At 39.1% G+C, this 72089-nt stretch overlaps 1 protein-coding gene across 2 annotated transcripts; it reads left to right on the top strand.

Moving 5' to 3' along the window:
• The first annotated feature begins 17503 nt into the window (after window positions 1-17503).
• Window positions 17504-64051, top strand: LOC101840150 (fatty acid desaturase 2-like protein FADS2B). Of its 2 annotated transcripts, XM_005065071.4 has the most exons (12): window positions 17505-18107; window positions 27203-27313; window positions 44155-44352; window positions 46109-46210; window positions 52206-52331; window positions 54976-55036; window positions 57407-57483; window positions 57659-57756; window positions 58770-58866; window positions 60916-60995; window positions 62185-62310; window positions 63500-64051. In XM_005065071.4, exons 1-12 carry the CDS (start codon window positions 17787-17789, stop codon window positions 63546-63548), a joined length of 1446 nt encoding a protein of 481 aa, XP_005065128.1. In that variant the 5' UTR covers window positions 17505-17786; the 3' UTR covers window positions 63549-64051. The 2 variants fall into 2 exon arrangements, with proteins under 2 accessions (XP_021087734.1, XP_005065128.1); XM_021232075.2 differs by lacking the exon at window positions 46109-46210 and having other exon boundaries at window positions 17504-18107.
• The last annotated feature ends 8038 nt before the right edge of the window (window positions 64052-72089 follow it).

Raw genomic sequence — 72089 nt, 5'->3', positions numbered from 1 at the left:
AGACTGATCAGTGCATGTCCTCAAAGGTCTGGTGTATCAAAAAAGCATTTCTTAGCATAATCTCCTCAACTATTCTATAAAATATTTTCATTCAAATCATAGAAAGAGTATACATGTTAAAATATCCACCTAATTATTAACACCCACTATGAAATCTGAATAATTTTAACGTTCAAGTTTTGTCTCTATGGTTTTATAAATCTCGACACCAAATGATAGACTAAGTTGAAAAGTTTGGTTTTTTTTTTCATTTCTATAGTCTTTGGGATCTCCACAATAGGAAAGGAAGACATAAAGACACCGAAAATAATTTTGTATAGGTATTCAGAAATATGATCAAGAACACAAGTTTCTCAGATGTATGCTTTTTGTACCAGACATCGCTTTGAACAGGGAGTCATCAACATGCCAATCTTTAAATGCAGAACCCAAGCTTGGAATTCATCTTGTACCTCACAAAGGTGCAATTAGCTTTGTGGTCATATTTTGTTTCCTGTTTATCTTGGATGAGTTTTGTACCCCTACCCCTCAGAGAACAGGCAGAACGAGTCAGAATAATTTATTCCAATTCAGGGTAATAAAAATAGATTATTTTCTATCACATTCATGGCATGAACTTTGTGGTTTCATACTTATAGAAGAGACTTTGGCTGTACTGTAAAGAGATAGAACCCTAACTTTTCACCCTAAACAAAATATTACCTTTTCTAATTAATTGGAAGGAGAGAGGAATTGTGCTAGGAAAACTTCAAAGTAAAGTAGGCAGGTACTCTGAATTGTGTTTTACATACTTTTGTCAATATTAAGCCCAAATTCTGGAACTAGAATCACCACTCCAACGCAAAAATAGAGTCTTTATTTGCAAGTAAACTCTGGTCCCTCCATCTGTCCGAAGAAGCAGAGTTGACAGCAACAGGGACAGAAACAGAGCAGAGAGACCCAGAGCAGCAAGGAAAGGGAATTTATACAGTAGACAAGCAAGAGGAAGAGGCCTGGGGAACTCCAAACCTGTCTATCTACAGGCATGGGATTGGCTTAAATCATCCAAAACTGCAGTTACAGCCTGGGCTGAGCTAATTGGCTGTTGCCATGAAGTGACAGGAATTCCTAGTCTAGGCAAATCAACAGTCTGAGGAGATTCCAAACCCAGGGGAAATTCCAAGTCTGCTGGCCTGGGATTGGTTTTCCTAGTTTAGGGACTGGCTAGATTTGAATCAGAAACAGAGATGGCTTCTATTCCAGGGCCAAACAGTGTTTCTTTGGTTCCTTTTGGATTTTTTGGCTTCAATTCTAGGACCTAGATGAACCAAGTGTGTTTTGGTGCCGGTTTCAGAGTTAAGGTGTTTTTCCACGGCTCTAGGTTTATGTATAATGTGTTTCTTTCAGTGCTCAAGTCCTGAATCCAAGGGGTGTGTTTCTTTTACTGGGTTGGGGCTTGGGGGGCCCAACCATCAGGGTCTGTGTAGGGGCTGTGGACCAGGGATTTTCTGGGGTCTGGTTCTCTCAGTCATTAGGTATTCACTGAATGAAGAATAGGTTGATATGGCCAGAATATAAAGTTAATGCAATAAATAATTTTTAGACAAAAGAGGAGTGAACTATGGGATGTGGAGATTTATGGAACCCTTCAAGCCCAAAACCCTTGGAACTTTCTGGAAAGTACAGGACTCCTTAAACCCCACCCCAAACTAATTGAATCAATATCCACAGAGGCTTAACCACAGAATGTAACATTTTAAAATGTTCTCAGATAAGTCAGTTCATTCTCAAAGCAAAAACTTCTTAGTTAAACTAGTTCAACCATGGCAGTCTCTTAGGATCCTACATGAAATTTAAAACTTCCCAAAGTCAAGACAGTTGGGACCTTTCCCCCAGTCAACTCTTCGCCGTGCTCAAGACACTACATCTGCATTCTCTGAACAAACCAATGATCAAGTTTGCTATGTAACAGTGTACACTATGTAAACAGTCTTTTTCTAATTGAAGGTCAAGGTCCTCTTGACTACAGTGCTAGAAGCGCTCCAATTGTCAAGTTTTCCCAAACCTATACACTTAATTTTGTCCCCTGGCACCTTCTCAATCTCATACTTTCAATAAATAAACCTTTTTGGCTTGCTGAACAAAACAGCAGAAAGTAGCTACTTCCAACAATTGTTGGATTCATGTATCCTCTAATCAAATTACAGATCTCTTCCAAACTCAGCTTCATTTTGAGGTGAGAGGGATTATTCTTGAGTGATCACTGTGTCCAGGAAGGAGGACATAGTATTATAAGGATATGACTGTTCTAATGGGACCATAACTTTGAAGAGAATTGCAACAATACCGTGAGAAGAAAATGGTGATGGAGAGATGAGTTGAAACATTTTACCTGTGATTCTCTGAAGTGTGTCAGAGTATGTTGCTACATTACCATCCAGACTGCTCAGAATTTTGTTTTTCTGGCTGACTGCACACTGTTTGGACAGATCAATATCACTACTAATGTATATACATTTACTGGGTATTGAATTGAACTATGAAGAAACAAAATTTAATAAGAAAGGCACACATGGATAATTTAATATGATAGTTATAGAGCAACTACCGAGGAAAGAGGAGACTTCATAAAAACTTACGGAAGTCTTTACTGACTCTAAATGGATTTTAAAGAGTTTTTAGGTATGACAGAGTGTGAAAGCTTTTGTATAATGTATATATGAAATTAAAGTCAAAGGGGCTGGAGAGATGGCTCAGTGTTAAGAATATAGTTACTTTTCCAAAGAACCCAGATTCAATTCCCAGTACTCATCTGGCAGCACACAACTGTCTCTAACTCCCGTTCTGGGGTATCCGATGCCCTCTTATGGTTTCCATAGGCAGAGCACACACATGGTTCACATGCATCCAAGCAGGAAAAACACTTATACACATAAAATAAAATAAACCTATAAAAAATAAAGTCAAGGGATGCATGGCATAAAGGGGTTTCATTGTCAAGAGATAAAGAAATTATTGGACAGAAGAGAAGGGGAGGTAGTTTTTCCAGTCCTACCACTCTGAGCTGTGTAAGTGGGCAAGTCCCTGAAAGTTTCTCTCCTCAGCATATACCATTGTTGTACAGATTTAACATTACTGATGCATTTGAAATGTGGCACATCTAGAAAATGATGTGTTGTTTCTACCTTGTTCGGTACCATTATAGCAACCATTTCAAATATAGATACAATACATAAATGTATTTATACAATCTTACTTTTGAAAGGAGATCATGGTGATCATGGTTTGGATTTAGCCCAGAGTACATAACTGTGAGTTCAGAGATCACATGTCCCAGGTGGCTGGTGAGGTTACTGTGTATCCCACAGGATTAATAGAGAAAACTTTGTAGCGTCACTTCCCACAAGCACTATCCCAAAGAGCAACAGGCCCAGGTAATGATCACAAGGTAGCCTTTTTGCAATGTGAAGTCTACTGATCACTCACTCCAACTCTACAGTGAAAATGTTTTGTTTGCCCAGAATCCATGTAACAGATTGAACCCTAGCCCTCATGACCTTCTGCCTCATCCTGCCTACCTGGCCTGGGCTCCATTTCAATCTCTGTTTCTGATGTCATCAGTGTTCCCCAGATAATAAGACTCCAAAGCATCAGTGTTCACATAGCATGTCCCTTGGCTCTACAACATCTCCAAGTAAATAAATATGTATGGGAAAAAAGTGACTGGTTCAATTCCAAACCATTTGTGTGTGACCTATTAGATTTCCTAAGATAGAAAATGTCTTCACAATAAGAAATTTTAACCTAATGTGCTACTAAGGGAAGGAAATAGACACACTAGAAACAAAAGAATAATTGCCTCCTAAGAAGTATTTATTCAACATATACTCTTTGCAAAGCCATGGGATAGCAATGAAGACAAAAAGTCTTAACAAGGAGGCTGGCAGCCTAGAGGGAAAAGCACAAATCCACATTTTAGAAGATGTGTGCTTGCTTTTCTTGTCACCAGGATGTATGGATTTAGGCAAGTGTCTTCACTTCTTTGAAACTATTACCTCATCTATTAAATGCCAGGAGCACCTGCTTTAAAAGCCAGCTGTGGGTTGAGAAGATTATATGTACATAAAAGAATTTTCCAAACTCCAAAGGACTTGACTGTGCTGATTATGAGGTGATATTGCGGATAGTCATGAGTTTGTGATGGGGCAAACTCTGTCCTAAACATTTCAAATACAATGTCTCAACCATCTTCTCCAATAAATCATTTCTAGTTTGTAAATAAAGTTTGGAGACGGTGGAAATTTCGAGATTGGATTAAAATTTGAATTGGATTCTGGATGCATAGTTAATAATTATATCTATAATATTGTATGATCAATAAAACACTCTTTTATTGAGAGGAATATTTGAGTCTGAAACTTACTTCCTCCCAAAAACCTTGTACTCTGGGTTCTTTCATATCCATTTTGCTTAATATCAGTTGGCATTGCCAGACATTTTGTTCTTGTTGTGTAGCTAGATGTTATTCAATAATAATGAATTACTGATTAGATGAAGAACTTAGATCCTGGAGGATGTTGCAGGACACAGGGACCACAGAGAAATGGCAGATGCAAAAGTTTTTGAAGAAAATAGACATGAACTATTGTACTACTCAGTGATCCCTTATTATTTTTCTCCTCAATTATTATATTTAGAAATATTTCAGTTATTTCTAATATGACATGGTGACATGGCATGGCCAAACAACAACTACAATATTAGCAGTGATAATGATAATAACAATAGTCAATTTCTATCCCTTCAGTAAAGAAGAATCCTCTAATGACCAGAAGAGCCAGAGAGGGAGACAAAATTCTGTGCTAAATGTTTATTACAGTCCAGTGCAGGATGGGGACATCACTTTGCCATGTGCTTTTAGTTTGCTAAAGCTGCAGGCAAATGTCAAAGAGTCTGTCTTCTTCCCTCACTCAGGCCTATAGAAGCCTTTTCTCTTTATGTATTTTTATTTATTCTTTGTGTCTTTCATATTATGCTTTCCAATCTCATCCATCTCCCACCCCACCCCAAAGTAAAACAAAATGAAAGTTAGAGAAAAAGAGGTGGAGGAGGAAGGGGAAAAAATCTCATCATGGAAGCTTCAGGATGATACAGTAAGTCACACAGTGAACCCTGTTACCCATAGATTTTTACATGCAGGCATTTATCAGAAAGAATCATAGGTCTGGTTTGAGGCCACTGGTCTCCACTGCATCACCTACATTGGGCCCTCACTGGAAATCTTCCTGGACATCCTGTTGCTGTGGAGATCCTGCAATCCTGGGTCCACAGGTTACCCTCCTCCATGTTCCATCAGATTACAGATGGGGTAGATGTTGGGGTGGCCCAGCACATAACCCTGGTTATGGGCCTGGTTCCGGGTCATTTCACCATTTCTCCAGGCTTCACCACCAGGGTGGGCTCCCCAACATTGCCCTGACTGGTTCACCCCTTGCCTCGATGAGGAAAGGGTGGGACCAGTTCTCCAGCTTTCACATCCTCTAGGTAGTTTCTCCCAAAACCTCCACCTTCAGGGCCAGCTCTTCTGTGTTGCCCAGGCGAGGTGTGCTGCCGCTGACCAGGGACAGGGACAGCTCTCCCACTCTTTTGACTTCAGGATCAGCTTTCCCACCTGTCTGAGGCATTGTTAGGGGCAATCTCTACTCTACCTGCAGTACCTCAAGACAAATGAGTAATAAGGACACCTCTCTCAACTTTGAACCTGGCTCACCCACACCTCTGCCAACAGGATCAACTCTACTCTGCTACCCAGTTGAAGGGCAGGGTCTGCTCTCCTCAGTATTGCAACTGTTGGCTGGCAGAGACAGTTCTCTCATCTGCCTCAGGCATTGATGTGTGAGAGGAGGACATTTCTCCCCTACCCATGCCACCACTAAACAGATGAGCAGTGGGAACAGCTCCTGCATGCTTACAACCTCAGAGCTGGCTTATCTACACCACAGTCAACAGGGTTGGCTCCGATAGTAGTCTTTTTATTCACACTGTTTTTGTCTCCACACACTATCACTGTGCACACAAGCATATACTAAAATTACTAATGAAGCTTATATGCTTTTTTGAGACATAGTCTCTTTATGTAGCCTTGGCTGTCCTAGAACTGACTATGTAGACCAAGCTGGCCTTGATCTTACAGAGATCCACCTGTCTTTGCCTCTCAAGTGTTGTCACACTCTGCAAAGTTTACACAGCTTTTATTTGTGATCCTGTAACCAAATAATACTTCATTCTGTAAACTAGAGAGTCTTGAGTCAAGGAGACTGGTTTTACAGAAGGAAGTGGATTAAGGAGATCAGAAACTGAATAGAATTGGATTGTTCATCTCAAAGTTAAATTCTTTTGAAGTGTTACAGAGAGCCAACCAGAGATGACCAGTCAGACACAGTTTATAGTCAGTTGAAATCTTTATTCCAGCTGGCTAGGACTACACTCAGCTATTCAGGTCCTAAGTGTAGCTGGAGCATTTATACCAAGGGACTTTTACTTTGAAGCTTCAGGTATAGGGGATGCACAAGCAGGCAGTTTGACAGAAGCTAAGATAAGCAGATAGTTGACAGGGATTTTACACAAGAAACTAATGTAAATTAACTGGGGTATATTAACCTTGGGTTCCTAAAAAGGAGTTGGGTAATTTTCCACAGTATTCTCTATCAAGGAGATCAAATTCTTGTTAAACCTGAAATGGCCTCAGCAAGAATACAAGACAGAGGAACCTCTGCACTGTCTTACCCTGTCACAAAAGGGCAAAATAGATGAGACTTCTTTTTCATGCTGAGTTAAAGAAGTCCTTCTGGGACTGGCTGCTATTAGTCCCCCTCCTGATTTCTCAGACAGACATAGAAATAGTTTAGTTTTGGTGTACTATCTCAAAACTTCAGCATGCATGATTCTTCTTTGCTTTGGTCCGTGGGGCTTCTCACAAGAGCTCACGGCAACAAATGGCTCCTTTACATTTTCTGTAACATGTGTAAGGCATTGATTCTCAATTATGGTGTGTGTACTTAAATGAACAAGTAGAAATGCCTAAAACAGATTAAATGCTATCATTTGGCTGGAAGGAAAGGCAGAAGTTTCTACTAAGATCCAGTGAATAGGGACCATAGTATCTAGGGGCATATGCTTTCCCTCCGCATCTAAGCAGAAAGGAATGATCGTGTTGAAAAGGTCAGTAGTGCTCAAGATGAGAAGCCCTGATGTAAAAATAACAATTACAACAAAGAAAATGGCATTCACCTTGCTAAGAACAACTATGAAAACAAGCATCATAAGCTTATGCCCTCTCTCCTCTCTGGCCCAAAACTGCTAACAAAGAAAAGAAAGCATTTAATATCAGGAGCTAATTTGGGGTAGATAGGAGGATCTTGAAACTGAACACAGCCTTTTATTTAAAATACTTTAAGACTTAGAATGAGGAATTGCCATGTCCTTGTCATTGAGCTTCTCCTTATAGTAATGCTATGTAATCACAGTAGATGTTTAAAATCATAAAAGTCAGTATCAATACCGTTTACTCAGGTGCTGACAGCATTTGGATTTCAACAGTACTGGCATGCATTATGTTTCTCTGTCATGGATCTACTTTGATGTACAATTTTATGACATTTATCACCATAATCAAGAAACAGAATGGTTTCTGATTACAAAGACACTGTCAAGTCATCCTTACTGATTATCAAGTGATTTCTGGCACTCTCCTTCCTCGTGCTGGATTTGCAGGTGTGAACCCGAGCATCAGGGGTTTATGTGAGTTCTGGGGATCCACATTCAAGTCTCCATGCTTATTTATTTCATTCAGTCCAGTCTGGGAAACTTACAAACAGACACAAACCTACAAGTATAATAAGACAGAAAATTCTGGAAAGTAGCAGAGCAACAGGCAAGTCAAGACATTGAGATAGGTTCCATACTTTGATTTTGTAACTATTAAGCTAAAGGATGAAAGGCAGCATAAATTCTCATACTTATTAATATGTATCAATAACTCCAACAGTCAAACGCTCTGACAACATTTCCTGTCCAAGGCATTTTTCATACAGAAACAATATAAATAGGTGTTACACCCAAACTCTGAAACCCGAATCAGCACCATGAGACTGACTTCAATGCAAAAACAAAGAATCTTTATTTGCAAGTTAACTCAGGTCCCTCCCTCTATCTGTCCAAAGCGGCTACAGTAGCAGTGACAAACACAGCAACAGCAGCTACAGGAGAAGTTTGTATAATAGGGGCTTTATAGCTACAAGTTTGGGATTGACTCAAGCCTGGATTGACCTGATTGTTAGCCTTGGATCTAAATTCCAAGCCCTTTAGATGGTGATTGGCTACCCCCAAGAAGTGGCAGAAATTCCCAGTCTAGGGGAATCCCCTGCCTGAGGAGATTCCAAACCCAGGGGGAATTCCAAGCCTGCTGGAATTGGTCAGTTTTCCTAGCTCAGGGATTGGCTAGATTTGAAGGGCAGAGATGGCTCCTTTTCCAAGGTCAAGCTGTGTTTCTTTCTGTGATTCTTTTTGTTTTGTTTTGTGGCTTCAATTCTAGGGTCTGGGTGAATTTCTTTTACACACTTGACTGGAATCAAGGGGTCAAGTGTGTTCTTTTGGTTGTGGTTTCAGAGTTAGTGTGTTTTTCCCTGGATCTAGGTTTAGGGATAAAGTGTCTCTTTTGCTGTCCAAAATCCAGGGTGTTTCTTTCACTTGGTTGGGGCTTGGAGCCAAGTAGTTCAAGGTCTACATAAGGGCTACAAATCAGGGATTTTCTGACCCTGGGTCTGCCTTACGTATTCACTTAAAATGATTCTATTGCTGCATTATGAAAAATTGATGGGGAATTCCTTCTGTGTATATGTAAATTAAGCACTGTTGGCCAATAGAGAACAATGATAAATGGGACTAGGAGTCAGGAGGTTTCTGGGAAATGTTGTGAAGAGAGTCATTGCCATGTGTTCCCAGGGAAGAGAGGATGGGCCAGGATGCCATATAGCTACAGACACCAAATATGGAAAAGAATTTCTCAGATCAGATGTCTCCAGTACTGTCCCTTTGTGTGGTTTCAGATCCTCTGGGTGTCTGAGGAATTGAGAAGGTGTCACATGCCTAGTCTTCACTCTGTTGTTGTCACTCTCATTAGTGTTGATCATTCTACAATAAACAAGTGAAATGCAAAAGTTAAATATGGCTAGTATGGCTAGTTTTTAGCAATTTTTAGTTCAGGGCATGAGTATACACTGCAGGTTGAGTGTCTTTTATTAGAAACAGTTAGTACTATAAGTGTATCAAATAGAAGGAGGTTTACATATACATATAACAAGAAATATGTTGGTGATGAGACTGAAGTCTGCACACAGAATTAATGTGTGTTTTATGCACACCTTGAATGAATAGTCTTTGTGTAAATTCGTGACTGTGTCATGTCATATGAGGTCAAATATGAATTTATTCGTTTCTGGCATCATGCTGGAGAATAAAATGTTCAAATTTGGAGATGTTATGTTCTTAGGTTAAGAATGATTGACCTGCACTCATTTCTCCATTCTTGCAACATTACTGTAGGTTTGAAATTTCAAAAACTGAATCTAGAGAAAAGTAAATCATACTATTTATTTCTTAATTGTGGATTATGAGTTTCAGAAACTCTCTGGTTGACAGAAACATTTCATCCCTTTTAAAAAATGATAAGATACAATGATCACAGATTAATGAAGATCTCATTTTGATAATCTGTAGTTATATTTTTATCTAATGAATTATTCAAAATGGAAAAATTTTATATTCCATTCCAATATTGCTAATTTTGTCATGAGTAATTACTGTATAAGGTTAATTGTTTTTATCTAATAATTATAACTTTTATAATATATAGCCTTTCTTTTATAGTTCTAGGATTTGAACACTGTGAATGCCAGGCAAGGACTCTACCACCCTACAACTAAATAAGATTTTTAAAATACTAGAAGTTAAAATAACCCAATAAATACAAACCACTTACTCTTAAACCATGTGAGTCATGACAGTGGATTCTTTTATTCCACACACAAATATCTGCCTAGAGTTTACCAAAAGAGCCAGTTTTACTGGCCAGTGTAGATGTCACTCACCAGCTACCACACATGAACATGCAAGACAGAAAAATTCCAGCACATACATTCAATGGATGTGACATCCATGTCTTGAGAAATACATTTTCTCATTCATCTGAAGAAACATGAGGATAAAGGAGACTTGAATATCTTCTTAAAGGCTCACAAAAGGATGAAGAATAAAAATAAGGAGAAAGAAGTACAGAGAAATGATAAATAAAGAAAAGGTTAAGGGGAAGCAAAGAGAGAAGGCAGATCAAGACACCAGTTGAGATGTTAGGCTGTCTCAGTAAATCACATTGCAGTCATATTTACTTACAATTTACTTACAAATGATCTTATCTGACCACAGTGGATGGAGGAAATGCTTTATAAATACTTTCACATGTGACTTTCATTATGGAGGACAAACCATATCACACAAATTCTATCCCAACTTGAGACTCTGAATCAGGGATTTCTTAAAATAGCAGTGGAGAACAGTGAGAGCAGAGAGCTTTAACCATCCTTTGAATAGTTAAGCACAGACATGGGTATTCATAGGATTAAGCCTCCAATGCTGCTCTCCTGAGTGAGATAAGGCAGTAGCTCTGACCACAACAGGAAAGGATTGTGTTGCTTCATTTGATTCCTGCCTTGGCAGTAGCTGGGCTCACCAGTCCAATCACAGGGCTGAGAGGGGACCAGCTAAAGTGGTCTGTCCTGAATGGCAGCTTCAAAACAATGAGGTTGTTTTAACCCTAGGCACTAGCAGATAATTGCAATGTTTTTCAAACAAACTTTGTAGGAATGATAAAGCAGTGCTTCAGAAAAATTGCCCAGGGAAAATGGGTGTGGCCTTTGCACAGTAGCTTATTCACAGATTCAGGGTGTGCCCTGGTGAAAGGAAGCCATGTGGAAAGCAGACTGGCCAGTTATAATGATAGTTGTACTGGCAGGTACAGGTCAGACCTCAGAGCACTAAAAGCACAGCTCCGAACAGGAAGATGAGTAGACTGTCTGTAGTCAACAGAACTGAATCCCCTTATACTGGGTCCAACTTTCTTTATGGTTCTGTGGTTCAGAAGAATGGTTATATTTTTCTCTGTGTGACATGGTGCATCCTGCTGAAATAATTCTCACTGAGAACCAGGGAAAATTGTTCAGTCATTATAAAACTACAATTACCATGTAACAGGCTTGTTTGCACCTCCATTATCTCTGTGGGCTTTAGGGATGGCATTGTGGATGTGCTATACTCTCTAAATGGATAACTAAGATTCTGAGGATATACACAGCAGCATTTTTCAAAAGGAAGTAGCTTTGAAAAGCTGAGGATAATTTTGCTAGTGCCAAGACCAGAACTTTTACAAGCTCAGGGATCATTCTCTCTGACTTTCAGTTTGGGTCTTGTACCTAAAGGTAGCTTTTGCTGGTATCTGAATCTAGTATAGGATATTATGACTTTCATTTTCACCTCCAAAGAGTGATGATCTTATCTGTAGAGCACTACTACAAAACTGTTATGAGGCTCACCTCTTTATTGGCTTAAGATATTGAAGAACTACAGAATAGTCATATTGATGTGACCTATATCTAAAAACGTAAAATAAAATAAAATAAATAAAAATATAAACAGGACTATTGGGGAAAAAGGAAGAAGCCTGGAAAGGGGAAATGAAACTAAGAGGATAATGGAGACATGATCATAACCAAAATACATTTTATGTATGTTTGAAAATGTCACAATGAGGGGATGAGGGAGATGGATGACTCAGCTAGTAAAATGCTTGTCATATAAACATACAGATCTGTGTTTAAGATACAGAATCTACCAAAAAAAGTTGGGTGTGGCAGTTCACATTTGTAATTATAGTACTGGGATGGGTCTCCAGCTATTCTAAAGTAATGAGTGAGCTCCAAGTCAGTATGAATACTGACTCAGAAAACAAGGTGAGCTGGACTGAGAAATAATATTTGACTTTGTCCTTCTACACACACACACACACACACACACACACACACACACACACACACACACTCCATAATGTAACCCATTATTTCTTACAACTAATATGTGCTGAAGGAGAAAGGGAAGAGAACAATGAGAGGGAGGCTGAAAAATAAATTTGGAGTGATGTTGCTGAGGTATACAACACACCACCTCTTTGTCCAGGAAAAAAGGAGACATCAGCCTGTCTCTAGTTCATGTTTTATACTTGATGCTTTTCCATTTAATTCACTAAAGTCATGCATGCTTTTCTTTTGTCCTGCCCATTTACTGTCTCTTCTCTCATTTCCTGCAGCAAATAAAATTACTACAAAGACCCACACTTGACAAGAGCAATTATTCTTTTGAGTTTGTGCTATAGCAAGATGCCATGCTAACTCAGAGGTAAATACAGTCAAGAACTCAGAGGAAGAGGATGGCTCATCTGCAGCTGCTAGGAATGCAAATAAGTACAGTCAATGCAGAAAGCAGCATTCATGTGTGTACTTTCACACTCATTAACAAGCACATGAATATATACACTTGAAAAAACAAATTTGTCTTGCCTTGTCTTAACCACTGCACATGAATTCACATGTTTAACTGTCACAAAAAGACAAACATGGTATGTACTCACTCATATATGGATTTTAGACATGGATCAGGATAGTGCCAGTCTGCACTTCCACTGACAGAGAGTCTGGGAAACAGGAAAGAACCTAAGAGATATGCATGGTACCCCAGAGAAGAGGAATGAGACAAGGTCTTCTGAACAGATTGGGAACACGGAGAGGGGTGGGGGGAGAGTGGGAGCTGGGAAGAAGAGAGGGGTAGAAGAGGAAGAGAGAGTAGGTCATGGGGGAACAGGAAGGTTGAGTGGGAGGTAGAATAGGGGGAAGAGAGATTCATAGGTTAGAAGACAGATCAGGCACCATTGTGACCTCTAGTGATCTAAAGGGATGACACCAACTGGCAAGCTAAGCAATAGTCGAAAGACCACCTCAAATACCCATTCCTGATAATGAACTTGATGTCCATAACCATCCTGGAGCCTTCATCCAATGACTGATGGAAGCAGAGGCAAACACCCACAGTTAAACACTGAACGGAACCCATGGAACCCAGTGACACGGAGAGAGGAGCAATGAGCAAATTGGCAAAGAATGAGCTGGCAAAACCAGCTGAGACAGCTGATCTGAACAGGGGAGAGCTCTTGGACCCCAGACTGACATCTGGGAGGCCAGCATGGGGACTGATCCAGACCCCCTGAATGTGAGAGTCAGTGAGGAGGCCTGGGCAACCTATGGGGCCATGGGCAGTGGATCAGTTTTCATCCTTGGCATACAAACAGACATCGTGTGTCCATAACACAAAGAGGGAGGAGGGGAGGGAGAGGGAACTGGGATTAACATGTAAAACAAGCTACTTAAAATTAAAATAATAAAAAAAGAAAAAGCTATGAAACATTATTATTCCCAGTAGTCTCATCCACATTTCTTTTTATTGCTAGGAGTCTTATCCATGTTTCTCTTTAAAAAATATTCTTTATGATTATGTGTATGTACATGCATGAGTACAGTTACCTAAGGAAGCTAGAATCTCCTGAAGTTGGAGCTATAGAGTTGAGCCACAAAACACTGGTTCTAAGAGTCCAGATTGGGGTCATATTCAAGAACAGGATGGGCTCTTCAGCCCTAAGAAAAGTCTGAAGCCCCATAATCTATGTTTCTAAAATGAGGAAATTAAGTTAGATGTCGTGACACACTGTCATCCCACCACTTAGAAATCTGATGCATTAAAATCCTGAGTTCATGGCCATCCTGGACATCATAGTGACTTCCACACAATCTTGGGATACAAAGTCAGAACCTATCTCAAAGTTAGTTACTGATTAATTAAAATGAGGCACCATGAAGTTAAAGAGTTTTTCCAGATTTATTTCATTAGAAGTTCTTGATTATAATCCCAGGTTGCCTATCTCTATAAAAAAGTTCAAGTACTGTTAATTCTCTAGTGTAAATATTCTCCAGTTTGTTCATGTGGGCCCTTAGTGCTATGAAATTCCCTCTTAGCACTGCTTTCAAAGTGTCCCATAAGTTTGGGTATGTTGTGTCTTCATTCTCATTGAATTCTAGAAAGTCTTTAATTTCTTTTTTTATTTCTTCTTTGACACAGGAATGGTGCGATTGTGCATTATTCAATTTCCTTGGGTTCGTAGGTTTTCTGCAATTTGTGCTGTTGTTGAATTCTAATTTTAATGCATGGTGGTCTGATAAGATGCATGGAGTTATTCCAATTTTTTGTACCTGTTGAGGTTTGATATGTTGCCAAGTATGTGGTCGATTTTTGAGAAAGCTCCATCTTGAAATTTGCAGACAGATGGATGGCACTAGAAGAAACCATCATGAGTGAGGTAACCCAGTCACAAAAAAGAAACATGGTATGTATTCACTCATATATGGATTTTAGACATGAATCAGGGGAGTGCCAGCATATAATCCCACTGCCAGAGAGTCTGGGAAACAGAACACTCACCCAGTGACTGATGGAAGCAGAGCCAGTCACCCACAGCTAAACACTGAACTGAACTCCTGGAACCCAGTTGCAGAGAGAGAGGGAGTGATGAGCAAAGGTGTCAAGACCGGGTTGATGAAACCCCCAGAAACAGCTGACCTGAACAAGGAGGAACTCAGGGACCCCAGACTGATGGCTGAGAGGCCAGCTGGGACTGATCCAGACCTCCTAAATTTGGGTGTCAGTGAGGAGGTATCAGCAATCTAAGGGGGGCCTCAGGTAGTAGATCAGTATTTATCCCTGACATAGGCGTGAACTTTGGGTGCCTATTCCACATGGAGGGATGCTCACTCAGCCAGGACACACGAGGGAGGACCTAGGTCCTGCCCCAGTTATATGACAAACTTTGGAGATCCCCCATGGAAGGCCTCACCCTCCCTGGGGAGTGGAGCGAGCAGGATTGGGTGGGGGTTGGGGGGATTGGTGGGGAGTGGGAGAGGAGGGGAGGGAGAGGGCGCTAGGATTGACTTGTGAAGCAAGATGGTTTTTAATTTAAATAAAAAGAAAAATAAATGACTTCTGAGCTGGGCAAGGACAGGAGGGGGCACCCATGTTCTGAAGGTTGAACCCAAATGGCTCTGAGATGCTTTCTGAGTCCTTTCAGTACCTAGCATTGATCAGTCATGTCCTGTTGAGTGATGATGTCAGGGGTCAGTTGATTTTGAAGGTTAGCACAATACTAACTCACAGAAGCTGCTCAATATAGCCTGGATGAATGGATTTGTAAATAAACCATTGACTCATCCACCATTCCCTGGCAACAAATGGCAGCTTTCACAAAGCTCTTTGTAAGATTAATATCTCATGATCTTATCCTTACAGGAAACTTTGGGTTGTACCCATCTTTTTGTAATCATAATCAGCTTGAGGATTACCTTGAATATGAAGCTTATACTTAACTGTCCCCCTAAGGAAGAGTCAGAATATTGTGAGGAAGTCAACAGCAGAAACTAAAAAGGAGCCAGCTTTGTGTACCTCTAGGACAAGCCCCTCCAAGTTTCAGAAGGATCCAAGCAGTCCAAAGATCCCCATATACTGACAGACTTACATCCACTCTGAAAAAGAACACTCATTTGAGAACAATTTTACTGAGGACGATTGCCAGCATACCCCCAATACCAGTGCATTCTGAAGCTTCCAGAAGCTGAGAAGGGTATGAAGGGTGGATATGAGGGTTGTATAATGTCTGTAGGTACTTAGGTACTTACTTAGTGGTATTATTTTTCACGGCATGATTTGATAAAAACAATGCTTTCTCCAGCTTGTAAAATGTGCCAAACCACTCCCCCGGAGAGCTGACTTGCCTCAACTAATGCTCTCAACTGACTGTTGTTCCCACATTTCCCTAATACTGTACTTCTTTGGTTCTCCGGAATTTATATATATGACCTGCAGATATTCCACACAGGCACATTTGTTGTGTTTAGAAAAACTACACTCAGAAATATGGGAACTATGGACATTTATGGAAATACCACAGCACTGGTGTTGGCTTAATAAAGTCATGAAAAATGTGCTTTTCCTTCCACTGACAGCTGGAAAACTAAAATGCAAAGATATAATCTAAGAGATATCCCATAACTAGTAAATGATGAAGATGAAATATGATTCTATTTAGTGTATAAACTTATGCTATTTGGGGGGTTCCTTTAAAATTTTTATTTCAAAATTATTTTAAAGACCCATTAATTTGTCAAAGTGCCATAAAATTGTAAAGCAGAATGGCACATAACTCCCTGCAATCCAAAGATAAGTAGGCCAACACTTTAACATACCTCCTTCCCACCATACATAGTTCGGTAAATACAACTTGTTTTCCCCTTCCCCATAGGAAATTTCTTTAAAGAACAATTTGTTGAATACCTTTTCTTTTGTATTAATAATATTGCAGTCATGAGTGCCTACCAACCAAAATTCCATGAGGTTTTGTTTTAAAATATTAACATCTTATTCAACACACAAAACAGGCATTCTTCTTCCATAGAGAAGAGTGCTGAGATCACTTCTGGCAGTTGCACATATCCGTACAATAAATCCCTTTCGTAACAATTTTGAATTGTGTTGAAAACTCAGGTCTGTTCCCCAAATGTGAGCTTCTGCTATATTTCTTTTCTCAAAATTCAGAAGCTTCTCACCATCACTTGGGAATCTCCTCTTCTGCTTTGTTTCCAAACCATCTCATTTAGTTGCCGCAAATTTAGAACCCAGATGTAGGCAGAGAAGAAAAGACGTGGAATTAGAGGTGGACACATCTGGCTTCCTCCAGTTTGCTTTTCATGGTGTGACTGTGGTATGGTGATATTATCTGGACTCTGTGCCCTTTGTTTTCTAAGCTGGAAAATGGGGCACTAACAAGCCTCACCGGAAAGACGTGGATGAGAGGATTAAGAGATGAAACAGGTGACACGGACTTTAAGTCACCATGTGTCATTCATATGGCCTTTAGAAGTGTTTGCAGATTCAGAAAGATTTTAAGGGGACTGAAGTGAAATGGGATAGTCATTTACATCATATACTTAGTCTACACCCCCCTTTTGAAAAAAATGACACTTAAAAAAAAGTAGGGGTGGTTTAAAAGATTTGAAAGCCCTCGGGCGAGATAACAGCTGTCCAAAGAATATTTACCTAATCCAAGCAATGATTCCAGTCATCAAGGAAATTCTGAAAGCTTTTGTTCACATGTTGAATTTACAAATCTAAAGGTCGCCAGAGAACAGGTAAACCCAACCCACAGTGATGTCACTGGAAGAGCAGAAACCAGAGCTTAACCACTCCTCCCACTGGGTGTGGCCTCTAATACATTCACCCTGCGATTGGCTCGAGATCTGTGCTCTGGGTCATTTAATGATGAAGGAGGATGCTGCAAAGAGAACAGTCAGCAGGAGAGAGGTGACTAGAGAAATGTGTGCTAGCTGTCTTCGGTGCAGAAAAGATTAACTGCCGACCGAAACAGGGCCAGGCTGGGCAGGTGCTCACTGTCAGGCTCTTAAGAGACAATTTAGCCCAAAGGGCTTTCTGTGCAGGCATCAGGATTGCAGAGTAATGCAACAGGAGGGAAGGAGTCATTTTATGGCCCAGTTATAGAACTAGGAAATTCAGGAGTCAACCTAGATCATCTTGGGGATTCAGGGACGATGAAGTTGGAGGAAAAGTTTGAGGACAGGGAGAGCCTTGTTGAAAGGAGTCAGCCATGTCTACATGACATGCTTCAGGCAAATGGGAAACCGAGAGCAAATGGGAAAGCGGAGGTCTATGAAAAGCAGGAGGCAAATGGCAAGAGCGACACGCTCAAGAAATGTCTCAACGTGTACACCTGGCAGGAGATCCAGAGACACAATAAGGAGACCGACCAGTGGTTGGTGATTGATCGTAAGATTTACAATGTGACTGACTGGGCAAGCAAGCATCCAGGTGGGCATCGGGTGCTCAACCACTATGCTGGGGAAGATGCCACGGTAAGAACTGCCATGTGTCCTCCTCTTTCTCTCTCTGTCTGTGTCTCTCCCCCCCGTCCCTCTCCCTGCTGCTGAGTAGCTGAGATCTTGGCTCTCATCCCAAAAACACTGAAGTACGTGCCTGGGCTCCACAGTCACTATTTTCTCTTAAACCAATCTTTCAGTATACCTATCTAGCAAGAATCTGGAAGCAAAATGGGGTTTCAGGGTCTAGTTGTTGCCCAATATGGGATACATTCAAATGTTGTGGTGGAGATTGTGTTTTTGCATTCTGGATTTTATCTCCCTCCCCCCTTTGGTGTTTTATTTTGTTTTTTCTTCTTGGAGTAGAATAACTGTCTTATAAATAACAATGAGTAAAATAACAATGAGTAAAATCTGGAGGGAGGCATGTTTTTGATTTAAAAAGGAATTTACAGAAAGCAATTCATCTCATGGGCATCAAACATTGTTAATAATACTGAAAGTCTTATTAACTACTGGACTGGGAAAGTTCACAGTTCTCTTTTGCATAGCGTAGCTCAAGCAGTTTGACAAGAGTGATGATGCAATTCCCACTTACAGATGCATTCAAATGAACCACCTTAGGTAGTCTTGCCAGGGGTGTGCATGTTATTCCCACATCACAGATGATGTACTTGATACTCAGAGGTAAGCCATATGCACAGCAGGTATTGACAGTGACAATGCTGAGCTTCAACTTGTTTTGTTTTGACTATAAAGTCCTGTATATCTGGTTCCTTAAAAAATAAAAACAAAAGTTAGAACCAGCAAATAGCTCAGCAGATAAAGAGACTTTCCACCAAGCTGGACAATCTGAATTCAACCTCCAGGAACTACACAGCAGAAGATGAGAACCAACTCCTGCAAGTTGTTATCTGACCTCCACATGCATGAGTTCATACACACACACACACACACACACACACACACACACACACACACACACACAAAATACATAAGTCATACTAATGAGAAAATACTTTAAATTCCGTTCAATGTTTGATAAGGAAGTCTGCAGGGTTCTTTCAGTACATTCAATGATATTTTTAATCTGGGCATGGTGGTACAAACACTCAAGAGGCAGAGGCAGGCATATCTCTGTGAGTTCAAGATCAGTGAGGTCTAAACAAGGAGTTCAAAGCCAGCTAAAACTACCTAGTTAGTAAGATCCTAACTTTAGAAATCCCTTTGTAAATATTCTGTGCATGATGTGTTATTTTCTGAAAGTGTTGTTTTCTGTCACAGTACAGATAAGCAAAGAGTTGGAGCCCCTAGCAAGCTCAAGGTCAGGCAATCAGTAAACAGCAGAACAGGAATTTAAGCTGAGACGAGATTTTTGTGTTCATTCATTTCACACACTGGTAAAGAAGATCTCCAACCTGGTTTCTACACATAGGACTGAAGACACCTATCTGCAGATGGCATGTTCTAGAAATAGGACATGGTAGACACCTGATTTGTGAAGTTAGATTTTGATGACATCAACATCTTTCCCTTCTTTTTGTCCCTCTTCACTGTCTAGCTCTTGTTCTTGTGTCATCTTACTGGCTTCATGTTCAGTCCAATGAACATATGTCCAGTCAGGCCCTGCTAAATCCACACTGCTCCAGTTCTGATGAGGTTTTTAAACAATGTTCAGTCTTTCATCAGGAACAGGGAGGGGGCATCCTAGGTGTCAGGAAATCACACTCAACCACATACATTAGGAAAATGAACCCAAAAGCATTCAAATAAAATAAAGGTGGTTCAGGAATGATAGGAGAGAGACAGGAGAAGCAGGGCAATTCTTGCTGGATACTCAGAAGATGGAGAACACACACACTGGAATGGGTTGTATGAACCTAGGGAAATTGCTGAAATGCCCAGAGTTTCTTCTCCATGATCTACAAAACAGAAATAGCATTGCCCACCTGACTGGTCTATGGTAAATGAGTGAATGCATTCAAAGTATCTCAAGTAATTGAATTCATTAACATTCAACAAAGTTTAGCATCCACATCCTTGTAGGTGATTGTTACTTTTAGTTAGTTTACTATCAGCATAGAAACTCTGATTATAATTTGTGCCTTTTAATTAGTAACAGAACACCAAGATCAAAGGCCCAAGGCTAAATGCTCACTTTACAGATTAGGAGGTATTAGCACAATTTTCTTGACTGACAGCTGGGGACTGCAGGGTAATTTCTATATTACTAGACCCAAGGCTGCACTGGCACAGACAGGGCAACCTTCTCCTATTTACATAGAAACTCCTTTCTGGGCCTCCTAAAAGGTGGATAAGAGTACCTAAGCAATGGCTACAGTACCATGGGGTCATTAAAGCACTTGTTCATTTTTCTGAAGCTTTGTTAAGAATGTGGTCTAATGTTTAAAACTCTAGGTTTCAGAAAGGAATAAGCTCAGTGGCCATCAGATATCCACACTTAATAGGAGGTCCCAGGGAGACAGTTTAAGTTCTTCAAGTCTCAATTTCTGATAAAAAGAGATAATAATACCTTAATCTTGGTTTTATTATAAAAAATCAGTGGGGGTAAAAGAAATGCTCCCCCCCCAGCTGGGTGTTTGTAATGCACACCTTTAATCCCAGCACTCAAGAGGCAGAGGCAGGCGAATCTCTGTGAGTTCAAGGCCATTCTGGTCTACAGAGCAAGTTCCAGGAGTTGTCCAAAGCAATACAGAGAAACCCTGTCTCAAAAAACCAAAAAAAAAATGCCCCCTATGCTGCTCAGCAGAGATTAAATACTCAACAAGTGAGAGCTGTTGCATTTTATTCTTCTTCTTCTGGGATAGATTTTAATGCTCTCCACAATAGTTTAATAAACCTATGAAACAAAATTGACATGTAAGTCTCTGCTATTGCATGCTTGAGTTATCTTGTTGTTTACAAGCAACATAATTTCAAACTTATATAACAGGGCCAATTAGCAGAGTTTGGGGCTCAGGACTTTCCATGCAAGTGAGTTTATTGAGGAGAAGTCACTAAATAGCAGCTTCAACAGGAAGAACTGAGGATACATAGGCTGCAAGGTTTGAAATAAAGAAAGCAAGTGCAGGTCGATCTGCTCATCTCTCAACATCACACCTTCAAAGAAGCAACGACAGGACTGGAGAGATGGCTTGGTCAATAAAGTTCTTACCATCCAAACCTGAGGGCTTGGGTTTGGATCTCCAGTACTCACTCACAATGCTGGGCACAGAAACATGCACCTGTAATCCCAGAGCTAGAGATGCAGAGACAGGCAGATTCCTGAACATTGCTTCTGACCAGCCAGCCTACCTGAGTTAATGAGCTGCTGGCCAGGGAATGGCACTATCCTAGGAGACACCTTCTCCAAGAATAAAGTGGAAAGTGACTGAAGAAAACACTTGACTTCAACCTCTAGCCTCCATATACACATGCACACACATACACACTCACAAGAAAGCACACACACATACATTCCACATACAGCCAAGTCTTATATAAGGAAGAGATAACAAAAGCTTACAGGTAATACACCGAGTCCTCTTCCACTATGTGGAGGGCTCCTAGAGAGAAAAGGCACCACGTACAACTGCAAAAGGAAGAAGCCAAGTAGGTTAGGATGCGCTGAGCTGACAGAGGCAAGGCTGGGGTAAAGGGAAGAAAGGGTGTAAGCAGACAGATGGTACCCATGGGACTAGTCATGAGTAAGTACCCAAGCAAAATGGGCATCTACTTCCTCTGCATAGCGTAACACTGGCAAAAGTGCAGGCTTGATTGATGTCTGAGAAAGACACACAGAAGAGAGTCCAGGTTTCAGGAGATGAAAATGAACCATGACAGGTAAGAGGAAGGGGCATATGCAGTCTCACCCTACCTGAGTATCCCTAGGCAGTTAATGGTCCCAGAGGTAGAGATGGGTATTTTCTTCAATTATACAGGAATTGGTAAAGAATTTAAGGAATTCAGGTTGCTGTAAATGGAAGGAGAGCAAGGAGGGGAGAAAAAGAGGGAGGGAGACAGAGAGAGGAGGCTGCAGTTCAGAAGAAAGCAAAGTTATTACAAATGAAGGCCTTCTGGTGACAATAGGAACTCCTGTGGAGACACAGCCACCTGAAACCTTACCCTCCCAGGTTGCAGCTCTCTCCCAAGGTGAGGGCAAAGATGCATTCTCCCCATAGTTCAACCTATTTACAACTCTTGCTCCATTTGGACTCCAGGCTTGTGCAAATCACAGCTTTGGAGCACACAGGTTCTGAAAAGGAAGCAGAAGAGGAGAAGGGGGATTATCCAAGGGAATACAAGCTTAAGATTTGTCTTCTTTTTTAAAAACAAGAACTCATATACCCCAGACTGTCTGGAACTCACTAGTTAGCCAACAATAGCCTCTTGCCTCCACTTCCCAAGTGCTGGGTTTGCTAATAAGTCTGCGAGCTACTATGTGAGAAAAGAAACATTCTACTGTGTCTTATGAGTTTATGTTTGTCTCTTAGTCAACGTCTTTTGTGACATTTCAATCTTTATCAGACAAACTGTTAAGTTTTAACTGTCTGTCCCAACTTTGAGACCTAACACTGTGTAAACAATAATGATAAATAATTTATTGATATCTGATTGCAAAGACTAAGTTCTGAGACACCAGGTTAAGTCCTGCATAGATTACATAACACCTGAGTAAATAATGAAACAGTGAGCACATGGGGACGAGTAGGTGGTTTGTGTGTTTTTACATAAAAACTGAAGCTTGAGTGGGAGGGTGCCTGGTCAGCAAAGGCACCAAGCTTGATCCAGCAAGTAAAAAGAGAAAGTATTGACTCTCAAATGTTGTCCCATGGCTTTCACATATGTGCCATCATACACGTGTGCGTGTGAGTACGTGTGCACGCACACGTGCACACACACACACACATACGCCAACAACAACAACAACAGTAATGATGATGACAAAATGGTTAGTTAAAATTCGAATAGCTTTCCTAACATGAAGCAGCCCACCCCTCTGCTACTCTCCATTGTCTGTGCTAGGAGTTAGGAAACAGGCTGTTTTGGGGTGACTGCAGTTCCTTAGACAGCAGGTTTGGCAAACACTTGCTGCATTTCAAGCCACCTTCCCATCTTAGCCTGGTGTCTTTATACAGGTTGCAATCTATACATCAGTATTTTAACTAAAAGTCAGAATTTTGGCTGAGGCTTTCTGATCTTCCATACTTTCAATGTTCTCTTTTCCATGGGAAATTCTATTGCTTTTATAGTAAAGCAATAAACAATCACAGACCCAGGGAATAATAGCCAGCATCTCCCAAAGCACTTGGAAACATAAAGTAGTATTCAATATCCAGGTCTTGTCGATATGTTTTTTGGAAAATATAAGTTTCAGGATGAGCCACAATGTTATGCAACTCATAATGATCTTGAAGAGCGGAGTGATGATTGAGAAGGGAGTAAAACAGAGTATAAGGAAAATGGGAGCAGCATATTATTCATACTTCAATCATCCCAACTCCTCACGCAGAACTGTGCTGCCTACCTGCTTCTCATCTTTCCCTTACTCATCAGGGGTGTATCCACTACATGTTGTATTTCAGGAACAGCGATAGATGTTAGGTCTGCATTATTGGAGACCTAGCACAAAGTCTCAGCTTCCAAAATGCACCAAAGGAACCGCAAGTACACAGTTTCAGCTTTAGAATCAATGAGATGGCTCCATGGGTAAAGACAGTTGCTGCCAACTCTGGTATCATGGATTTGATCCCTGTGATGAACCACATTGGTGCAAGGCAAGAACGGATTCCCACAAGTTGCTCTCTGACACCTATGTGTGCCCCCACACACAAAATAGGTAAATATGTACTCTCTTTAAGAGATGAACAAAACATCATGAGCTTGCAGGGTACTCATGAATAACTTTCCTGCATGTTCAAGGGGTAACAATATCTAATATTGGTATAAAATTATGAGAAAGAACTTTATATGAAGAAAAATGGAAGAAGGAAGTGGAGGGAAGAGTATAAAATCTGTAAACCTTCAGAACTCTAAAAGGGAACAGAATTTTATTTAATACAAGGCTCCAGTCGAGAATATGGTCTATGAAGGTTCAGCCTGAGGAGGCAGGATGGAATTAGAGCCAAAGTGCTTCATAGGGCTAACACCTAGGAGACTCCGTCACCGCCTGTCAAGAAGATACAGACTGATTTTAGTATCATCACAAAGTGATCTAACAACACATCTTCCAGGAAAAGGGTTATAGATGTTGAAGGCTGGGGTGGATCTTTAGGGTGTTATCACTATATTTAGCCCCAAATTCAAACATTAGCTCTGCTGCTCCATATGGCCTGTGGAGGAAAGATTTCTGTCCCATATTCCCCCAAAAGCTTGATGTTTCTCTGTACAATAGAAGCAATAAATCCTCACAGGAATGAGCTGGTAGCTGTGAGCTGGTGCTCCTTGTACATGGGGTGAATTCTGTAAATACTGGCACTTTCCACTTCTCCCTTCGTTTCACTCCACCTCCTTCAGCGAGAACATACTTGCCCAAGAATGTGGGTAATAGAACCTGTTTCTTCAAGCTTCCAAGTATGGATTTCACAACTTAGTATACAGTCTATTAGAAAAGTACTGAGTACTTTAAGATTAAATAAACTTTGTTGTACTTCCTCAACAATACAATGAAAAGGGTTCTGCAAATCAGCATGCTTACTGTTCTACAAAACTTTGTGACTCCTCAGTATCTGTCCCCAGAGTACAGACTTCAGATCATTCCCTCAGGTTCAAAAGTAACAAGGGACACAGAAGAATAGATTGTCAACATGGGCTGAAATTGCGTTAGGTTACAAACTTATAATGTGTGCTACATGTTCTGAAATTGTATTATATTCTTTTGGACTCTGAAAATTGACACACCAGTATGCTTTCCCATTCTAACCTGCTCAGAAACATCAGGCTGATGGTTAAATCACACAGATCATCATGAGATATATAAACTACTCCCTTCACCACTGGATAATTCTTTGCCTGGTTCAGAGAACTACGCTTTGGTATTGTCACAGAATGTGAAAATTTTTAAATATCTTTAAACAATGTAGCCCACTGTTGTCCAAGGGTTTTGTGAGAAGTATGGACAGTAGAATAGACATAAAGTCTGGAAGAATTCTAGCATTCTATCTATGGACCTTTTGGTGAAGTCAATCCACAAAGTTGATATTACATACTTCTAATTACCATATCCATCATATATGCACCTCCTCAAAGATAGGCTTATGCAAAGTTCCATGGTATTCTAGATCTAGGATTGAATATATTCACTTGCATAATCAGAGCCCACTCCATATTGGTTGTTAGAGTAAAATAATAAAAAGATGAATTTCTGCATTAAAGAGAAGATAGTGAATTACTATCACTGGTAGGACATATAATAAAGATGGTTAACAAGCACTGTAAAGTGAGGTCTGCCTAGAAAAAAATGGTTCTGTGGTAAAGAGTAGATGTTGTTTTGGTAGAACTCAGTTCCAAGCACCCATATCCAGCAGCTTACAATAGCATATAACTTCAGCTCCAGGAGTGCCAATGTCCACTTTTTGACTTTGCAACCACTCACAATCATATGCATAGACCCAGACATGTCAATACACATAATTGATAATAAGATAAATCTTCTTTTAAAGATATTGTATATGTCAGCCAGTGGTGTCACATGCTTTTAATCCCAGAACTCTGCAGGCAGAGGCAGATGGATCTCTGTGAGTTTGAGGTCAGTCTGGTCTACAGAGTGAGTTCCAGGACAGCCAAAGAAACCCTGTATTGAAAAACAGGCTTTTTGGAGTCCATTCCCTATGGAGGGATACCTTGCTCAGTCTAGATACAGGGGGAGGGACTTGTCCTGTCTTCACAGACATTGTTGACTCCCTATGGGAGGCCTCACCCTCTCTGTGGAGTGAGTGGGGGATGGGGTAGGGTAAAGGTGGGGAGAGTGGGAGGAAGGTAGAGAGGGGAACCTGGTATTGGTATGTAAAATTTTTTAAAAGTTTTCTTTTAAAAGAAAAACAATAACAAAAGTACTGTATAATTAGTATATGTCAATCAGCATCCTAATTAATTCATCCATGCTTCATAACAACTTATGAATTGAGTGGCAACTATCACTACCACTTAGGAAAGGAAATATAAAAATATATGTAAGGTGACGATGCATAAGGTCCACACATGCACAGTCTGTAAACAGCAAAGCCTGAACTAGGTTGTAGGAAGGTTGGCTCTTTGTGACCTATATTGTGCAACAGGCACTGCTCCAGAGTATTTATATCCCACCCATATATATTCAAGTTGCAACTTTGGCTATATTTCTTTAGTTTAAATCCCTACAACCTTAATGCCATAATATCAAGAAGCTAATCATCTCCATCTTGTAAACTGCCTCCCAAAAGAAACCATAAAAATACTTGGGAGGAAAAAGTCTTTTACTTCCAGACATAAACAGGATGTAGGAACTCCACTGCTTCTCATAGTGATGTAGAGTTACTACTTAACAACATTATTTCAATGGAGTTTTGAGAGTCCTTCAATGCTGAATACAGATGAGAGAATACTATTTCAGGCAATCCAGGGCTCAAGGACTGTGCTCCCCCAATCATTTGTGTCTTTATTTTAAGGTGTTGCTATCAAATTTAATCTACTGTTGTCTGGAATAACTAATAGAAGAGGCCTCATTCTTCTGAGCCTTCGTCAAGAGCCAAAAGGGAGCCCTTAAAAGAAAATGGAATTTGTGTAGACAGTCTTGTTTACTGCATGCCTAAGTTTAAGACACTTTCACAAGAAACTGGATACTGGACTTCAAAGACTCACATAGCTAATTAACACAAGCAGAGTTTCCTTCCAGGGCTTAAGAAAAGAAGCAGTGATGTAATCCATGTCCAAGGAATTGCCTGTCCCTAGATAAACAGTGCCTGCCCTGGGTGGGTCCCCAGCCTTATCTTCTTACAGAAGGGTCTCAAAGATAAAGTTTATGAATCAGCTTAGAATGCTCAATGGCAGGGTCTGTGCTATTGCCAGTTTGGGCACAGGTTGGGCAAGGAAGTAACAGATCTGAGGACAAACACATCTTTTGCAAGTTTCTAACAAGTATCTTTGCTTTCCAGGATGCCTTCCGGGCCATGCATCTGAATCTCAGCGTTGTGGAGCTGTACCTTAAGCCCCTGCTCATTGGAGAACTTTCTCCAGAAGAACCCAGTCAGGAGAAAAACAAAAACGTAAGTACAACTTCAGGATCCAAGGGCATATAAGGATTGGGGATACGGTGTTTTTTGAAGCCAAATTACTGTTTTCTATGAGAATATGAGTCCATAATAAAGTTTAGTAGCTCCTTATTATCTTCAGGATGCACATCCTAAGACTTTCCCTCAAGTTGAGGCCTGAAAATGGATAATAAGAGCAGTATCTGCAGACAATGTGAAGCTAGGAAGTAGTGATGACTACCAGGATGTCTGTTAAGTAAGGGGATAGAGGACAGTGTGTACATGATAGATACGAGAGATGAAGAAGTGATTCGGATTAAAGATGGGGTGGAGCAGAGCAGCAGGATCCTCCATCATTATGCTCAGAACAATGCACAACTTGCAAACTCTGAAATCTTCCTTTAACATATTTCGACTAAAAATAACTAAAAGTAAGTGAAACCACAGGAAAAAAAGAGGGCACTATTTTTTCCTTTTATTGAAGTTGTATTCTTTTCTCATATACTATATCCTGGATATAGTTTGCCCCTCCCTCTACTCCTCCTAGTTCATCTCCCACTTACCTTCCCATCAGGATCCACTCCCTTTCTGTCTCTCATTTAGAAAAAAAACAGGCTTTTAAGAGATAATGATAAAATTTAACAAATAAAATATAATGAAATAAAATAAAAACCTTCACATGAAGTTAGACAAAACAAACAGAAGGAAAAACATCCAAGAGAAGGCACGTAAATCAGAGACCCACTCATTCACACACTTGGAAGCCCCAGAAAAACACTAAACTGGAAGACATAATGTATACACAGAGTACCTGGGGCAGATCTGTTCACGATCTGTGGATGCTGCTTTAGTCTCTGTGAGTTCGTATGAGCCTTGCTTTCTTGGTATTCTCCATCTCCTCTTATACACTTTCTGCCTCCTCCTCCTCTTTGGGGTTCCCTGAGCTCTAAGAGGAGGAATTTGATGGATACATCACATTTAGGGCTGAGAGTTCCAGGGTCTCTCTCACCCTCTGAATAATGTCTGATGTAGGTCTCTGTATTTGTTCCCATCTGAAGGCATATGTTTTTCTGATGATGGCTGAATCAGAGTACAGCAGAATATCATTAGGAATTTTTTAACACTATGTTTTGCGGTTTCATTTTTGTGTTAGATCAGTATTTGGTTTTACTCTAGGTCTCTGGGCTATCTAGTCTCTGGTTGTTGGTCACACAAACACTGTTGAGTATGGACTACATCTAATGGATTGAGCCTAAAGACAAATCAGACTATGATTGGTAACTTCCCATAAGCTTTGTGACATCATTTCTTAGCGTGTTTTACAGGCATAACAACTCTGTAGATCAAAGGTTTGTGGTTGGCTTGGTATTTACATTTCTCTTTTATTAGCATACAGAGTAGCTTCCTATACCAAGGATACAGAAATATAGAGGTGAAGGCTAACGTAGGCACCAGCTTGGCAGCTCTATTTTCAATGAGTCGCATAATGGTTGTTTTCAGCAGTGGGTTCCTCCTGTCAGTTTGCAGAGAACAATCTATTGCCTTGGCAAGGGCCTGAGTTATTTGGGGATTCCCATTGGACCCGGTTTGTCAAAAACTCAATTAGATATAACCCAATCCTGGTACTGGAAATTTCATTTGATGAGGAGAGATGTTCAGTTGGAACTGTCTCCCCAGTTATTTGGCAACTTAATTTATACCATCTTCATATATGGTTATCTTTTAGGAAGTTTCTGTTGCATTAGTTTTCCATACTACCCCTCAAATGTCCCTTAATTCTAGTTGTCTCTCCCCATATTTCCCTCTCAGCTCCCTTCCCCCCCTCTCATGATCCTCCAATTACAGCCCCTTACCCATTAATCCATCATTATCTATTCTATTTCCCTTTCCTAACAAGATCTATATGTTGCCTCTAGTTCCTTACTCTATATCCACCCTCTGTGGTTTTATGGATTGTAGTTTGATTACCATTGACTAATATCTATGTAAGTGAATACATACCATATTTATTTTTTGGGGTCTGGGTTACCTCACTCAAGAGGTTTTTTTCTAGTTCTATTCATTTGCCTGCAAATTTTGTTATGTTATTTTTTAATAGCTGAGTAATACTCAATTATGTAGATGTGTCACATTTTTGTTATCCATTTTTCTATTGAAAGACATCTAGGATGTTTGCAATTTCTGGGTATTATGAACATGGTTTAACAGGAGTCTCTGTAGTAGAAAGAGTCATTCTTTGGGTATATGCCCCCAAGAGTGGTATAGCTAGACCATGAGACACATGACCCCCATCTTCCCGAAGAACCACCATACTGATTTCCATAGCAGCTGTACAAGTTTGCACCCCCACCATCAATGGAGGAGAGAGTGCTCCCCTTACTCCATATCCTCTCTAGCATGAACCATCACTTGTTTTGTTGATCTCTAAATAAGTATATTCTACATATTTTAAATATATTTTCCTTGGAAGATTTTTCTTTGTTTTTTATCATTTAAAACATCAGTATAATGAAATATGATTATATTTTTTGCATTTTGTTAATTTTATTCTTCAGTCTCCATCTGAAATTACAAAAATTAATGAAATAATTATTTGTCTAAACAACTTAAGGGTTTTTTTTTAGTTTTTCTCTTCCTTTTTTAAGTTAGAAAAAAGTTTGTTTCACATGTCAATCCCAGTTCCCTATCCCTCCCCTCCTCCCCATCCCTCTCCACCAGGCCCCCCCATTTCCCCCACCCAATCTACACTCCGATCGATCCCCAGGGAGAGTGAGGCCCTTCATGATGGATCTCCAGAGTCTGTCATGTCATCCAGGGTAGGGTCTAGGCCCTCCTTCAAGGGTCCAGGCTGAGAGAGCATCCCTCATTTTGGGATGGGCACTCAAAATCTATTTGTATGCCAGGGATAAATACTACCAAAGGCTCCATAGATTACCTAGGCCTCTTCACTGACACTCACTTTTAGGGGGTTTGGGTCACTCCCATGCTTTCCACACAACCATTATTCTCAGAACAAGTTTTATGTCTATACAAGTTCTGTGTCTCTAAGCATCTAATCCAGGCCATACAACTTAGGAATGGTTTTATTTATGTGGCTGCTTTTATTTCTTGAAGCCTAACTAAGTTTTGTGGGAACAAACTATTTTATTATTTCTTGTGTCCTCTAACATGCTACACATGTAGCAATATCTCTACAATTAGTTGTTGAATGAAAGAAGTAAGTAAACCAACCATGGCCCTTTTTAGTTTAGGGAAATTATCATTCATGAAGAATAAATTCCTTTCTAAAGACGACCACTTTATCAAAGAACTGGCCTTCAAAATCATTTCTATCTAGTCCCAGGTTCTTTTTTTTTCTAATTTTATTTAAATTAGAAACAAGCTTGCTTTCCATGTCCTAGCTCCCTTTCCCTCCCCTCCTCCCCCACACCCCAACCAGACTCCCCAATCCCCAAACCATTACCCAAGGAGGGTGAGGCCCTCCATGGGGGATCTCCAGAGTCTGTCATTTCGTTCAGGGCAAGACCTAGGCCCTCCCCCAAGAGTCCAGGCAGTGAGAGCATACCTCATTGTGGGATAGGCACCCAAAGTCCATTTGTATGACAGGAATAAATACTGATTTACTACCCAAGAGCCCATAGATTGCCTAGGCCTCCTCACTGACACCCACATTCAGGGGATCTAGATAAGTCCCGTTCTGACCTCCCAGCCATCAGTCTGGGGTCCAAGAGCTTCCCTTGTTCAGGTCAGCTATTTCTGTTCATCAAACCACCACAATCTTGACCCCTTTGCTCACCAGTCCTCCCTCTCTGTCACTGGATTCCAGGAGTTCAGTTCAGTGTTTAGCTGTGGGAGTCTGCCTCTGCTTCCAAAAGTCACTGGATAAAGGTTCTGTTTCCCAGACTCTCTGGCAGTGGGATTTTAGGCTGTTTTGAGTTTCAATTCCCTGATGGCTTGGGAGGTTGAGCACTTTGTAAGTGTCTCTCAGCCATTTTGGACTCCTCTATTGAGAATTCTCTATTTACTTTTGTATCCCACTTTTTTAAACCTGTTTCTTTATTTAAATTAGAAACAAGCTTGCTTCTCATGTCAAACCCAGATCCCTCTCACTCCCCTCCTCCCCTGCCACCCAAACCCCCCAGCCACCCAGACAATCCCAACTCCTCTCTCCAGCAAGGATGAGGCCATTCATGTGGGCTCTCCAAAGTCCGTAATATTGTCCTGGGGCAGGTGCTAGGTCCTACCCTAGGTGTCCAGGCTGAGAGAGCATCCCGCCATATAGTATGGGCTCCCAAAGTCCATTTAGAAACCAGGTATAAATACTGATCTATTGCCCAAGGTCCCAAAGAATGCTGAGACCTCCTCACTGACATCCAAGTTTAGGGGTTCTGGAACAGTCCCATGCTGGCTTCTCAGACTGGGGTCCATGAGCTTCCCCTTGGTCAGGTTATCTGATTCTGTGGGTTTCAGCAGCCCAGTCTTGACCCCTTTGCTCATAGTTCCTCCCTCTCTACAAATGGTTTCCAGGAGTTCAGTTCAGTGTTTAGCTGTGGGTGTCTGCCTCTGATTCAATCAGCCACTAGATGAAGGTTCTAGGATGGAATGTAAGGTAGTCATCAGTCACATTATCAGGGAAGGGCATTTAAGGTAGCCTCTCCACTATTGGTTAGATTGCCAATCAGTGTAATCTTGTAGATCTCTGGAAATCTCACTAGAGCCATATCTCTCCTTAAACCTATATTGGCTCCCTCTATTATGGTATCTCTCACCCTGCTCTCATCTATTTTTCCCCTGACTCAACTGTGTTGCTCCCACATGCCCTCCTCTCTCCTCCCCTTCTACTGCTCTCTTTCCCTCAGCTCCCTATCAACTCCCACCATGCTACTATTCCCCTCAGGAGATCCTGTCCCATACACCTTCTCAAGGGTACCATGCATTCTCACTTAGGATTCTCCATGCTTCCCAGACTCTCTGGTGGTGGGATTGTAGGCTGGTACTCCCATGTTTCATGTCTAAAATCCATATGAGTGAATACATACCATGTTTGTCTTTTTGGGATGGGGTTATCTCACTCAGGATGGTTTCTTCTAGTGTCATCCATTTGCCTAAAACTTGCAGGATTCCATTGTTTTTTTTCCACTGAGTAGTACGCCATTGTGTAAATGTATCACATTTTCTGTATCCACTCTTCAGTTGAGTGGCATTAGGTTTCTTCCAGGTTCTGGCTATTGCAAATTATGCTGCTATGAACATAGTGGAACAGATGTTTTTGTTTTAAGAATGTATATATTTTGGGTATATGCCTAAGAGTGGAAATGCTGGATCTTGTGGTAGACTGATTCCCATTTTCCTGAGTAACCTCCATGCTGATTTCCAAAGTGGGTATATGAGTTTGCTCTCCCCTCAGCAGTAGAAGAGTATTCCCCTCTCTCCACATCCTCTCCAGCATAAACTGTCATTGGTGTTTTTTATTTTAGCCATTCTGACAGGAGTGAGATGGTATCTCAGAGTTGTTTTGATTTGCATTTCCCTGATGGCTAAGGATTTTGAGCACTTTCTCAAGTGTCTCTCATTTTAGACTTCTCTATTGAGAATTCTCTATTTAGTTCTGTAGTCCACTTTTTAATTGGATCCTTTGGTGTTTTGGAGACTTGCTTCTTGAGTTCCTTGTTAATTTTGGAGATCTGCCCTCTGTCAGATGTGGGATTAGTGAATATCTTTTTCCCTTCTGTGGGCTGCCTTTTTGTCTTGTTGACTGTGTCCTTTGCCTTATAGAAGCATCTCAGTTTTATGAGGTCCCATTTATTAATTGCCAATTTCAGTGTCTGTGCTACTGGTGTTATGTTCAGGAAGCAGTCTCCTGTACCAATTCATTCAAGGGTACCTCCCACTTTCTCTTCTAAGTGGTTCATTGTGGATGGATTTACATTGAATTCTTTGATCCATTTGGACTGAAGTTATCTGCAGTCTTCTGCATGCCACTATCCAGTTATGCCAGCACCATTTGTTGAAGATGCTATCTTTTTCCCATTGCATAATTTTAGCTTCATTGTCAAAAATCAAGTGTGTGGGCTTATATCATGGCTTTCAGTTTGATTCCATTGGTCTACCTGTCTACTTTTGTGCCAATACCAAGCTGTTCTCAGGACTATTGCTCTATAATAGACCCTGAAGTCAGGGATCATGATGCCTCTGGAAGTCCCTTTATGTTACAGGGTTGTTTCAGCTATCCTGGGTCTTTTGTTTTTCAATATAAAGTTGATTATTGTTCTTTCAAGATCTGTGAAGAATTGTGCCAGTATTTTGATGGAAATTGCGGTGAATCTGTATATTGCTTTTGGCAAGATTTTTGGCCATTTTTACTATGTTGATCATACTTATCCAAGTGCATGGGAGGTCTTTTTATTTTCTGGTGTCTTCTTTAAATTCTTTCTTTAAAGTTCTTGCTATACAGGTCTTTCACTTGTTTGGTTAGCATTACCCCAAGGTATTTTATGTTGTTTGAGGCTATTGTAAAGGATGATGTTTCTCTGATTTCTTTCTCAGCCCATTTATCATCTGTATATAATAGGGCTACTGACTTTTTTTAGTTAATCTTGTATCCTGCCAGTTTGCTGAAGGTGTTTATCAGCTGTAGGAGTTCACTTGTAGAGTCTTTCAGTTCACTTATGTAAACTATCATATCATCTGGAAATAGTGAAAGTTTGACTTTTTCCTATCCAATTTGTATTCTCTTGATCTCCTTTTGTTGTCTTGTTGCTCTAGCTAGAACTTCAAGTACCATATTGAAGAGATATGGAGTGGACAGCCTTGTCTTGTTCCTGATTTTAGAGGAATTGCACTGAGTTTCTCTCCATTTAGTTTGATGTTAGCTCTTGGCTTACTGTATATTGCTTTTATTATGTTCCTGTTATTCCTGATCTGTCCAGAAACCTTATCATGAAGGGGTGTTGGATTTTGTCAAAGGCTTTTTCAGCATCAAGTGAGATGATCATATAATTTTTCTTTTGCAGTTTGTTTATAGGGTGTATTACATTGATAGATTTTCATATGCTGAACCATCCCTGCATCCCTGGGATGAAGCCTACTTACCCATGGTGGATGATTTTTCTGATGTGTTGGATTCAATTTTCCAGTATCTTATTGAGTTTTTTCCTCAATGTTCATGAGGGATATTATTTTGAAGTTCTCCTTCCTAGTTGTGTCTTTGAGTGGCTTGAGTATCAAGGTTATTGGACTCTCATGAAAAGAGTTTGGCAAAGACCCTTCTGATTCTATTGTGTTGAAAAATTGAGAAGAATTGATATAAGCTGTTCTTTGAATATCTGGTAGAATTCTGTAATGAGGTCATCAGAACCTGGGATTTTTTTTTTGGTTGGGAGACTTTTGATGAATGCTTCTATTTTTTAGGGGTTATAGGTGTATTTAAATTGCTTATCTGTTCTTGATTTAATTTTGGCAAGCAATATTTATCCATAAAAATATCCAATTCCTTTAAATTTTCAAATTTTGTGGAGTACAGATTTTCAAAGTATGACCTGATGATTCTCTGGATTTCCTCAGTGTCCGTTGTTATGTCCCCCTTTTCATTTCTGATTTTGTTAATTTGCATGTTCACACTCTATCATTTCGTAAGTTTGGATATAGGCTTGTCTATTTTGTTGATTTTCTCAAAGAACCAACTCTTTGTTGTATTGATTCATTTTTCCTAGTTTCTGCTGTATTGATTTCAGCCCTCAATTTGATTATTTCCTGGCATCTACTCCTCCGGGGTTAGTTTGCTTCTTTGTGTTCTATAGCTTTCAGTTTTGCTGTTAATTCTCTAGTGTGACTATTCTCTAGTTTCTTTATGTGGGCACTTAATGCTATGAACTTCCCTCATAGCACTGCTTTCAAAGTGTCCCGTAGGTTTGGATATGTTGTGTCTTCATTCTCACTGAATTCTAGGAAGTCTTAATTTCTTTTTTTTTATTTCTTCTTTGACCCAGGAATGGTGCAATTGTCCATTATTCAATTTCCACGGGTTCGTAGGTTTTCTGCAATTTGTGTTGTTGTTGAATTCTAACTTTAACGCATGGTGATCTGATAAGACACATGGAGTTATTCCAATTTTTTTGTAACTGTTCAAGTTTGATATGTTGCAGAGTATGTGGTCAAGTTTTGAGAAGTTTCCATGTGGTGCTGAGAAGAAGGTATATTCTTTTGTGCTTGGATGGAATGTTCTATAGGTGTCTTTCATATCAAATTGGGTTGTAACTTCTGTTAGTTCCTTTTGCTTCTTTGTTAAGTTTCTGTCTGTTTGTCCTGTCTAGTGGTGACAGTGGAGTGTTGAAGTCTCCTTCTAAAAGTGTGATTTGATTTTTAGTAATGTTTCTTTTATGAACATGGATGCTTTTGTATTTGGGCTATAGATGTTCAGAACTGAGACTTCATCTTGGTCTGTTTCTCCTGTGATGAGTATGAAATGACCTCCTTCATCACTTTGATTGATTTTAAAGTCTAATTTGTTAGATATTAGGATTGCAACCTCCACTTGTTTCTTGGGTTGATTTGATTGGAAAATCTTTTCCCAACCCTTACCTCTGAGGTAGTGTCTGTCTTTGAAGCTGAGGTGTGTTTCTTGTATGCTGCAGAAGGATGGATTCTGTCTTCGAATCCATTCTGTTAGCCTGTGTCTTTTTATGGGTGAATTAAAACCATTAATAATGAGGGATATTTATGGCCACTGATTGCTCATTTTGTTTGTTTTAGACTTCGTAGTATTGGTGGAATTGTGTGGGGATTTTCATCCCTTTTTTCTTTTGGATGGTGGCAAAGTGGGATTGTCTATTGTCTATGTTTTTCTGGTTATAGTTAACTTCCTTGGTGTTGGGGAAGTCCTGTGTATATGTCAATAAATTACTGCTGGCCAATAGGAATCTAGATAGGTGGGGCTAGGAGTCCAGGAGGATTCTGGGAAGGAGAAACACAGGAGAGTCGACATGTAACGCCATGGGGTAGGAGTCCGGAACTATTCTCTGGTAAGAGAAATACTTAGATTAACAATTATGGGGTAATTACTTAAGTCAGAGCTAGCCAGTAAGAAGCAAGCAAGGCCAACAGCTTCAGAATTAATATAGCCTCCTGTATGTTTATTTGGGACGGAAGCGGCTCTGGAACCAGGCTGGCAGGAAGGCTTCTCTCAAGGAAAGCTTCTCTATACAAAATGGTGATCAGGAGTGGGATGATGAATTTCCACGTAGAATGACAAAAGCTTTAAAGGAACTTTAGAAACAGAAGAACGGAGAGAAGCACAGATTTTTGGCAGCAACATTTTTCTCGGGTGTTCTCTGTTATGCTAGCAACAAGCCGAGATTCACGTGGCGCGCTTACCGGAGTCTTCCTGACTGGGCATAAAAAGAAAAAAAAATCAGCCAGCAAGGTTGTTTTAAGAGACTCTGCTAACAATTAAAAGGGGTGTACGTACAGCTGGAAGTGGCAGCTTTTGCTGGATGTCAGCATAGACTGAGGCGGTAAGCTGGAATCACGCTTATGCCCGCCATCTTAGAAAATACTGCAGTTTAAAACCGCCGCGGTTTTAACAGATAAGACACGTGGCCAGAAAAACATAAAGATTAACAGTAAAGTCAGACTTAAATGAAGAAAAACCTATAAAGGTTTACAGTGTGTTTAAAAATATACGTGAGATTGAGAGAGAAAATGAAACGGCAAAGTGGTATATAAATAGAAAAGCCGGCATTGTGGTGGCGCATGCCGGTAGGATTTACTCCAGAGGCAGAGGCAGGCGGATTTTCAAAGAGAAACCCTGTCTCAGAGAAAAATAAATAAAAGTAAAATAAATAAAGTAATAATAGATAAATAAATAAGCCACGTAAAGATGGAAAATACACAGAGAGTCTGGATACTGTATGCTATTATGTTTTTCAGTTTTTTGATTACTCAGGAAGGAACTGCTAAAGTACACTTGATTATAAATGCTGCTGAATTAATTCAACTTATATCTTTTGAAAATGCCTTGACTTCAAAATTTAAGTATAAGGATATGTTACTCGGAAAAGGAGTTTTAGTTTATGTTTCCACAGAAAATGAAAAGCTGAGGATTCCTTCCAGGCTTCTGTGGTTTGACGAACCAAGACCCCCGGAAGAAGTGGACCAGGTGTTCCAACAATTGAGACAGTTAAGATGATGCAGCTTTACAGACCACGAAAATAAGGACTTATACAGGTTTCTGAGTTTTGTCATGATCCCCATGGTATGAACAGCGCCCCCTTCCAGCATGAAGCAGTTTGGAATGAGCGACGTCCCAATTTCCATCTTGTTTATAAATCTTTGTTTTAATTTAAATGGGATTGTTTATAATTGGCTAATGATCACAGCCAATCTTTTTTAATGGTAAAAAAGGGAATTATGGTATGGGTATTGTTTTTCATTTATTGATACAAATTCAAGGTCAATTTTGTGATATGTATATTTCTCCTCTTGATTAAGTATTGTGCTTATACTGATCTTTTAAAATGTAATGCGGAATTAAATACAGATTATAGATAGTTACTTATAATAGTCAGAATTTATAGTTAGGTAAGTTAGGTTTTCTAGATATACAGAAATATATTTGACATAGACAGTCTTCAAACCTTTCAAAGACCTTCAGAAAATGGCATTTAAAATGGTTTAGGGTTTTTCTTGGCAATGAGAAATGTCTGCTCCTGGCAGCACCAATTATGTCTGAGAGGAAGATGGGCATCGAAGAAACTCGTTATGGAGTTTGCTTTCAACATGGCAAGATTAGCCATTTGGGCAAGAAACTGCTCTTGCCTAGACTGACTGTTGCTGTATAAACTGGACATGCAGGACCCACAGAAAAGTGACTGCTAAACTCAGTCTTACAGGGTTCCTGCTTCATGGAAGTGTCTACCAGACTTTCTACAGGACAGAGAAATGACTGACAGACTGCCAATGCAGATGGACAGTTTGAAATTTTCTGCTTTGCTGAGAAATCTTCTGGGCACATTGTGGCCTATGGGCTGAAGATGGATGCTCCAACGTTACAGAGGAACTTCGGGTGACTGTCCAGGCAGTAAGATGTCTCTGTCAATCCTAGTGTTTATATATTATCCTTCTGTGGTCTTTTATGGAGTTGAAGATAGATATTTATAATTATAGTTTTCCTTAGTTATGATAAAAGATAAGCTACATATAGAACTTTGGATTCACAAGGATGGGATGGATGATATTTTCTTTAAATCTTGCTAAAATATTGTAACTATGTTCTTACTTGATAACTGTTCTGTCATATACAATTTGACTATGTTAAAGTTAAGACCTTTCTTTTTGTTTAAACAGAAAAGAGGAGATGTTGGGGAAGTCCTGTGTATATGTCAATAAATTACTGCTGGCCAATAGGAATCTAGATAGGTGGGGCTAGGAGTCCAGGAGGATTCTGGGAAGGAGAAACACAGGAGAGTCGACATGTAACGCCATGGGGTAGGAGCCCGGAACTATTCTCCGGTAAGAGAAATACTTAGATTAACAATTATGGGGTAATTACTTAAGTCAGAGCTAGCCAGTAAGAAGCAAGCAAGGCCAACAGCTTCAGAATTAATATAGGCTCCTGTGTGTTTATTTGGGACGGAAGCGGCTCTGGAACCAGGCTGGCAGGAAGGCTTCTCTCAAGGAAAAAGCTTCCTTTTACACCTTGGGATAGAGGTTTCCTTCCAGAACTTTCTGTAGGGCTGGATTAGTGGATATGTATTATTTAAATCTGGTTTTGCCATGGAATATCTTGTTTTCTTCATCTATAGTGATTGCTGGGTATAGTAGTCTGGGCTGGCATCCTTGGTCTCTTAGTGTTAGTAGAATATTTATCCAGGACCTTCTGGCTTTCAGAGTTTCCATGGTATAATTCTGATAGGTTTGACTTTATCTGTTACTTGACCTTTTTCCTTAGCTACTCTTAATATTCTTTCTTTACTCTGTACATTTGGAGTCTTGATTATTATGTGGTGAGGACATTGTTTTTTGTGGTCCACTCTATTTGGTGTTCTGTAAGCTTCTTGTACTTTCATTCGCTTGTCTTTCTTTAGGTTGGGAAAGTTTACTTCTATGATTTTGTTGAATATGTTTTCTGCCCTTTGAGGTGGTTTTATTCACCTTCTTCTATACCTATTATTCTTAGGTTTGGTCTTTTCATGGTGTCCCATATTTCCTGTATATTTTTTGTTTGGGATTTGTTGAACTTAAGATTTTGTTTGGTTGATGAATCTATTTCTGCTAGTGGCAACACCTGAGATTCTCTCTTCCATCTCTTGTATTCTGTTACTTATGCTTGCATCAGCATCTGACCATTTGCCCAGCTGTTCTATTTCCAGCATTTCTTCAAACTGTGTTTTTTATTGTCTCTATTTCAGCTTTCAACCCTTGCATTGTTTGAATTGTATCTTGCAATTTTAGTTTTGTCTTTTCTTCGCTTTCTTTCATTTTTTTGGATTTTTTTTGTTTTTTGTTTTTCTCCCATTTGTTGCATTTTTGGTTTGTTTTTTTCTTCCATTTCTTTAAGGAATTTTCTCATATCCTCTCTGAGGGCCTCTTTAATTTTCATGAAGATATTTTTAAGTTCATTCTCTTCTGCTTCATATGCATTGGGGTGTTCAGGTGTTGCTGGTGTAGAGTTTCTAGACTCTGGCAGTGTCACATTGGTTTTTCTGTTGCTGAGTGTGTTTTTATATTGTCTTCTTCTCATCACTTCTTCCAGTGGGTGCAGAAGGAGTCTCTTCCTCTCCTGGTGGATATGTGACCACAATTCCCTTCTGGTGGGTACAAGCAGGTCCAATACTCTGGTGGCTCCACTCTTGTGTGGATGGAGGTGGTCCTAGTACTAGGGCCTTGGAATCTTTGGGTAGGCTGCACCCTGTCGGGATGGGATCTGCACTGTGCAGTCCCCAGGTCTCCAGTGGTTCTATTCAGGGCACCAGAAGGCAGGCTGAAAACAGGCCCACATTTACTTCACATGTCCCATGAGTGGAGAATGGGACTTGGATGCTGGTAGTCTCTGGGTGGGCTTACTCCTATCAGGATGGGATGCACAGTGTGCAGTCCTCAGGTCACAGCTGGTTGCCTGCAGGGCACTGGAAGGCAATCAGGAGACAGGCCCAGGCCTACCTAGTCCCATGGGCGGAGAAAGGGAGCAGGATGCTGGCAGTCTTTGGGTGGGTTGACTCCCGCTGTGATGGGAGCCACAGTGTGCAGTCCCCTGGTCTCTGCTAGCTTTGAGCAGAGCACAGGAGGTGGGCAAGAAATAGGCACAGGCCTACCTAGTCCTGTGGGTGCTGACAGTCTCTGGGTGGGCTGAATCCCATCGGGAAGTGATCTGCAGTGTGCAGTCTGTAGGTCTCTGGTGGTTCTGTGCAGGTCACCAGAAGGAGGGCTGGAAACAAGCCCATGCTTACCTTGCCTCCCATGGGTGGAGAATGGGACTTGGACACTGGCAGTCTCTGTAGCCCCAGGTTCTTAATTGTTCTGCAAGATAGGTATTTTTCTTGCTTTACTAGTTTGACTGTTTTAAATACTGTCTTCTAATGGTGCTACATGGCTAAAACTTTGTATGATTTTACATAAAACATAAAGGAATTTTACTTAATAACAATTCACTTGTTTGAAATTTATTTTTGTAGAAACTTAAATGTGTCTGATATGAACCAGAAATCATCTATAGAGAGTACTGACCCATATAGTGCTATGAAGTAGATAGAGTAAAAGCTTTATTCTCTCTTTTTAAAAATGAAGTCATGGACTCAGGAGACATGACTAGTTTGAGGCAATGAAGGCTTTTTGTTCACATTGGTAATACTTGGGTTCACTTTGTACATATGCATTCCATACAGCCATATATCAAATGGCATTACTCTGTCTTGAAGATTGAACTCTGAGGGGGAACAACGTGAATCTCAACCTAACCCTATTCATCTCAAACTGCCATTTAGGGCAGTTTTCAAACTTTTCTGTGGTCCAGTGTTTTTCCATGTATGATAGTGTATAAAACATAGAAAAATGCTCTGCAATAAAGATATTATCATTGTCATGAACACAGTGGTGGTACAAGAACTTACAAACCTCCATACATGTCCTAACCATTTGTAACAGGGAACCCTTGGTTGAAAAGTAATAGCAAATGTTGTTATTCCTAAAGAGTATCCAAAAGGCAAAGAAAATTCAACTAATTTCTGAGAGCTGAGAAATGATTATTATTTAAACTACTGTATCTGAGAATTAAGGTTAACATCTCTGGGCTATTTGAGCTATTACTATAGAAAACTGGTAAAATTGAGTGTCAGGAAGTATGGGCTTAAGTCTGGCATATTGCACTGACTTGCTAATTATTTTCAGGCTGTTGCTCTTCTGAATTTCAGTGACTCTCTACACTGTATAATTGTACTGGAAATGAAACCCCAAGAGACAAATTATAGCAGAAGCTAATTAAAACTGCCAGTGCCACCAGAATTTCAAGTTTGATGGTAGTTGGACATGGGCTTGTATGCATTTTGGACTGACAATGTGTCCTTTAAAATACCCATCAATCACAAGTGCACCCACACACATAGAAGAATGTCATATCCATAAATAGTTAAGGTATATCCTCAAATAAATGAGGCCTAAATGAAGTACCATAAGCTACCTCTGTAATTTCACAACTTGCTGATGGTATAACCTGGGACCTAGGTACTGTGATTATTTTTATCTGTCCATCCAACTCCTCAAAGGGGCCCTTCATATCTAAATGAAAATCTCTCACTAGTGAAATGGATACATAGTATACATCGCTGAAAACAGCATAAGAGTAGGTCGCCTTTAGCCAAGGTTCACTTTCTATAGTTTTGGTGATTTATCATCAACCAAAATCCCAAAACATTCCTTAGAAAATTCTAGAAAAATCCAATGTATTCATCTTCAACTATTCTGAGTGATAAGATGAAATTTTCACCATCCTCCTTTATTCTTTCTAGGATATGAATCATCTTTTTATCCAGGGGATTCAAAGCTTATAATCACCTATCCATTTATCTTTCCAGTCATCCTGGTTATGAGATGGGACATATACTGATAATTTTAATGTGTTTTCTCTATGAGTAAAGGAATCTACTGTGTAGACTTTTGCACTCTCAAAATTCTTTTTTAAAAAAAAGCTCCTTCTTCCATCTTCTTTCCAAACCTCTCTCCCCTCTGTTTCCCCAAGTTCCAAATTTTTCTCTTTCTCCTTTTATAAGAGAGAAATTGTTTTTAATGTGAAGCTTTGTGACATGACAGCTCCTTCCTGGGGATCATTGTGTTGATTTCCAAATTCAGTAGGCAATGGCCATGCAGGTCTGAATGCTTGAGCACAAAAGGAAACTTGGGTCAAGTCTGAACCTTCTTAAGAAGAATGAAGAATTGAGGGCAAGATCTCACTCATATAATTCCACATCCTAAATGCCAAACTCGTCAGAAGTATAGATCTATTGATTGGAAAGTTGTCCCGAGAGTAAAGACATAGGTGTGAAATGTTAGGCAAATATCATTTCTCCTAAGTTTAACTCTTTGATGAATTCCATTTAATTGTCCATAAATAAATGTAAATGTTAACATGATTTTCCTATGTTTCTCACTATATGACCTAATAATAAAACTAAGACTTTGGTCAACAGTTACTCACAAATATGTAGATAATATGGTTTAAAATGTCTTCAATAGCCTGCAAGATAGTACAGCAGGTAAGCAGCTTTTTGAGCAAACCTGACAACCTGATTTTAATCCCCAGAACCAGCATAAAGGTACAGGAAATAACCAGATCCACCATACCTGTCCTCTGACCTCTTCACATATGACATATGTGTGACCCCCAATACACACACACACACACACACACACACACACACACACACCATAATGATAATAACAGTAAAAATAATAATAATATTTTTAAGTTATACCAATGAATTTTGAAATAAGATGTCTGGTGCTAGAATTGCTTTTACAGCTCTCTTTCACTCCCATACTCTTTTATACATCTCTTTTATACTTTCTCTTGCCCTGCTACTTTTCTTTTGCTCCAGTCACACACTCAACTGGTCTGATTTCCAAACTATTACTCTCATTAACCTAAGTGATGTTTCCGCTTAGCATCCAGCACAATGTAGCAAGCTTTCATACTGATCCTGGTATCCTATACTCAAGCATACACATGCACATAGACATAATACATGTGAGTTCAGACCACCCTAACCAGCAAACACACACTGGTAACTGATAGTCTTATTCCTGGGGTATCCACTGAGAACATCTCTGAAAGTTTATCCCTCAAGCTAATCCATCCAGACACATTGTTTTATATTCACCTTGGTCTGTAAATGTCTCAATTGTATGTAATAAATAACTATTGACTGAAAAAAGACTTGCACACTATAGCCATAACTGTGGTAATGCATATCCTCATATGCAACAAGTTCTTTCAAATGTAAACAGAGTTCAACTCAGCACTTGACATAATCGTTGTCATTTCAAAAGTAACTGTTGGGTTTCCTTATACATATCACAGCTGGCCCCACTTTGCCTCTCCCCAGTCAAGAAAACAATTGATTTTACCTGCCCTCCCTAACATCTGAGGAAAGATTTGCACATTGCAACTCATTTTTCCTTGCCCATAAAAAAAATTACCACCATTTTTCAAGCATTTCATTTGTAAGTTTCACTGTCATTGATTTCAAATTCTAAACAAATACATTCATGTTAATAAGGTAATTTATTACTAACAGTAACTGACTACTTAACATTCATGTATCTTCCCAGTTCCCTGAAGGAATTAACTTTCAATATTCATTTCACAGCCACAGTTGGTGAAAGATTTCCGTGAATTGCGCAAGACATTAGAGACCATGGATATGTTCCGTGCCAACCAGGGGTTCTTCTTTCTCCACCTTGCTCAAATCTTGATTTTGGAAGTTTTAGCATGGCTAATACTACGTCATTTCGGCAGTGGCTGGACTGTTACCATATTCATCTCTTTTCTCCTTACAGTTTCTCAGGTAAGCAGGTACCCTAACCTTAGGCAGTGGCTTCAGAGAGAGACTTGGGTTTGTTTTCCATCCTTTTATTTTTATTTGAAAACTTCATACATGCATTTTGATCATATTCACTTCTCACTCTTCCCCCTCCTAGACCACTCAGGACACCACTGATTGTATTTCCCTGTCAACATCATGTCCTCCTTTTTAAATGGTATTTTTAGCCCAGAGTTCACTTAGTGCTGCCCATCATCACAAGAGTGTAGGATCATCCCCTGGGACAGTTGGAATCTACCGGTGGCCACACCCACAAATTAAAGTGACTCTCCCTCTCCTAGAAGCCAGCAGTTTCTCAGCTAGGGTGGTGCTTCAGGAGTCCCCTATGCTGGAATTTTTAACTTGTTTGATCTTGTACAATTGGTAACCACAATTGCTATGTGTCTTGTGTGTAACAGACATGTTATATCCAGAGGACAGCAGTTCATAGCTCTTCATTTTCCATTTCCTACCTTCTTTCAGCCTCCTGTACTGTTCTCTAATCCCCTTTAGATAGGCTGGTGCACATCTTGGCACACTACTCATGAGTTTTCATATCTTTCTAAAGTGTTGGACTTCCAGTTGTCTCATCTATAAGATGAGGATAACAATGACTATGAAATTATTCTGAAGAAGACTAAGCAGGTTATTCTGTAAAAAAATGAGCACAATATCTATCATATGCTAATGGTTAAATGAATGCCAATTGATATTGTTCATCCTGTTTTATCCCAATTCTAATAAGTAAAATTCTATCCTCATCCATATAACATCAGTCTTTATCTTTTGTTGGTTAATCCACCAAGACTTACCACTACATCAGCCTATTAATTTTTCAAGGGGGATGATTCTATCTTAATAAGTGACAATAACAAAACACATGCACTCCAGTATAAACGACATCGGCAACTGGCACTTAGAGCATTTGATAAATCTTTGTTAAATTCTTTATGCATGTCTAAATGTGACCTCATATAAGCACAGGCTATATAGAAATATGAAGGGAAATTCACATGCTCCCTGTCCTGAATGAAGGAGTTCTCCAGGACTGAAAGAACCACTCAAAGGGATACTGCATGGTAAAAAGGGGAAAGTACCAGCAGTAAAAGGAAACATGTACTCCTGGAGCAATAAGAGACAATTCATTCTTCGTGGAACAACTCAGGAAGGTTTTCCAAAGAGTAACGTTACCAAGTCCCAGAATTTTTGCATTTATTTTACATTATTTATATTATTTATATTTATTTCTTGAAAAGTTAAACTTATTTATTCTTTAGGAAGTCATTTTTGGAAACAAATATTCATTTGATGCTTAGCATAAATTTGACACTTTAGAGTAAGTTAATTACACAAGGACCCCATGGGTTTGGCATTATACACAGGATGGGGGGAATCAGACAGATCACTGAGTGTCAGAGCTGTATAACTTGCCCAGAGTTGTTCAGCTCTTAAGTATTGAAGACGCCAAACTTATTAGACACTAACATCCATGCATGGTCTTCCTGCTCCATTACAGAAGACATCAAAGGGTGATAAAGAAAGTGTTCAGGGCAGTAAAGGCCATTAGTGTATTTAGATGGATGTTATAGAGATGGTGATGTGTGTAGGAATTTGAAAGTAAACTTGGATGGAGATCAAATGAGATCTCCCATTGTTCTCTGTCAGGCTTATTAGTCCTGCTTCTGGGATTGATGATCCCTTCTTGATTTTGCAACTTCTCTAACTTCCTTTTCTTTCTTAGGCTCAAAGTTCATTTTTACAACATGATATAGGACACCTTACCTTGTTTAAGAAGTCCAAGTGGAACCACCTGATGCACAAATTTGTAATGTGTCACCTCAAGGTACAGGATGTGAGGGAGTGTGATGGAGATTGTGAATAGAACTCCTTAAGGCAAAGGTTGCTCTCTCTTGTATGTGTACTGAAAGCAACAAAAAGTGTTGACATTCACAAATGAGTAAAACATCTTTATAAATAGGTTTAGCCAGGCAGGTGGTGGCACACGCCTTTAATCCCAGCACTTTGGAGGCAGAGGCAGGCAGATCTCTGTGAATTCGTGACAAACCTGGTCTACAAGAGCTAGTTCCAAAACAGCCTCCAAAGTCACAGAGAAACCTGTCTCAAAAAAACAAAAAAAAGATGGGCTTAATAGATTTATATATAATAATATTTAATATAGCATTGCAAAATATGCAGCAAAATAAAATTTTAAATTTTAAGAAGAGAAAGTGTTTAGTGTTTACTTTTTATGACTCTGATAAACTATTTGGCTCAAATCACATTATTCTAAGGCATGTTCACAGAAGAATGTTTGTGTCCTTAAAAAATCTTGATATGCCCCAGAAAATCATAAATGGGAATCTTCTTAGAAGGAATGTAAAGATTTTCCTTAGGGGAATTCAGCATATCTAATTAATCCTGAAAGGTTGAGGCTGAGTATATAAAGGAAAAATGCTGAAGACATAAAAAGACAAAGCTAAATAATAGTAAAGGAAGGTTGGGTGGTTCTTTGAAAGAGGAGGATTATAAAACAGACTTCTGCAAGAGCTGAAAAACCTGGCATTATTCTCTGAGAAGGGAGTGTGTTATCTTCTACCGTAACTAGTAACTTCCTGTACATAGATCTTCAATAAGCTTCTGATCCTGAGTGAGTGAAAGAACAAATGAACAGAGATAATAGGACTGCAGTAGTAAGGGCTTTTGTCTCTGGCAATGTTCAATACGCCATTCCAAGACCATCATGTCTGTCTCTGACCTTCTATAGCATTGGGAGATAAGCTAAATCTCTGCCTTTCTCTAATTATCTACATTTTTTACCATGTCCTCTGGCTCAGAAGGTGAAAACATGACCGCACCCACCCACGAAAACATCTCAAACAAATCCTTCTGTTCAGGTTAGAACCTCCCAGGAAAAGTTCTCAGACACTGACTTAGGTTGCTTTTTCTTCCTTAGCACTTTCTTTCTTTACTTCTCAAAGATAGCCACTTGATTTCCCAGCCTGGAAATAGGCAACTAATTTATAGAGTGAAGAGAATTCTGGAGCTAAAATGTTGGAGAGCAGGAGCCACAGCCTTGGATAACAAATGACAACGATTGGTGGGCAGGAACCTGAAGGAGATGAAAGCTGCCAGGTGCCAAGAGCAGAGCTGTCTCCCTTGAGGCTACTGTCTCATGTAAGACTCACAAAATGGAAATTACAGCACCTCTATTTTTCAGATAAAATAAGTCTTAAAAGGGGTTGACTATTTAAAGCAATGTCTACAAACTGGTTAAGTAGAGGAACTAATGCCACAGTATTAAATAAATGCAGACCAGAGTGGAGCTTCTCAATTTGAACTATCATCTGGAGGAAACTAAGGAGCTTGGTAAAAGTGAGTGTGGCTAGACTACTATAGGAGATCTGATTTAATTGGCTTTCAGCAGGGTCTGGATATCAGCATGGGTGAAGCTCTTTGGAAGCTTTTCAGATAATTCTAGCCTAGAGCAGGCACTGAGAGCTACTATTCCAACAACAAATCCTCTTACACTGAAACTCAGCCTCTCATGCCTCTCATGAACTGTGCCACTTTGTGCAAGCTATTTAATGTTTGCAAACTTCTGTTCACTGAAAAGAAAATAGAGATGGATAAAAGCTTCAACTTGTGGGATTATTGTCGGTTATATGCGATATTTGTGTACCATGTGTAACACAGAGTCTAAAAAATGTTATGTTACCTGCTGCTAATATGAAAAACAACAGTTTCACAGCCAAAGTGAGGATCCAGAATTAATAAGAAAGAAGTTCAAACATGATAGTACCAAGTAACCTGTAAGTACAACAGCCATTGACTTACAGAAATCATCTACTCTTAGCCACTGTCTCTCTCATTCAGCAGATGGAGCCATGACTAAACTAAGTAACACAGCTGGACTTATATTTCTTTAGAGACATATCTATATGGAAAAATTCATTTAATGAGAGAATTCCTAGAGGCAAGTTCTTCCGCACCTGTATCCACCATTGCTAAGTAGATAAATTCTCTGACTTCACTCAAAAATATCATGAAATAAAAATACAGGCTTTTTTTTCTATCACCATGAAAGTCAGGCAGTGAAGCTATATGCGTCCTCTCTCCTGTGCTGAAGAGACAGAGGAATTAAAAGCCACCTGCCCTCAAGGTAATTGGCAGTTTGGTACCAACTATGCGGAATTTTCCAGTGAGTTCCACACTTGCTGATGCTTTTTAAAGTCAATGTTTTACCACTAATCCTAATTTACACATAGCTCTTTCTATTCTGTGTCTCTAAAAGAACAGTTTTCATGATGTATGTACCTTTGATGACTCCTGACTTGAATGAGAAAAAGGGAAGTGGCTCTAAAAACCGAGCCAGCATATTTTGCCTTTTAGCAAGCAAATCCAGTGACTCATGAACAAAATAAATATAGGCTGCAATGTGTACCAAAGAGAAAATTACTTGTGGGATGCTGAAGTGGGAGGGAAGGAGATGACAAAGAAAATTATAAGCAGCAACATCCCTGCATCTTACAACCACTACAATTCTAAATTCCAGTATTAGGCTTAACATCGCTTTCCCCTACAACTCAGAAAATCATAGGTAGCATTGGGGTTATTATTCAGCATCTCTGCAGCGTGTGTGTGTGTGTGTGTGTGTGTGTGTGTGTGTGTGTGTGTGTGTTCTAGTGTTTACAGTATACAGACATTCAAATATTCTCTCTGAAAATTAAACATGAAATGTCTACATACATTTTGCATTCCTATGTATTACAGATCCAGTATTGTTAATTTAAAACTCTATATATGAATCTAATAACACAATCTAATAATCTAAATCTAACAATGCAAAAATGATGCCAGGAATTTTCATACCATGGAACTTTGCTTCACACCAATAAATTCTTTAAAATAATAAATAAATTTATCTTCAGGACCATGTGTATATGAAACAAATGAGTTTTATATTTAGATTTAATTCTCTTCTCATCCCCATATTTCACTGTATATGTACAAATATACCAAAGGAATTTTTCATGAAATTAAAGATACTACTGACCCCGGAGATGGACATCATGTAACATTTTTTCAAGATCTCCCTATATGAACACTTTACAAATAGTACAAATTCTGTAATGGAGAAGAATGTTTAAGATTACGACCTGGTGTGACATCCATGACTATATCTTAAAACATTTGGTGTGTGGGAAGCGGAAGTGTCAGGCAACTGTAATCCCTCAGACCTGCAGCCATTTCCTGGCTAAGGGTATTTCCTAAGTCAGACACCTAGTAGATGGCCAAACAAGAATTTAAATTCCAGTTGATTTCAGTTCAAAGCGTAGATCCTTTCTCCTGTACTGAACTAGGGACATTATTTAGGAACAAGAAATGGCTTAAGGAGGACCCACGTAGAACTGTCTCAGGGTAGCCAGGCACATGACCGAAAACCTTCCCTTGCCCATGAAGAACTTCCCTTTGTCTGTGGTAAGAGTGTTTTCCAGACACAGAATTCAGGTAGAACTAGTTGTTTAGATCACACCCATCATTAAGTTGGCCACTGTTCTAACCTCTAGGGCTTTGTGCTAAGATCTGTTCCCTGATCTATGGTGCATCAAAACCTGTCTCCCATGTTACCAGTTACCACAGGTAGTCATTGCCTAAAAGGGTACAGTCAGCTGGTAGAAGTAACCAAAATATCAGCTGTGGGAAGAGATAATTTTACAACACATTCATTTCTTATCATGTTACATTTTGCTGTCAACTGTTCCCATTAGACTGTATATTGCTAGTGTGGGAACCTCATTATATCACATCTTTCTTAGCAACACAAGTGCCTACATAGCTCAGAATTTGATATGCTTCAAAATAAATAACAAACGAGTGAAGAAGTGACTGAATGTGTAGCTTGACAGGAATAGGAGGAGAATGAAATGAGACCCCACAGGCAAGTAATAAGTACAACTTGGGACACAAGTTTGAGTAATCATAACATATCTGGGAAGTGACTGCCCAGACAGTCAGGAAGCAGATATGAATTGGAGCCCAGAGCCTCACTAAAGAAGTGTTAGAGAGTGTTGGAGAGAAAGGGGAGCACCCAGCCCATTCTTTTTGTTTGTGAGTAGGTAGATAATGGCAATGTGTCATAGTAGAGCTTCCAGAAAGAATATGGAAAGGCAGGGCAAATGCTTACAGGTTTTCAAAGCATACTCATCACCTTTGAAGTTTATAGTGCACAGACCACCATTCTCCGGCAGAAATAATATGTAAGCTACATAAAAATGGCATGATAAGGCCAAAGTGCTTGATGTTAGATAGTGTCTCCTAGGCATAACAAGGAAAGTCCATTTACAGACTCTCAACAAGACTGCCTAAATGAGAGTAACATAATGAAACACCAGCAGGCATGCCAACATGGGCATGAAAAATAATGCAAGTTCCTACTCCTAGATAAAGAACTAGAGGTGATCAACAGCTATTGAGAGAGGGAGAATCAGTTTCCTCTAGGGATTAGTTCCTCATAGATTGTCTACTCCCAAGTAGTCAGCACTTGACACATTTACATGTGAGTAACACTGGACTCAGTAGGCTGTATATGTGTACATATGGGTGTATAAATGTATATGTGTACATATATGTACATGTGTATCTATGCAACAATAATAAAAGAAGAGTCCTTGAACTTGGGAGGGAGAGTAGAGTACACAAGAGTAATTGGAGCAGTGAGAATGATGTAGATAGATAGATACAATGTTGATGTATGAAATTCTCAAAATGAAAATTTAAAAATGACATCCTTCATCTTTAATTTTACATAACTATATTTAAGCTACCTATTTATAGCTATAATATAATATCCAAAGTATTATGACTTAAATCTGTGATTAACATTAAAATTAGTGAAACATTTTGCATTTATTTTTATACTGATTCTGCAAAATGAATCTTGAAACTTATTTTCTCTAAGTTAGTAGCTTCTGTACTGGACAGAGCTGATCCATAATGTATGTAATATTACTGCTGTTCATTCTTCTATAAACAATTAACACAAATGAGAAGAAACTGGGTTTCTCAAACAGTCAGCATTTTATCTCCAGCATCTCATATCTCCCTGAGCCACCCATGGATAAATGTCAACATGTTGATATGGAATTTAGACTCTAAGAAGATGAGTGATTTGCCAAAACTCAGACATCAGCAAAAATTTAAACAGCTAGTATATGAAAGATTGAGAGATCTCCAAAATTTTTGCTCTATTGAAATTCTTAAACTTAGAGTGAGAAAGAAAATCAATAGCAGCTTAATCAAAGATGATTCTAGCTTGGTACCTACTAGAATGTTTTCATTCTTATTTATTTTTGTAGGAGAGCATTAAGCTGGGACTTGCAATGATCTGAGCAGAGTCCTCCAAGTAGAGAGAACACAGATTCTTGACTCTTTGAAATACTCAGATTCCTAGAGCATATTTTCCCACCAGAACTAATTGAAAATCTCAGCTATGAGGTTCCTTTATATGAAAAATAGGAATAAGACTGTTCCATCTACCTTCAGAATCATCTTTCAGACTGACTTCTATAAAAGAAGGCTAGAAAACCATCCCATATGTGTAGATTATCTTCTCATCCTCAGGAGTTCTTTTGAGCCAGCAGTCATGTTCCTGAATTAGAAAAGTATTTCTTCATAGTTCTGAGTACCTTTTTTCTAATAAGCTACCCTGTGACCCAGCATCAGGGTCAACTAAAGAAACCAAATATTTTATTTTCACTTTGAAAATGCAGAACACTCCAGCAAAGAGGGGTGCCTAGGGAGAAAATTCTATGAGTTAATGAGTTCTCTCTTCTCCTCAGGGCCTGTCAGCTAACTGGTGGAATTACAGACACTTCCAGCATCATGTAAAACCAAACATCTACCCCAAGGATCCAGACATTGATGTGGGCCCACTTTTCCTGATTGGAGATACTCAGCCGGTTAAGGTGCATTTAACTACCAACTGTACTAGGAGAACATTCCTAGAAGTACTCCCTTATCATGGAAAGATCAATTTAGATTGTTCTAACTTCACAAAGGGTCTCAGAGTCTCTTTCCCTTTTAAGGTCCAGATAAAGACTTGAATAACAAAGTCTGGAGTTATAAGTATAAAGAATTTTAAGAGTCATGGCTCTCTGACCTTAAAGGCCACTCAGGCTAGATTCCCACAGCAGAATATATAATAACCTATGTCACAGCATTTGAGTAATCCCAATAGCAGGTTCACTTTTAGTTCTTATCACTACCTCTGAGGCAACATAAATCATTCTCAGGAAGTATAATCAGATGAAAAGGACCAACATTATTTTTTAAAACAAGGATATGAAGCAATAGTCACTGATAAAAAATAAACTCGGTATATTTGGTTAGCAATAGAGTACAAACATCTAAACAACTGGTTAACTCAGCTCATTCTAGTCTAGCTTAAAGAGACAATGTTCATGTTCATTTTAGTGTATTTGATTCATAGGAACCATACTCCCCAATGATTTATATGACAGCTGTAGATGCAATTCATAATTTGGACTTTTAAACAAAAAATGGAACATACAAGTAATATGCTAAATTTTTCAGTTATTGATTTTTCTTTAAAGTCTCAACTTGAGTCTTTCATCTAAAAGACTACTTGAATCACTGAATTTTATAGGAAAGAGAGTATTCCTTAAACAAAAGAGATATACTGATTAAGGCAAAAGTTTATCCCTTATCTAGAACGATAGCTCCTGAGAACCACGTACTTTCAAACAGATCTCTGTCTCAGAGAAGACATTAGGAGTGTTAGGAAATTTGATCCTGCCTTTGTGATTTGTTGCCTGGATCTGTCTTCCACAGAACCCAATGACGGTGTAGCTTTTAGAAAATTGTTTTTTCCACCTTTGAGGACTTATCTTCTGTCCCAAAATAAAATAGAAAATGAAGGTTCCTGCTTATGTATTTGTTAAAGATGCTACCTATTATCACAAATGAATTGCTTTTGACAATGGCTTTACAAACTCTTTGATTCCCCTAATGTTTGTGGACTCCGTTTGTGGAATGGTGATATGTTGGTGTCTCTGACATACCTCCCTGGAGCAAAAGACGTTTGTCTCAAGGAAATGAAGTAGCCTGACTCCCTCCAAATCACCTTCTAAAGCATTCATGCTGCCACTTCACAAATATAGAAGCCATTTCCATCAATTCTAAAAGCTGCTTGTGGGCCTATTCACAAAACTCTAAATTCTAGGCGCTGTAGCTTAAAGTGTGAATTTACAGTTATTCTACCTCTGAAACTCAGTTGTTTAGTTCCACAGCAGCAGTATTCCCTGTAGTTTTCCTTTCATATATATTTCCTGAAAGTATTTCTAACGCTTTATTCAAACAGGACTTTCTTTATCCTCACTGACTGCCCAGAAGAACTTACCATCCATCTTCAGGGTAATACTCAACTAGTCCATCTAGATTTATCAAGTCCCAAGCATATTCTATCTCATCCCTTTTCTTTGTTTCTCGCTACTTAGGTATGTGGAAACTTGAGAGAAACTACAAAGAGATATTATTATTTCATTACCATAATATTTATTTTTACTTGTGACAATAAGAGGAGGTACTAGCTATATTATATACACAAAGGAAGATATCTATATATAGAAGGGCAAGGAACAACTAGGTAAAATGAGTCAAACACTTCCTCTAATGTTGTAACTTACTTACCAGAGAGAAAAACAGAGTTGGTGCAAATTATCATTCACTTATTTAATCCCTTAATGAATGTCAGCTGTATACTAGAGATATACAATCTTTAATCCTACGCCTCAAAGTAATTGCTACCATTGTGTCCTGAGTATAGATCAGGCTGACCAAGAAGCCCAGGAAATGAATCAAATTTAATCTATGAGTGGAATCTTATAGTTATACATGAAGAGTAACTATATATAATGTTTGTAATATTATACACACTACCATGATGTCTTAGAAGTAGTAAATTAATTGAAATCCATGATAAGAATATAAAAGAAAAAAGAGAAATAGGAGCATCCATTAAATGAGAGGGAGAGAAAGAAAGAGAGAGAGAGAGAGAGAGAGAGAGAGAGAGAGAGAGAGAGAGAGAGAGAGAGAGAGAGGAGCCAGAAGTACAGGTCAAAGTCTAAGTACTACAATCAAAGAGAGCTTAAAAAGCTCCACAGAAATGTATATTTTGAAGTTAACATTGCAGGTGAAGAGAACATTTTCAATTTCTTTTAAATCACACAAAGAAAAGCAATCTTAAATTTTTATTTATATGAGGATTATTTTAAAATGATGATAAACTCTGGGCAAGAATTGCCCTCAATTAAAGCACACTATTTACTCCCCAGCCTGTTCTGGTTCTTCTAGTGTCTCAAGTTTGACAGGCAATGAGTCCTAAAATCATACCTCTCTCTCCCTCATCCTGCTCTCCTCTCTCTCTCTCTCTCTCCCTCATCCTGCTCTCCTCTCTCTCTCTCTCTCTCTCTCTCTCTCTCTCTCTCTCTCTCTCTCTCTCTCTTTCTCTTTCTTAGACACACACACACACAAACACACACATATATATGTGCTAGAGAATAATGACTCTTTTATTCTCTGCCCTTGTAGTATGGCAAGAAGAAAATAAAATACATCGACTACGAGAAGCAGCACCTGTACTTCTACATGGGTGAGTCTCCTGTAGCCACTTTTCTTGTAAGTGCTAGTCAAGCTGAAGACATGATTAGAACTGTCTCACAGAAACCAAGCCATATCTGATTTGTTAGTGAGAAAATAAAAAGATCTTATTTCAGACTCACTGGTGGGAAAGCATGAAATGAAAATAGAAAAGTAAACAGGCATTTCTAACAGGTGTCTCATCATACTAGGTACTAGGCTAGAAATAAAAAATATACTTAAAGAGGGTCAGAAGGCAAAATACGAAACAGGGAGTCAACACTCTTGTCTTAGAAAATTTTAACAACATAGAAATAAAATAATAATATCATTTTTGTAGAGAGAAAAAAGGCAGAAAAATAATAATGAAAAATTTGCCGTGTGATACCAGAAAAAATATATATTCAAGAATAAAGAATATCCAAAGCTTGTAGCTGCTGAGATCAGCAAACAGCTGTAACATAAATAGATAAATAGATGATAGATAGAACTGTAATGCCAAGCTTGAAAGCAAAACCATTTAGTTTAATAATTCTGATACCAAAATTATTATTACTAAACAAAATCAAACTTCTGGTGATGTATGACCAAGTTTTCAAGTAACTTGGAAGTCCAATAATCTAAAATACACTTTCCTATCTATGAAACAAACCAACATCAGGGAAAGAAACAAATGCAAACCGTTTACCACAGGTTGTCAACTGAGAATATTTTTCTCCCAGGAGATATTGAGAAGGTCTAGAGGCATTTTTGTTTCTCAATATGGAGCGGAAGGGGATAATTTCAAAAATCCTATAATGCACAAGAATCATGACAAATGATTACCCTAACCATATAAATCAATGCTTTTGAGACAGAGAAGTGCTCATAGGCTCCCATCTGCCCACACAAGCAACAATTGGTCACTTGTAACTTGCATACGGAAGACAGCCACTGAATGAATTATTTGGCAAGTGAGGCTACCCATCCCATCTCTCATTTCCACACTGGGATTCAGTCTCTCCACCTAGTACGCATCATTGCACCCTTTTTGTGCCACATTCCAAAAGGTAGCTGACACCAGCCAAAATGGACATGTTGCTTCTGAACTTTACTAAGTAATAATATGTCTTTATAAGACATCTTTATAACAGTGAAGTATCTCCTTAGTTTATGAGAAATAAATATAGGGAATATACTCACTTCGGTCTGCCTACGGCACAAATCCTCCAGTTTCTAGGTGCCCCTACTCTTGGAATGCCAGCTGAGTCTCATAAACACAAATAAGTCAGACTCAAATTGTCACAGAAAAACATAGCCATACCATTGTCAAAGATGACTAGGAAAATTTTATTCAAATTAATGCAAAAGGAAAGAGAAATGTCTGTACCAACTGAGCTTAATGCTACTGAAACACCTGGTGCAAGGGAAACTTTCCAAGTACTGAAGGGGTTTATTGAAAGCTATTGACTGGGAGGCAGAGAAGAGCGTGATAAAGTTAGACCACCTCTGTTTGCAGACTGGTGTTTATTGGTGCTAGGCTCTGGTCCCACTAGGAAAGAGTGGCCTTGTTCTGCATAGTATTTCAAAAGGAAGATCCCCTGTGTTATAGCAAATAAATCTCTAAGGAAGAGAGAAATAATTTCAATTGTGCATAGTCTAAGTAATCCTCTAAGAAAAATAATGCCAGGTTCCTCTTCTCAGGTTGAATGGCACAAAGAAAATTCTTTTAACGGCATTTGGTTTTCCCAAGCCAGAACTTTCAGGAGGCTGGGTGTTCTGGGTTAAGCTGCAATAGTAGTTAAGTGGGAAGTCATTTGTGTTGACAATTACAGTCCTCATTGGTCAAGCCTGAAATCTAGTTGAGAGCAAAACTCATAGGAAGCTAACTAAAGTTTGGCCAGGAAGAAGGTATTTTTCCAAAACCAAAGGGTCTCCCAGAGATTGTTTTGTGCTCTTAGAAACCTTACAGATACAATGAGAAAATCAGGTATATAGCTTTCTAGCCAGGAAATAAGTATACTGACCTTATTTCTGTCATACAAATGTATTGTGACAGAACCAATCTCTGAGGACTTAGGGAAACCTAAAAAACTCCAGGACCTAAGAAAACCTTGAAAAGTCCCAACAGAAGATAAGGGGAAGTTTCTATCAAAATGACTCTCACTTTTAATATTTCACTAGCTGCTTCAGGAAACTGGAACCTGAAACTGTTGGCTATTTTTTCCCCAGCCTCTGAGGTGTGAACGTCCAATGGAGACCACATTGGGGTTCTGGATATCTATCTTGTGTCCCTTCTCAAGGATAACACTCTGGAGAGGGCATGCAGAAAAAAACACCCATCGGCTTGCACTGGGCTTCACATTGCTCATTTATTTGTCAAATCTCTTTTGATCTTTTTCAGTTGCCCTTCCCTTCCTCATGCCTGTCTACTTTAATCTCCAATCCATACAAGTGATGTATCTTCGAAAGTATTGGGCGGTGAGTCACTCATCACATTTTCTAAACCTTGACCAGATAGAAAACAAGTTGAAAGTGCTGAGTATTCTCCAGGTGTAGCTTACTCAAGTAACAGGACATCAGACTGAGACAGTGTCCAAAGAATAGGACCTGAAATGGTGTTCAAGACTTCTCACCAAAATGCTTATCTCTGCAGGACATCGCTTGGGTTACCAGCTTTTACATTCGATATTTCATCACATTTGGCCCTTTCTATGGAATTTTTGGAACAATACTGCTCATACATTTGGTCAAGTAAGAATATTATATTATTTCTATAACCTCTTTTACCAGAGCTGTTTGTTGTTAGAAAATATGATAACAGTGTGGCCCACTCCCATGAGAAGTTTGAAAGAAAGCTAAAAGGCAATAGTTCAAATGATTGAACAACACAAATTCCATATAAGACTTTGTCCAGGCTAAATACCCCCTTCTTTTAAAGTTTCCCAACTAAACCCATGCCAGTTGTACTCTAAAGTCATTATAGCTTAAGTGGTTTGACATCATGAACTCTGTCAAGAATCATAATAAAGAAAGAAAAATTTTAAGTTCTGTCACTAGAAATTTTTCTCAAAACCAAAACGGCATCAAACCACAATTTTGCATAAATAGCCCCTTCTAAACTTTTAATTTGTTTCTTTCCCATTCAGTTGCATTACTATAATAAACACCTACTAGTTGAAAGGATAATGAGAGCAACAGACAATCAGTTAAGGGCTTGACAGTCATCATTTTATTTAATGTAATCCTCACATAGTCTTATGATGCAGATAGCATTATCTTTCTTTCTGCTCAGGGAACTGAAGCTTGGAGAGATTAAATCACTTGCCTAAGGTAACAGAACATGTAAGGGCCAAGACTGGTGCCAAGCAGAACTTGAATCCAGCTCTATCTGATGATTGCTTTACAAATGCCCTTAGAGAACTCAGGGTTTTTTTTTCTTGTGCTGGGAATTGGACTGGGCTTCATACATGCCAGGCTAGCACTCATTCCCTGTTATATTTTATCTTTACACCAAAGCTAGAGTACACTACTACAGACAGTGCTCCTGTGAGTTAAGAAGTGAAACAAAACACATTGTCAAATGCTTGTGTGTCAACACTAGTTGCAAATGTCATTCATACAAGAAATGGACAGCCACTAGAACCTTGGAACCTCTTTCATTTCCTCCAGTGTTTGACCAGTTCAGGCAAAGGTCACAGAAGCTCAGTGACTGCAACTTAAACACAGTAAGGGAGTTACCACTGCCTCTTTTTATTCCTCTAAAGGTTAATTGAGAGCCCCTGGATTGCCTATGTTACTCAGATGAGCCACATACCAATGAAAATGAGCAGAGAGGAGAACCACGACTGGCTCAGCACTCAGGTGATGATGGCATTCCCAAGGGGCAATCCTTCTAACGAGACTGGCTTAGAATCTGCTTACTTCAAATAATAATAATAACTCGCCATCATAAAGCACTTCCCTAAGGACAGGCACTGTGCAATAGTTTGCACATAACTCCACAAGGTAGACATAATGATTATTCTCACTTTACAGCATGATAAAACTGACTTGTAAAAAGGGTTGGTAACTTGCATATGGGCACACAACTAACAAGTAATAGCAGCAGGTTTTTTATTATTTATTACATTTTTAAATTAGAAACAAGCTTGCTTCACATGTCAATCCCAGTTTCCTCTCCCTCCTCTCTTCCTGAATCCTCCACTAGCCTCCCAAGCCTCCCATCCTATCCCACAGGGATGCTCTCTCAGCCTAGACTCTTGGGGGAGGGCCTAGGCATGCCTGGATGAAATGACACACTCTGGATATCCTCTATGGGGAAGCAGCAGGTTTTAAATTTAAACAGGTTAATTATAGAGTCATCCCTACAAAGTAAAAGTCAGTCAGCTACAATCCAGCAGCCGAATCTGACCCACTGATTGTTTGTGTATACAAAGTTCTACTGAGGCATGTCTATGTTCAGTTATTTATATATTATCCATGGCCATTTTCATGCTATAACAAAATTGTTGATGACAAAATTAAGAGATTTTCTATTGAACTATAAACCACTCCTTTAACACAAAGTGACCAGCCCTGAAACTGTATGCACACAAACAATAAAAATGGACTCAGTGGATTGTACTCACATATTTGTGCAGTGGATTATATTTATATATTTGTACGTACATAGACACACACACACACACACACACACACACACACACACACATATATATATGTAATAATAGTAACCAAAGAAAAGGGCTATTATTTTGAGAATAGGGTGGGTCATGGAAGGAGTTGGAAGGACGATACTTGGAAAAGATTGTAGGAAGGAAAAGAAAGGGGAAAGGTAAGACAATTCCTTTTGGTGTAAATTATGTTTAAAAAATCTAAAGATGAGATTTATTACCTGGATATTTATAGAAAATGTGTGTCGACTTCCTATTTTAATCACTGACATAACAAAGCCTTTCAAGTGAATCTAAGGCTCAAAATTATCAGATGAATTGTGCAGCAGTAAGGACCCTAAAAATCATGATTTCACTATAGAGACAACTCATTTCAGAGAGAGAGAGCATAGCATGCTCTCCACACACACACAGTTAATGCTTAACTAAGTTATGGCCCACCTAAAATCTTCCTGCCTCCTAACTCATGGTCCTTGCCACCGACCGTTACAATAATGGGGAATTTAGTAATTATCTTGCTTTTTCTCCAGACTCATACTAAAAACTCAGAGGACCCCCACTCCTTACAGTCAGAGAATGGTTCTCAGGTGTACAACCAGAGAATTACCTCTGTATCTCTTAGTTTTTACCCATCATTTCTTTAGTCATTAGACTAAATGCTTTCCACATACTTGTTGGATTTACATATAGTTTTACATAAATAGTTTCCTAGTACCATTGTCCTTTTGTTTATGTATTAATACTTTTTTGATGACATGCTGAAAAGTAGGGCTTTTAAAATATTGCTCATAATATATCTTATAACCTTTTTCCTACTTGGCTCTTAACCCTCTAATTTTATTGTAAAAGGACTTTATTAATATTTTATTATTTCATCTCATTCAGAAGCCCTCATGTCCTAACCATACATTTTCCAACAATCCTGAAAAAAATCCCATCTGCATTAACAAAACTCCTCATTTATGACTTCATGGCCTTCTATGTCTAAGAAATGGTTGTGAAATTTTCACCTTCATTCCTACATATCTCTTAATATCTATTGCTTCATATGTACTTTTTAGCAAAATATCTTAGTATGTTTTAAATGGTAAACTTCATGAAGGCTGGGACTTTGTTGTTTATCACTCATAGTTGCTAAAAATAAATAATAACCATGTGTTAATAGATGACTACATAAAATAATTAGCATTTTAACACTTAGACTCACTTGTAGCTAATGCAATATTTTTCTTTGCAGATTGTGGCCACCTGTAATATTGAACAATCTTTTTTCAATGACTGGTTCACTGGGCACTTGAACTTCCAAATTGAACACCAGTGAGTGATGCAAATGATCCATTATGGAGCAAGAGCTAACCCAGTATAGCAGATCTTGCAATCATTCCATTAAGAGTCTCAGAGAATTAAAAAGTTTAACCAGGGTTCTTTAAAGGCTGCTGCCCATCAGTACCAGTGGCTGAATCAGGAAGGAGAGAAAGGGGAATTTAACAGCTGTGGAAAGTGAAGTGGAATTGCAGAAATGAAGCAGTAACTTAGTATTCATTTATTATGAGCATTGAGAATCCCATGTCTATAGGGCTGAGGGAGGAAGGTATTTGGATGGGCAAATACATGGGTCCATGCATATTTGGGTTGTAAATGAAACCTAAGAAAAAATTATAGCACTTGAATAACCACATTTTATTGAAATTTATAATGTAACTATCATGTTACGGTTGGTGTAATAAAATAATCCACAATAAATCCAGTCACATCTGCAATTCCCAGATGAATCTGAAGATACTTTTCCTGTTAATCAGTTAAGTGGATGCAAAATAAAGAAGTGGAAAGTAATATTTGGATAGCTGATCTCCCCCATAATACACAGCAAGATACTGCTCATGGTTCCTTCTGTAAGGATACATCTAGGAGTCAGAGAAAGAAGCTCTTATTCTCTTAATGCTGTTTTCTCATTCTATGTTCTTTGTCAGTCTTTGAACACCCTAGCAAAAGGAGAACCCCAATTCACATATTATTAAAGAAAGTATTCAGGTCCTGGAAGATTACCTGGCTAATTAGGGCCAAACTTTGGATAAAAGCCATACATTCTTGCCTCAGTTTCCAATCTGAGAACTTCCTTTTAAATGTCACAACTAGACCTGAGTGAATACTTAGCTATGCAACAGATAGGTTTTAGATAGGAAGAACAGAAGAGAGACAAGGATGCTCTCCCAGGCAAGTCACAATGCTAGCTAATCCATATTCTCATTTGATCTGACCAAAAATAAGCATATTAAATGGAGCTAATATTTATTCTCTTAGCATTTCCCAAACATTTGCTGTCCACATGGTTTACAGAAATGTTAAAAGAGAATAGCTTTTAGAGTAGGCAATCTGGCTTGCTTGAAAGCTTGTACAAGTTCAAGGTTGTATCTGCTTTGTTGGTAAGATTTAGTTTAGAAATAAACCAAACTCCTTTGGGTTTCTCTTTAGGTTTAAGTTTCACATCTCCTGTTTGTTTTCTTAGCCTCTTCCCCACAATGCCACGCCATAATTATCACAAGGTGGCACCTCTGGTGAAGTCACTGTGTGCCAAGCATGGATTGCAGTATATAAATAAGCCCATACTGAAGGCATTTGGAGACATTGTCAGGTAACAACATACCTTATCTTCACTCATAGCTCTCATTTCCCTTTCTCCTAAGCCCCCAAACTTTTCAGCAGCTTTTGAAACTTTCATCCAGCAACTATTCATTAAGAGACACTAGTACCAACAATAATAATGATACAAAAATATGTACTGTTTGCCTACTAGACTCTAGGTATTTCTTAGTAGAAATGCCCCAGTGTCCTACATAGTTCAAATTAATTAAAATAATAACTATGTAAGATTTGTCTTGGTATTCTCTATACATCTCTGGACATTCTTTTGAATTTAACATAGTAGGAAAGACCACAAAATCTTTTGATCCATTGGAGAAATTATCACCATCTAGAGGGATGCAATGACATGAATCAGCCTGAGTAGACAGCTATGCCTAGTGAGTCTAACAGCATAACCACATGCATACATATGCATTTTCCAGCATGACATGGTACTAGACATATTTATAACCACTGGTCTGAGTCTGATAATGTTCTGTGTTTAAAATATCAGAGGAATATTGTAAAGGCCATCTTGGTCACATCCAATGTCATCCACCTCTGCCAGTCTCTCTATGTTCTTCTTTGTCATGTGGCTAGCTGATCTACCTTCAGTTGCTGCAAAACTAGCTATGCCTGAGTGTCTCATCCCATTGCCATATTTTCTCCTGCCTGCAACATTCTTCAAAATTACCACTTCTCATTTCACCTTCTTAATTTCCAATCACTCTCTAAGGTTCATTGCAATTTTCCCCTTATGTCAGCCTTCATTAGTCACAAGACTAAATCTATCCTTATCATAGTTCTTATCATACCCTTGATTAAAGAGCTTGCTAAGTAAACAATTATTTAATGCTTATCTTTCAAGTAAAACCAAGAGTCTATATGGATAGAATTTGTTTCTTCCCTTTTGATGTTATATGCCTAGATCCTAGAAATATGTCTACCATTATAAAATAAAGTAGGTAGGTAAATACAGTAGAAGTATTTGGCAACTCAAACCTACTCCCTGGAAGAAATCCAAACTCATCTGTTGAAAGGAATTCAGTGTATTTGATGCCCTTCCATGATTAACAGACAGTGACATTTGTCAAATATGGCTAGAAACTACATTGTCTTAAAACAAGCAAAACATGCAGTAGTTGGGAAATTCTTTTGTACTCAGTTTTACCTTCTGACAACCTTATTTACTCCTCCAGGTCCTTGAAGAAGTCTGCTGCTCTCTGGATGGATGCTTACTACGAATGATGCAGAGTTGTGCACCTATCGGTGACTCTGAAGGGAGTAGTGGCTGTGCAAGAGCTCTTCTCTGATAAATTGAGAATTAACTGGCAATGTTGGCATACCTGAGTGTGTCAGGAATGTGAATCCCAAAGACACATGACAACCTCTCAATGAAGGTCTTCTCCATAACTGAGAGGAGGAAGAAAGACAGGGTGACTTTGATCAAAATAACAAAAGGAAATGGTAGCTCATTGTTTCTACTTTTTCACTGTGATCTTGGACTTAGTTCCAATAGTCCTCAGTGAGATTGTTTCCACGGGGAGTATAAGATGACATGAACATAAATGGAAGTAATAAAAGTAAATATCTCTGACAGAGTCCATTGAAAATCGGTGTAATTGACCTTACAAGAGAATTGTTTATTTAAAACATCCCTGCTGAAGTACTGATTTTTGCTTACTTCCTTTCAAATAGGGGAACTTCTTCAAAAATTGATAATAATTAACATTAAAATAACTTCAAATGTTTGCCTTCGTTTTGAACTTTTTATGTTGTGGTTAAAACATATTTGTAGTTTCTATACATATGTATGTGTTTCCTTGTGGAGAAATTAGAATTTCTATAAAGTCTCCTAGAAGAATTATTAAAGCCAACCCCAGTAGCAACTGATGAATATCTGTTTAAATGCACTTCTGTCTGAATAAAGAACAGAGTGCCCCCTGAGTATAAGATTAGGATTCCTATCCTCTTCCCAGCAAAACAGAAGTCCGCAAATGTTCTCACTGGATTGCTAGTTTGAAGGAAAGAACTGCATTTACTTAATGTGAGCCATGGGCTATATCTAGTAATTTTTTCAAGTTTAGAAGCAAGTTAAAGCTACTCTTAACCATTTTCTCTCTCATGAGTTAATTGCACAAGTGATCACTATTTCTATTATTTGTTCTGTCCTGGTTTCACACCATATTTCTGGGAACTTATCCTCATTTTACAGATTTTCTAATTTGTTAGTAATTGTTTGTAGTGGTCTCTTAGGATCTTCTGTCTATGGGTTACCAAACACTAATGAATGAACATTTTCAGTACAATACTGGTTTCTTTTATTAAGCTATTCATGAAGGGCATAATAAAACCTGACCTTACTTGCAGGGAGAAAACATATAAGGAAAAGGCTTTCTTCCATAGCTCTAAGCAAACCAGTGTTGTTGGTTTATCTGTTGTCTAAAATCTTCACTAAGTATTCATTTATTCTCCAAAAGGTCTTTAAAAGTACTATATATTTGTTTGCATCCTAATTGTATTCCTTGCATAGAACAGCACATTCGATCCTTCACTGTTCCTGAGGATTCACAAACACATATACCAAAGGAAAGAAAATAGGAACAAACTCTCTGCGGAAGAAATGCTGAAATGATCATAACGTCCAATAGGAAATTTGAGCAAGAAGATGAGAAGGATGCAGAGATGTCAACTTGGTGATTTCTTTCCCTAATACTAGTATAGTCAAGGGTAATTTCTCCTGCCTTGATTCAGAAATGCATATGGGGTGGAGTTGCAATTTGGTGGGTTTCTGGTTTAGTTCCTAGAGGCTACCAAGCCATGTTTTTCCTTGGGTTCTTTTTTGAGGTCCTTAGAAATAGCAAAGAACTTTTGATGGCCAAACATAATTACCTCAAAGGAATTCATAGTCAATATTAAAATCTGGCTTCCTTTGAAAATTTACAAACATTTCATTACTATGAATTTTTGAAGAAATATTAGGAAATGTAGAAAGACCACATTGGGGGGAATGTACATTGGGGAATGTAAAATTAGTTAGATAAATAAAAATATCTATCCAGCTAGTCCTAGGCTTTTCTTTCTTGGAAGGTTTTGGTTACTTATCATGAACTGTGGGGGTCCACCCTCCACCAGATCCACTCCAGGGTAATGAAGAGAAAGCCCCAGTGTAATGGGAAAGATTCTTATCTGAGGGTCACTAGACTTTCCTATGTGAGGGGGAAAATGAACAAACACACACTTTCCACTGGCAATGTAAGAAAGAAGGAACAAGCACACTCTTTCCTGATGGTAGCCTTCTCTTTACTTCATTCTTTATAGTCTTTTTCTTGACAGCCTCTCTTTATACATAAACATTTCTGTCCTGCCCAGTACATAATTTTGTATCAGTTATATTACAAATCTCTCTATATAGCCATAGCTATACATCTCATTTATATATCCTGTCATCATTACAACACTTTACACAACTCCTAGACACAGCTTCTGTAGGCCAACAGCTCTGTCACACAGCTCCCTCACACTGGCAAACACACATTTCTTCTACATTATTCATTCATTCTTTACTCACTGTCATTCATTCTCTCTCCCATGCTTCTTCAACTCTCACACGTCTTTTCCCCATAGCAAATCATTCATTCTTTACTCACTCACTGTTGTCACTCACTCATTCTTTCACACTTCTCTCTCCCACAGCAGCCTTCTCTTGCATACCTCTTCCTTCTGCCTCTGTTGCCTTTTCATCGCTGCTCCTTCACTCTCTGCCTCGTCAGCCCTCTCTCTTGCCTCTCCTCTGCTCTCACTCTGTCTTTCTGTCTTCTATGCTGTCTCTCCTCTCTCACAGGCAAACTCTGGACAAGTATAGGTTGTTTTCAAGGGCCCTACCTAAACTCAAAATACAAGTTAAGTCACATAGTTTCTTTTAGGCTAGGAATGTCACGTAGACCAGTCAGTGAGCAAGTGGCCTTACAGGTAGCTCTAAATTGGTGAGGGGTCCCAGACAGAAATGACATTAACAATAACAATTAATTAGCTGGACTTTGAGTGGTAGGGAATAAATGCAGACTAAAGTTGTTTTGAGCTCTAACTTTGAATCAGTAAACAACACCTGGGAAAATGACCTTGAGCATTTGCCTCCAGGGCCAACCAGATATTGTCTCTTTGGCACAACCAGCCTGCTTTGAATCTGTTCTGAAGTCTAAAGTGAGCTGTCTTTATGACTGAGAATTATTATTTCTGTTCATAAATATTATACAACTTAAGCACAAAATCATCATCTGGTCATCCATGGTTACCACTCTGCTCTGATATCTTTATGCCTTATTAAACTTTTATATTTCCTATTCTGTATTATTCAGTATTGTTAATTTGTGTTGTTCTAAGAATTTATGTCAATGTTAGCTTGTCAGTTTATAATTTTTGCAGTGTTTCACTATGATCCTTTGTATTTCTATGCATTGCAAATATTATATACACTGAGTCATATGCTATATGACAATTCATAAGAGTAGTTAAAAATGAACAAAGGGAATTATAGAAACAAAATTGAGGTTTGGGGATATGAAAAAGATGTGAGAATAAGAAGGGAGATAAATGACAGCCCAGCTGGGTAAAATGTGAGATCTTAGAACAGGTCAGACATGTGGATAAAGAAAAAAGACCCTGTGGAAGAAAGAAGATAACAACTTGAAAAAGTAGCAGGATTAAGGGCCAGGGAAGTTCAGAGTGGAGTTGCTCAGTATTTTTATTACAAGTGCATTAGGAGTTCACTAAAAAGTAGGCTTATAATATAACTCTCGAAGTCATTGCATTCAAAGACCCCAGGGACAGAATTGTTAAGCCACTATTGCTTTTTAACACACATATCTGACTCTTGTAGTGTGAAGGGCAGAAGTAAAGTTACCAACAAAATCAGTCTCCTGAATTCTCATTTTGTGATTATTGGACATAGAAGGTGCAGAAACAACAGGTGTATGCTCTCTGCCTCTAAGGAACAAATCAACAAGAAAAAGAAATACCAGATCAATCATAAAACATCATACAGTGAAAATTAAAATTATTTGGGATTGTGAATTCAGAAAGATGATAATTTTACTTAAAAAATTAAATTTACTCCATAGCTAGAGAACCATTAATATTTTTCATGATGCAAGATTTTTCTGAATTAAATAATTCATTCCAATCCCATTTCATGTAGAGATAAGCTTTACTGAGTATATAAGAAGCATTTCTAGGGTCAGTAAGATGGCTCAGTGGGTGAAGGAACTTGCTGCTATGACTGACAACCTGAATTCAGTCCCTGAGTTTCACATGGTCAAGAGAACTTCAGCAAGCTGTTCTCTAATGGCCACATATTACTAGCACACATGTGTGCATGGACACACACACAAGCAATGAACTAATAAATGTTTAAAAATTAAAATGATATTGTATGTTTTATATTCTCACTACATTTAGTGTGTTATCTTTGGGGTTAATTCATACTATTGTTTATTGCACAATTCTCTGCTCTCCTGAAGCTGGATAACATTTTGCTGTATATACATTCCCCATTTTTATGCATTCATCTACTGATAAACAGTTAGGTTCTTTCCACATCTTAATTATAATGAATATTTCTGCAATGAAAATGAGAAACTAGTATCTTTTTGACATCCTAATTCCAATTATTTTAGACACTCACATGGAAAGCTGCACAAAATTCTTATTAATGGTTCAAGGCATTGGGTAATGAGCTATAATTTTAATAGACACTCTTTCATTTAATAACCACAACTCTATATAGCAGATGATATAGTTAATTTCATTATAAAAATGAAAAATGTGAAGCTTAAAGACAATGAACATTTTGCATGAATACACAAATTATTAGAGGAAATTTCAGATCTAGGAATGTATGTGTCTATCATCAATGTTCATTAATCCCCTTGACAAGAAACCCAAGTGAAGGGGAACAGAGTGAGGCAGTGAAAGATGTGAGCATTTTTAGAATATTTCTGACAGTTTCCTGGGAGATGATAGAATTCTACTTAGCCCTTTATGTGAGTGTGCTTCACCAGGATGGAGACCTCCACAGGAGACATGAAAGGAGCATGGAATAGATACCAATGACAACACAGGAAAGGTCCTTCTTGGCTGACTTCCACTCATCAGCCTTTAAAGATCAGAGTAATTTCCCATGGAGAGACTCAAGCTGGATCTTAACCTTTCTTTGAGACAGATAGACCATGCATTAAATACAGAATAACAGGATACTAGAGCTTATCTAAGAATTTGTAAAAAACATGAATCAACCCCGCTAAAATCTATACTCCCTATGGTACTATTTGGATCATTTTCTCATGTATCCTATCTTCTCAGTCTTTATGCTTAAAAAAAACAAGAATTTCACCTATATTTTTATCTAGGTAAGTGAATTAGCATTAGGAACCTATATACTATTTCTAAGTCATTGCCTTTATACTATACAGTAAAATTATCAAGATCACTTACCCCAGTCTCCAAATCTGAAAAATAGGTATGGTGCTGAATATTATGTGGATATATGTACTACTATCATGAATGTAAAAATCAAAAGTCAGACAGATAGAATGGTTACATTCATGGAAACACCCTTAAATTCTTATTATAATTATTATAATGAGGGGTTTCCCCACAGTAGAACTACCAATATTAAAAGGGGATACAAGTTGCACAGACCCTCAAGGTAGAAAGCCACTGACTCATCTTTACAATGATGAGGACGCTTTCTTAAAATGAGAGGATAATGAGTCACAAATAAGAACATGATTTTTCCTGTTGTAGTAAGTACCAATTATGAGTCACCTACAAGTTCTGACTGTACCCAGTTCTCTGGAACCAGCATACAGTTCTCAGTTTGAAAGGATAGAAGATATCCAATATTCTAGTTACCCAACCCCTGGTTAACCATATGAGTGTCCAGTTGTTATTGTATCAAATCTTACCAAACTTAATACTGTTTGTTGATTAATATATGTCAAAGAACATTCTTGAATGCTCCCTTGATAGCGAGCCACTCTCTGTGTTCAATTTTAGGAGTATAGAAATTACAGAAGCTTGAATTTAAATTCTGTTCAAAGTGTGAATACATTGGGTATTTTTTCTTGCCCCAGGTTGCTTATTGAAAGTGTGAAAATACTTAGGTAATTTTTCTTTTCCAGAGTTGCTTATGGATGCTTGGAAACAGAAAAAAAATGAATTTTCCAATGAACGTCTCTGAAACTATCACATGATTTTAACATCAATTTTTAAGCAAACTTGCTTCAACCTGTATCTCTCCACCTAACTACTCCTCAGTCTACCTACTTAACCATTATACTTTATACATTTCAAAGTAAATTTCTAAGGGCTTCTTTTAAAACGAAGCTTCCATAATCGAGATGATATCATGTATTTTCTCAATTCTTTAAAATGTATTGCAGCTTGACCTTAACAAGGGGTAGGTCATGATTCCCAGACTGACAGCTGGGAAACCAGCATAGGACCAAACCAGGTCCCCTGAATGTGGGTGTCAGTTAGGAGGCTTGGGTAGTCTATGAGGCTTCTGGTAGTGGATCATTATTTATCCCTAGTGTATGAACGGATTTTGGGAGCTCATTCCCCATAGAGGGATACTCCCTCAGCTAGACACATGGAGGAGGGCCTAGGCCCTGCCCCAAATGATGTGACAGACTTGATGATCCCCCATGGAAGACCTCACCCTCCATAGGGATAAGGGAAATGGGATGGTGTGGGAACACCAGACCTTGAGCAAAGACCCACTTCCCCTTCTGCCTGGGAGTAGGCAGCTGTAAGACAATGTTTACTAAAAACATGTTTACTAAAAACAATACAATGCCCGGGGGCAATAAGTTCCTGGAAAAGGCCTGCCCACAGAAACCACCCTGACCTCGACCTTGTCCAAAGACTAACCGCCTCTTCTGCCACACCCAGATCAGTTTTTGGTGTCAGAGCAGAACCAGCCAGGGGAGAGGGGGAGAGCAGAAGCTTCTCTGGTGGGAGCCTTTCTTAGGAAGTTTTCTTGAACCTTTTTTGGGGCCTGCTTAAAGTTTTCTTTACATCGTTGAACAAGTCTCTGTGTTGTCAATCCCCGACACCCTCCGCACATTCTCAGACACAGGCCGCGCAGCAGACTCGACAATTGGAGGTCCCACCGAGATCGTGAAAGCAAGGTAAGTGGACGGGGTTAAGAAACTATGGGGAATAGTTCCGGGAAGCTAGAATCATTGCAGTATCAACTAAAAAAGTTACTTAAAGAACATGGGACTGCAGTCAAGTCTAAAACCCTAGAAGGCTTTCTAAAATCGATCGAACCAGCCAGTCCATGGTTCATTACTGGGGGAAACTTAAATATTCCAGATTGGGAGGAGGTTTGCCATGATCTTCATTGACTTTTACGAAAAGAGGGATCTGAGTCCTTACCCCCTACGACATTCTCCTTATGGAGATTAGTGAGGGGAGCACTTTTGACAGATAAGGTTCGTCACCACCAGGTAGTTCAGGACACAAAAGAGGCTTTTTTTTAGAATTACAAGAGACTGAGACTCAAGCCTCCTTGAGTTCAGGGGCAGAGAGTGATGATGAATCATCTGAAGGGACCCTGACTGAAACTAGAGGCTCCATTGTTAGTGAGGATGAAGGGGAGTCTCTTAGTAACAACAAAAAAACGGGTAGAGATCTCCGGGCACGACCCAAACAGAAGAACTCCGGTCAGACTTGGTTATATCCTTCTCTATCAGACCTAGAAAATGGAAGTAGCTCAGACTCAGACTCGTCACAGTCTGAAAAGGAACGGTTACTTGCTGAGATTGCGGCCCTTAAAAAAGAACTAAAAAAGATTCGAATTAAGGAAAGACAGGACAGGGAGAGAAACCCTTCCCCATACTCTGAAAAAAAGGGACTCCTCCTATGAGATAACCCAGTCCTTCTCGGACCTGGAGGGAAGACCCAGAGGAGGGGTCCAATGCTGCCCAGTGGTGGCCCCAGTAATGGAAGTTCCAGACCCAAACAATTCTGGACAGGTCATTCGGCATCATAACCCTTTAAATTTTAAGGATATAAAACAACTTAAGGAGGCAACTTTAAATTATGGAGCACAGGCTCCCTTTACACTTTCCTTAATGGAATCTTTTGTGTCTCTTAACTTGACACCTAGTGATTGGCAGCAGCTTTGCCGAGCAACTCTATCAGGGGGAGATTATTTGATTTGGAGAGGTGAGTTTACGGAAAGATGCAGCCAGACAGCCCAAAGAAATGCACAGGCCGGACAGCCCCAGAGAAATGTGGAGATGCTTACCGGGAGTGGTCAATATGCCACCATTCAGCAACAAATGCAATATGACATCACAGTCTATGCCCAAGTGGCAGCAGCGGCCCAAAGGGCTTGGAAAGCATTGCCTTCCAAGGAAGGAGGGGATAATCTGTCCAAAGTCCTTCAAGGACCCTCCAAACCTTTTCAAGACTTCATAGACCGTCTCAGTCAGGTAGCAGAAAGAATATTTGGGGGCATTGGGCCTGCGATGCCAGTCATCAAGCAGATGGCATTTGAAAATGCAAATAAGTACTGTAAGGAGGCTCTTCGCCCCTATCGTAATAAAAGTCTAAATGACTATATCTCGATCTGTAGGGACATTGATGGGAACTTCATCCAAGGCCAAGTGTTAGCTGCTGCCATTCGGCCCCAAGTGGGGAAAGAAAGACCTACTTTGGGAGGGAGAAAAACATGTTTCATCTGCGGTAGGGAGGGACACTTCCATAGAGAGTGCCCTC

This window comes from Mesocricetus auratus, unplaced genomic scaffold, assembly GCF_017639785.1.
Source record: "Mesocricetus auratus isolate SY011 unplaced genomic scaffold, BCM_Maur_2.0 Super-Scaffold_100004, whole genome shotgun sequence".
Classification (NCBI taxonomy): Eukaryota; Metazoa; Chordata; class Mammalia; order Rodentia; family Cricetidae; genus Mesocricetus; species Mesocricetus auratus.
This window is presented reverse-complemented; position numbering and strand designations above follow the sequence as displayed.

What these genes read in the sequence shown, in the direction of transcription:
- LOC101840150 (XM_005065071.4), top strand. Translation starts at nt 17,787, where the DNA reads ATGAAGTTGGAGGAAAAGTTTGAGGACAGGGAGAGCCTTGTTGAAAGG. An exon ending in ATCTTCGAAAGTATTGGGCG is followed by an intron (nt 57,484 to 57,658) that starts GTGAGTCACTCA and finishes TTATCTCTGCAG; the next exon opens with GACATCGCTTGGGTTACCAG. An exon ending in ACGACTGGCTCAGCACTCAG is followed by an intron (nt 58,867 to 60,915) that starts GTGATGATGGCA and finishes TTTTCTTTGCAG; the next exon opens with ATTGTGGCCACCTGTAATAT.